At 32.7% G+C, this 63,221-nt stretch overlaps 5 protein-coding genes and 1 long non-coding RNA gene across 6 annotated transcripts in view; 3 read left to right on the top strand and 3 right to left on the bottom strand.

The window, feature by feature from the left end:
• Positions 1 to 488, bottom strand: part of LOC125841574 (uncharacterized) — a 3,519-nt gene extending 3,031 nt beyond the window's left edge. The window contains exon 1 of the mRNA XM_049520726.1: positions 36 to 488. Within this exon, the coding sequence (XP_049376683.1) occupies positions 36 to 488 (453 nt within the window). The remainder of the gene's footprint in view (positions 1 to 35) is intronic.
• A 6,102-nt stretch (positions 489 to 6,590) lies between these two features.
• On the top strand, positions 6,591 to 7,726 carry LOC125843261 (uncharacterized). Its single transcript, XM_049522476.1, has one exon. It carries the CDS (start codon positions 6,638 to 6,640, stop codon positions 7,472 to 7,474), a length of 837 nt encoding a protein of 278 aa, XP_049378433.1. The 5' UTR covers positions 6,591 to 6,637; the 3' UTR covers positions 7,475 to 7,726.
• Positions 7,727 to 9,793: 2,067 nt separating this feature from the next.
• On the bottom strand, positions 9,794 to 18,767 carry LOC125841571 (ubiquitin carboxyl-terminal hydrolase 9-like). The gene is made up of 10 exons (XM_049520724.1): positions 18,483 to 18,767; positions 18,307 to 18,399; positions 18,087 to 18,191; positions 13,051 to 13,399; positions 11,902 to 12,012; positions 11,362 to 11,510; positions 10,851 to 11,168; positions 10,639 to 10,761; positions 10,300 to 10,546; positions 9,794 to 9,852 (listed from the first exon to the last, which is right to left on the bottom strand). The coding sequence occupies exons 1-10, from the start codon at positions 18,765 to 18,767 to the stop codon at positions 9,794 to 9,796; spliced, it is 1,839 nt and encodes a 612-aa protein (XP_049376681.1).
• Positions 18,768 to 19,789: 1,022 nt separating this feature from the next.
• LOC125841931 (uncharacterized) lies at positions 19,790 to 31,248 on the top strand. The gene is made up of 3 exons (XR_007443848.1): positions 19,790 to 19,894; positions 19,959 to 20,031; positions 30,927 to 31,248. It is a non-coding gene; the product is annotated as an uncharacterized LOC125841931 (long non-coding RNA).
• Positions 31,249 to 34,570: 3,322 nt separating this feature from the next.
• On the bottom strand, positions 34,571 to 41,288 carry LOC125842011 (probable ADP-ribosylation factor GTPase-activating protein AGD8). Its single transcript, XM_049521200.1, has 7 exons — positions 41,027 to 41,288; positions 40,673 to 40,791; positions 36,913 to 37,360; positions 36,516 to 36,773; positions 35,575 to 35,697; positions 35,040 to 35,138; positions 34,571 to 34,962 (listed from the first exon to the last, which is right to left on the bottom strand). The coding sequence occupies exons 1-7, from the start codon at positions 41,093 to 41,095 to the stop codon at positions 34,855 to 34,857; spliced, it is 1,224 nt and encodes a 407-aa protein (XP_049377157.1). The 5' UTR covers positions 41,096 to 41,288; the 3' UTR covers positions 34,571 to 34,854.
• A 4,705-nt stretch (positions 41,289 to 45,993) lies between these two features.
• LOC125841804 (DNA repair RAD52-like protein 1, mitochondrial) lies at positions 45,994 to 49,184 on the top strand. Its single transcript, XM_049520976.1, has 4 exons — positions 45,994 to 46,325; positions 47,958 to 47,995; positions 48,095 to 48,189; positions 49,036 to 49,184. The coding sequence occupies exons 1-4, from the start codon at positions 46,048 to 46,050 to the stop codon at positions 49,177 to 49,179; spliced, it is 555 nt and encodes a 184-aa protein (XP_049376933.1). The 5' UTR covers positions 45,994 to 46,047; the 3' UTR covers positions 49,180 to 49,184.
• Positions 49,185 to 63,221: the final 14,037 nt, after the last annotated feature.

Genomic DNA, 63,221 nt, shown 5'->3' with positions numbered 1-63,221 from the left:
TTCCTCTTATCCCTCTTAATTTCCAGGTCCATCACCAACAGCTTGTGTTGGGTAGTAACATTTTCACTTGGGATAACCTTGCAGTCCTTAACGAGGCCTCTATCACCTTTCCTAAGGAGTAGGTAGTCTATCTGGGTCTTAACTACCGAGCTACGAAAGGTAACCATGTGGTTCTCCTTCTTCGGAAAGCAAGAGTTAGCAATCACCAACTCGAAAGCCTTAGCAAAATCCAGAAGCGCAGTTCCACCCCCATTCCTCTCCCCAAAACCAAAGCCTCCATGAACATCATCAAAGCCATTAGAAATTGCCCCGATATGGCCATTAAAATCTCCACCAATGACAATTTTCTCGGTTATCGGTATACCTCTAACTACCTCATCCAAATCCTCATAAAAGAGCTTTTTGGCCTCCTCTCCCAATCCCACTTGAGGTGCGTAAGCACTAATAACACTCAAAGTACATCCTCCAATAACTAGCTTAATCAGCATCAACCTATCACTGATCCTCCTAACCTCCACCACTTGCTCCCTCAAATCCCCGTCTACTAAAATACCCACTCCATTTCTATCCCTAGAGCCTCCTGAGTACCACAACTTAAACCCGTCGACATCCCGAGCCTTGGAACCTACCCATCTAGTCTCTTGGACACAAGCTATATTAATCTTTCTCTTGTTGAGAATTTTCACTAACTCTAAGGACTTCCCCGTTAGCGAACCTATGTTCCAAGATCCTACCCTCAATTTATGGGAACCCGTACCCCACTTACCACAATTCTCCCTCGTCCTCGGTCTCAACCGAAGACATGACTCAAAACCACCATCAGGTACCAAATCCACTTGAAAACTATTGAATCTAATGTAAAATCTACACAGGAATACACTTCAAACAGAAAAAAAATTTCAGCAACAGGTGTATACTCTAAAAGACCAGATAGCAACAACTAAACTAAAAGATCAAGTATAGTGTATTCTCTAAAAGAAACGATAGCACAACTATATTATACACTGAAGCACTGATCGGAACTATAAAAGAAACAAGCAAGAACTTATCTGAAATATATGAGATGTAGCCCTGATATGAGCTAAAATGCTAATCAGCACCAGCCACAAAAATTTAAACAATCCAAATAAACAGAAGTATTGCACAATGCACAAGCAGGTGCTTTAAAAATCTACTCCTATGCTCTTCAAATTATTGAAAGTAGGGTGTGATTACCTACCAAGCAAGACTAAATTACTTAACAAGAGGGTTTCAATGAAGAAAACAAGGTAGATAGAACCTGGTCGGTGGAGATGGAGGGCTTCGGTGGTCTTAGGGCTTTTTCCGGCCAGATCTGGTCGATCTCACCTGTGAATGCCTTGCCTACACCGGAGTTGGCTGTTCGCAGCAGCGAGCAGCTGGAGGTCCTGGAACACGAAGAACAGAGAAAGAAGCTCGCCGGTCGGAGCTGGTCCTCGCGATGCTTCTGGCCGGCGCAGCCTTCGCTTACTGGCGCGATGAGCGTATCGGCGGCGGCGCCCGATTTCCAACTGGTTTTCGCGGCTGCTCGCTGACCGTCGTTGGTCGGCGCTTCGCCTGAGGGATCGTTGCAGAAGAAGAGGAACGTTGGTGCAGTAGAACGTTGGAAGAGAGAGAAGAATTTAATCTCTCTTGTAGGTAAATTACTAATTTATTTATCTTATAATAACTTTAATCATATGATGTCTGAAGTTTTATATGACTGAATTCAATCACTTTTGGTTGAAATTCAACCATGCATGCATAGACGAGTACAACCATTTTTGCCTATTTTTCTATTGGTTTGACTAGTGTGCCTTCTTAAATAACGGCGGCTAAATAACATATTTCGTAAAAAAATATAAAAAAAATCTCAAACAATCCCAAATTTGACTATAGTCTAAATGAACTATGATTGTCATCTAAGTAAAAAAAAAAACAATGAAAACCCCCAAAGGGAATAGCACACCAAAAATGACCTCTTATACAATTCTTTTAATTTATTTTTTTAAAAAAGAACCTTTATTTTCTTTACCATGAATGGACCCCCTCAAATATAATCCAAAATTATTAAAATAAATAAAGGAAAATGGGAATCCTATATTTTGTTTTTGTTTTATTTTATGTTCTTTTGCATATTATAACAATTGCTTTTTTTTTTCTTGAAGTTTCTCTAGACTCTATAGTTCCAATCAAATCATTACATTTATTAGCTTGCTTATTTAAATTTCTTATAATAATTTATATGCTGTTAATTATTTTTTTCAACATTAAATTAACCACAATATTTAAGAGGAAATTATAACTTTATATTTATTGATTTCTTAATGGCATAAAAAGAGCTAAAACATCAATTAACACGAGAGGAAGGAATTATTAGTATAACATGAGATCATCTTTGAAATTTATAAACTTTAAATTCTGAATTTGTCCTTACATATATTCTCTTTTTTTTTATATTACTTGACTTCTATATAAATATATATTTCATTTTATTTGTCCAATTTAGAATGTGAACAATTATTATAATTTCCTTTTTCTATTTCTACTTTTATTAATATTAAATAATTATATAAAATAATAATAATCAAATTTAAAAATATATTTAAAAAAATTGAACTTTTAAAAGTTTATCATTTTCACTATTCCTTAAATACGATTCCTAAAGAGGCTATTTCTGCAAAGTGAAAGCCTTTTTAACTTCTTGGGCGACATTTGATCAGCTAAAGAAGAGTAGACTTCTATTGGGCCCAAAGTTATCTTATTTCATGGGTCAATGAAGATGAATTCGTGATTGAATTTAGTTAAGCTTCTCTTGGATTTTCATAACCCTACTGTCTGAGTTTAAATATATATTATGAGAGATACGAAAATAGATCGAGGAATCTATTTTTTTAGCCAAGAAAAAACATTTCTAAAACAATGGTGTAGAAAGGAATTCTTCCTTAAATTAAGCTTAAAACCCATGGGTTTATTGAAAGCCCAAATTTGTTATGTTTTGTAAAAAATATTTATGATTAGTAAATACTTCCTCCGTCCACTTTCATCAGTTATATATGCATGCCCCTTAAGAAATAACTATTAATATTTGTATTAATTAATGTACTATCTTAGATCTTTGTAAAATGATTTGAGGAACAAATAATTAATATTGAGGATAAAATAGAAGAAAGATAATGATTTTCTCTTGATATGTTGAAAATGACAATTAAAAATGAGTTTTATTTTTGAAATAGTGAACAATAAAAATGAACAAAGTAAGTAAAAGTATCTATATATTTAGTAATATGAGGTCTTATTTATGTATGGTTAGTTATTTTTCCATCTTTTCATCAATCTTATTTTTATCCTCTACTTATCTAGGAGGGTTTGTGAAAGTATCCTTGGGTTTCATAATTTTTTTTTGCACAAGAGTACCCAACATTACCACCTTCTTTTTGCAAGTAGGAGTTGTTTTTTTTAAAAAAAATTATTCGGTGTCTGGTACTCGTATTGAAGTCCGACTATTCCGCATTCGCATTGGGTAGGGCTTCATTCAAAGGCAATGCTCCTTGGATTTTTTCGTACCTAGGGTTCGAATCCAAAACCTCTAGTTAAAAGGAGGAACTGCCCTATCCACTGCACCACATCCGTCGATGGTAAGTACGCAGAAGTTGTTGTTCATACCATGTAAGCTTCTCTTTGTTCAAAACGAGTTTTTTTTTTCTTTTCAAAAATGTGTTTGAATAACTTGCAAGTGAAAACTCAATACTTGCTTTTAGATCATCACAAATTAAGTGGCTATTAAGTTTCTTTAGAAGAAAGTATAAGTTGAGTTCTTGAGTAAACTTTTAAATTAGTTCAACAAGCTTTTAAGCATTTTTTTTTTCTTTTTAAGTTAGGTATGCACTTAGTAAAAATACCAACCGCATCTATAAGGTAAAATCATTCGAAAAATATAAGTTGGTCATGTTCAATTTAGGATTTTTTAAATTTATACGAAATTTTCTTTTGACCAACACTTTTAATATTTATTGTGATATTCTTGTTAAGAACATAATCTAACTCCCTCTTATTTTCATTTTTTCAATTTGCATTTTCATTTAATCAACTTATTTTATGTTGGTTCTCAGCCTACTATAATCTTATCATGTGGGACTGGTAATATGATCAAGTTTATATAAATGGAATTATGAGATCAAATATGTTATATGAGAGTGAACATTATTGTACTTCTATCAAATAAGACTAGACAAAATTAAAAGTGATTATATTCTCTAACTATGTAGTTCAAATGATTCGTTATCTAACATTTTTCGTATCTTGTTCATGTTCAATTAGTACTGATGAAAAACTTATCCTATTAAAATGTCGAATAAATCAATCCACCTTGATTTTCAGTGGTGACAGAGCTAGAGTATCGACTGCGAAATTGATCAAATTAGTAATTTAGGTCAATCCAGTGTTTTTTTTATATTAAAATTCATCAACTTGAAAAAAATTCAAGATTCATACCTTTTGAATCCTGACCCCACCTCCAATTTTCAATGTTTTTCTCATATAATAATCCCATGTCATATTGCTACTACCAAATCCTATTAGTGCAAGATAAATGCTGCCTTTGTACCAATAATTATATCTACAGATTTTGACCCTAAGTTAGAGTTGATTATTTTTCAAACCTAAAATGAAAAAAGAAATAGTAAAAAAGATTTATAACATTTTTTAAATTAGAAAAGACATGATTGTACTGTTCTTGCAATTTGTTTATTTGGTACTTCTATTTCTTCATATATATATATATATATATATATATATATTGTTGTTTTACTTTTTTGAACTCCAAATTTTGTTACTTCAAATTTCAGGATAGTGTTATTAAGTTCATTTGATGTAACTTTAATTTCATGATAATATCATAAAGTTTGATTCATATACAAAAAATTTCAAACTCCCGAACAATAGCCTATACAGGTAAAGTCATAGAGATACCGTTTCTAATACATCTCTAACTCAAGAAAATATAGTCAAACAAACTTTAAAGATCGAATTCATCAAATATAACACTCAAGCTACCTTGATTTTTACTTACTTTTTAATATTTACATTTAACTTTTTTAATTACATGATTGTTGTTTAAAACCCGAATATCTTGAACATATGATATAACACCACATGAAAATCGATTCTACTGAAACTCAAGTGTCATAGTAAAATATTTTTATAAAGAATGATTATTATTATTATTAAGATGTCGGCTCCAATGTTTTTTTTAATCATAGAAAAATCAATCTGTGTATTAATAATAAGTAAAAAAAACTTTAACCTAGAAATGGTATGGTCAAATTCCAAAAACTTTTTGTTTTCTTTTCCAATTATTAGTAATACAAAATCTTACAATAGATTTCTTTAGTATTATCACTTTCGATGAGTCAATTATTGCATGTGAAGAAGTCAATGTGTACTGCCCCTTGCATTAATTTATTTGGTATTCGATTATGATCTTTCCCATATCGATATCAATGGTGGTGGAATGGTTTGATTTTTTTTTAAAAAAATATTTATCAGCGATAATAGATTTGAGTTTAGAAATGGAAAAAATCACGTTGCCCCCTTCAAAATGGACCCAATAATATTTAAACTTTAATTTACTCAAATTTTAATACGAATATTGAACATTGAAATGAGAAACAAAAAATATTAAAAAACATTTACTATGTATTCATTTCGCTTTGAGTTTTTAGTTTTATCCACTTACCTTTTAGATTATTACCAATTCATTTTCAGTGTAGATATTTTTATTGTTTCCTAGGGGACACTTGTTTTTTTAGTGTAGATATTTACCTATGATTTACCTTTTAAGTAAATTAATGATTTTTATATCGTCAGTACATGAGATTTGAACTCAAGTTTTATAACATATTAATAGAAATGAGCATTCAAAAATAAATTTGTTTTAAAAGTTGATTAATGATGTTCAAGTGAAAATAATGGGAGATTAATTTTTAAATTCTAGTAAAAACATAGTAGTAAATAACATGATCTGAGCTTAATTTAGATTGTAATTTCTTTTATTCGAAAATCAAAAGGATAAACTAAAATTTTCATATTCAATTTGAATCGTTCGAACATCCTAATTAATTGAGGTGCATGCAAACTACAAACTTGTCCAAAACACTATATTTACCAAAATAATAACTCAAAATAACTTCTATACGATTACAATGTTGATTATACGTCAATTATTTAATCACATATTTATTATTTCTCATACGCACAAACTCTACATATTTATATCCTACCAAAATTGAAATAAACAACAAAAGAACTCACCTACTATTTTTCTTTTTACCTACGCTAAATCTTGAACGTGTTCAAATTATATTATTAATTATAGTATAGTAAAAGTTTTTACAACAATTCAACAAATAGATATGAGACGGCTACGCATGCATTCAACACGTCATTTTCATTTTCATTTTCCTTATCCGCGTTAAGTTTTTATTCACACACACCAAACACCTCAACAATATAGTTTATTTTAATAATAACCGCACAACGCACCGATTATATATATATATTTAGAAAGAGCTGTTATGAAATTTGAGAATTACTTACGAGAAAATAAGAAGAGGGAAAAAAAAAAGAGAGACTTACAGAAATGGCGTACTATAATGAAGAAGAAGCATGGAAATGTCCAAAACACCCTTCGAAGAAACGGCGAACTACTACCGGAGTTTGTTCAATTTGTCTCCGGGAACGACTTTCCGAACTTTGCCCTATCTGTGCTAAAGTGCGCCCTTGCTCCTCTAACTGCGCCGCATCTACGACGTTGTTGTCTTCATCCTCCGGCAAAATCAACGGCGAGGAACCGGAGTTCTGTAGATCAAAATCTGTAGGAATTCCGTTTTTGAAATCACGAAATGTTAATTCTAGCAGCCGGAGGAACCAAGCGGAGTGTGAGAAGTGTAGCAAAATCGGAGACGGCGGCCAGATGGAGTTATGTAGATCGAAATCCGTCGGGATTCCCTTTCTAAAATCGCGAAATATTGATTCCGTTGACCGAAGAAAGACGACGGAGAATGAGAAGAGTAACAAAACCGGCGAAGAAGACGGCAGCAGCGAGACGGCGTTATGTAGATCAAAATCCGTCGGAATTCCGTTTCTAAAATCGAGAAATGTTGATTCCGGTGATCGGAGAAGGAAGACGGAGAGTGAGAAAAGTAACAAAACGGCATCGTTCTGGTGGATGTTTAAGTTAAGGAACAGAGGGAAAGAGAATGAATCGGAATCGAAAGCATACTACTGCAATGATACGAGGATTAAGGAATTCGCGATTACGACGGTGATGAGATCGAGATCGGTGAATGTGGCGGTGACGTCAGTATCCGGCGGAAATGATGTAAATTGCTCGCCGGAGAAGTTGAAGGGATGGTATTTGGTAAGTCCGATGAAGGTTTTCCGGCAATCGTCTAGAGCTCCGAAATTGGTTAGTTAAAAGAACCGTGGCTAATTGTATAGAGGTAAAAATATTTATACGAAAAAATAATTCGATATTTATGTTAATGATTCACAAGCTAATTCAAACACCAAATCATGATTATCAAAAAAGGAAATTGTATGACAATTGAGTTCATACATTTAAATTTTAGTGAAGGTAAAAATATATATGTTTAGTATTCAAGCTTTTTGATAATCAGAGTTATTCAATATTTATACTAATGAAAGATAGTATAATTATTATCTTCTATTATTAGTCGAAATTCGCAAGCTAGTTTAAACATTACTATTATTATAAAAGAAAAAAAGAAAAATAATTGCATGGACATTGAGTTTACACATCCAAATTCTAATGAATGTAAAAATATGTTTACTATTCAAGCTTTGATAGTATGGTTATTCGATTTTTATGTTAGTTGGAGATAACAATTACTGTCTCCTACTATAAGATGAAATATACAAATCAACTCAGATATCATAACTATCAAAAAGAGAAATTATACGAGTGTTGAGTTCATGCATTCAAATTCTAGTGAAGGTAAAATATACTTATATTATTCAAGCTCTGATATATGCAGTAATTCAACATTTATATTATGTAAAGGGAACAATTATTTATCTTTTACTATTTGTAAAAATTCACAAATTAATCCATACAGACTTTGTGATTGTGACCATTTTTTTGGAGTTTGCTAATAATAATTACTAATTTGTAGATAAATATCAAAATGTGGACAATATTTAATTGATAACAACTTGAGAGAAATCAAAGCAAATAAAATTCAGCCATAGCACATGCAAGGTGTTGTCTTTTTTAGTGTAGAAAAATAAACGCACATATCATATCGTTATTAATATTGTGATCATGACAATTATATATAGAAAATGGTGAGATGATGGAATTCGATCGACTTTAATTAGAGTTTATCGATTAGAGCCAACCTTCGATTGTGACTATTCATTATGACTTCTTACCATTTTATTTTGATCGCGGCGTACAAAGAAGCAATCTCTTGATGATCTCACATTTTCCATGAGTTGGTTGAGCCTTCATTTTTGAATTGTCTTCTATCTTATGTTGTACCTGTAATTTTTAGGTTTTCATTGGGTTTACCTTATTCATGGGTCGATTCCATGGCAACAAAATAAGGATTTTGTGTTAGATTTCTGAAAATTGAGAAATATTGAATATGGAGTATTTTCCCCTTCAAGGCTTTAACTAACCCTACCCCCACGAATGGAGTCTAGACTATTCAAATCAATAAATTCGATTAATAGATAGTTAGACAAATTTGATTACCTTACAAAGATAGAGAGGTTGTTTCCGATAGAGAACTTTTGACTCGGGTAAAATGTATCCAAATCAGTTTCGAGCATTACCTAGTTTCCTTATCATAATAATAATAATAATAATTATTATTATTATTATTATTATTATTATTTTTATTTTTATTTTTATTCCTACTCTCGTATATACAATCTTATTCTTCAATTTTAGTATTACTTGTTTCGTCTTTGGCTTCAATTATCATATTATTTATCTTCATGGTTTTATTCTCCATTTCAGTACGACTTCGATCTTCATTACTATATTTGCTTTACATACTTTAATTTACTCTTGATATCTTTTGCACAATCTACTAGAAATAGTCCGTATCTTGCTCAATATAGATATAAAGCTACATACACACCATCCTCTCCTATTCATACCATCGGCATGTTATATCACTGTCACATTACACTAAATATGTTGTTTACAGTAAAGTACAACAACTAGAAAATGTAGTATTACATAATTTAGCAAGTTGCAACATTAATGCATTGATACATAATAAACTAAACAAGATATCCAAAAACTACTTAGGCCAGTTCAAGAGTAGTACATTGTGGATGTTTCTCGATACGAAAGGAAAATGTTTTTCATGAAATTTTTTTTCAAACCCTACTTTCATTAGGGAAGTCACCAGATTTCTCATTTTTAATGAGTTTGTTTTCCTAGAGAAAATATTTTTCAAAATATTTGACCAACCGAACATGAAAAATTATAAAACATTTTTCCTTTCATGCCGAACACACATTGAGACCTAACTGGACATGAGTAGCATTCTAATTACAGGTTCAATAGAATACAATAACTACTCAAAACTCTTTCATTCACAAGTCCAAGGGAAAGATATTCAAACACCAAATAAAAACCATTTTTTTATAAATAATTCATCCAAAATCCAATAAGATATCATTTCTATCTTTGAATCCATTAACTTAAAATTTTGAATTCGCTTATGGGAACCCAAAGCATTATATTAAAAAGACTATTCTATGAGTTCAAATTACTCATCTTGTTGTTGCTGCTACTAGCCATTACATAAGGTAAACCTGCAGAGCCAAGGTTTGATCGACAACTACTAGCTAGTTGAACTTCAATCGTCTCTACTCGGAGAATCTTCCAGCTTCCTCTTCTTTTCATTCACAAAACTTACATGTGAGCCGCCATGCAATGCATCCATGAATTCTTCATCTCTTGAACACACGTGCTTTATTTTCACGTCCTACAATTGATCTTTGGAATATTCCTGATCTGCTAATGTTAAAAAAGAAATAGTTAGTAGTTGTTTGAACAAAATTTGATTGAAGTTGAAAAAAAAAAATATGTATTCAGATGTTGTGTTTGAAGTTTGAACATATGTTTAACTTGAATAAAAAAAGAAATTGAATTTGTGCTAGTGAACCTTAATCTACTTGGTTGAGATATTAATGTTATTTTCGATAGACCCTCAATTTAAAATAAAGGAAAACAGAAATAGAAATAGAAGATGAGTTTACCAGGGGAATCATCCTCCTCAATCTTGTTGAGTTCATGCTTCATATTTGTATCATCTGCAACATTATTGAATTCACCAACATCGAAAGCATGATTATTTGGAATGCACGTAGAAGTTGTGGGGATAATCAGATTTACGAAGGCCCTATGGATTTGGATATAATCTGAAAACCATGGAGTGCCGCTCCTTGCATAAAACATAATATAGGCCTCTTGTGCTAAAACAAAATCTTCTTCAACAAAAACAACCTAGGACAAAATCAAACAAAATATCAAGTTAGTTGTCGTAAACTCAAAATGTTTCTAACAAATTAAGGAAATTCTACTATTTTTCAATATACCTGCTCGTCATTAAATTTGTACCATTCATTTGGAGCACAACGAATAAAGCTGTAATAATGTCCTGAAGATATTGAAGGTCCGGAATGCACTATAATTGCGTAGAGATCATATTTCATTTCTTCCTATTGAGAAAAGAAAAAAAATTGAAACAACATCATGTAATTGCTAACAAAAGATAAAATTCACGTAAAGTCCAAATAAAGATACTCACATTATTGATTTTGTTGGTATAAAGAAGCATGTCCAATTCCAGAGGAAATGAAACATGCTTGTCCACCTTCTGAACAAATATTCCGTTATTTTTGAATCTCTTCAAATGTAGGGCAACAACAGAAGGGGCACGATCAACGATGAGCTGCTTCTCAAATGGCCCTTGTGTCTTGCACTTTTCACAAGAAAACTCAATTTTTTTTATTTTAGTGAAAGACTCTAGTGCTGCTAGTACATTGTCAATGTCCTCAATCTCTAAGCTTATGTCGATTAAAGGCTCGTGTGTGACAGAGAAATGATCATAATTGCAACAACGGAGCTTCAAATCGAGAAAAATAGATTGACAATATAAATTTTATATATACAAGCTAGACATACAGAGTGTACACAGATCGTACCCCTACCTTGGGAGGTAGAGAGGATGCTTTTGATATCCCTTGACTCAAGTAAAAGAATTACACATCAATTTGAAAAATGAAAAAAATCGAGATTAAAAACATGTAAATGATTACCTTGCTTACAAAACGATCACCAAAGGCCTCCTTCACAATGTTGTCTTGTGGTTCTAGATTGTAACAACAATATTCGAGTTTATTGAGAAAGCACTGTAAGAATTCATGTGCATCTTCTTGTTGATACCAGTCGAAATCGGGTGAAAAATCTGATATTTTGACAAAGTTAAGGAATACAAAGAAATGTAAGGTACATAGTTGGCACAGAGGCATAGAGGCACAAAGCTCAAGTTGACGATCAAACTATAATCAATACTATACTATAACTATTTTACAATTGTCCTCGATGAGTTTTTGTACTTTAAAAATGATCATATTATGCAAATTTTTTCATGTACTTCATTGATGAGAATGTTATTTCAATCCTTGATTTAAAACTAAAGTAAACTTCAAAATGAAATAAATAAATTACTAGGGTTAACTATAAATGGTTTAGAGACGGGAACATAGGTTTACGTTAATCCACCCATTTCCATGTGTGTGTGCAAGATGAGTGATATCTCTCATGTTAAATCACAAACAAGATATGATAAAACATACCTCTCAAGTGGCTAACAATTTTTTTCGGCGAGACATAATCAAAGGCACCAGCCATAGAAAGGTCAACTAGATCTCGAATCATGCAAACTACACAAAATCCGACTGTGTGATCTGCAACAAGAAATGACATGAATCAACTATGGTAAAAACCATTCAAAATGGATCAAACTAAAAAGAAATTCTAATTTAATACTTACTATCACATGGCGATACATGATCAATCGATGCAAGTAGCTCAAGAAACACTACGGTGTGCATAAAAGATTGCACAACCGCATTTAGAAAACATGTGTTGCCTAAGTTACATAGGCCAACTCCCTAAAAACAGACAATAACATAAGCACCAGAAACAACAAGAGTTAATATATAGAATACACACAATAGAGATTTCTTCGTAATGTATGATATCTCAATATCTACCTAATATTGGTTAACCCCACACTTAAAAGTGGCTATTTTGTAAATTGAAAATTTTATTATAATAGTGACTAGCTAGTTCTCAATTGTCGAGCTGAAAAGTGGTTAGGCCCCACCCTATATATTTTACTAGATAGTTGATTGATTAAGCTACCATAAAAATAAGCTAAAATTGCATCATTTGAAATAACATAAAAGTGGCTAGCCCTGGCTAATTACTACAATAGATTATTGATTAAGATGTCATAAAAATAGGCTAAAATTGTATCATTTGAAAAAACTTAAAAGGGGCTAGACCCTGCTAATTTACTACAATAGTTGATTGATTAAGATGTAATAAAAATAGGCTAAAAGTATAAGTTGTATCACTTGAAAGAGTTAAAAAATGGTTAGCCCATGTTATTTCACAGTAAATTGTATCACTCAAAAAGATATGAAAAATGGTTAGCCTACACTATTTATATATATAGTTGATTGATAAAGATGTCATAAGAATAGGGCAAGTTGATTGATAAAGATACCATATGAATAGGCTAAAATTATAAATTGTATCACTTGAAAGAGATTAAAAGTGACTAACCCGCACCATTTCACTTAATAGTTGATTGAATAAGGATTAAAATGTCATAAAATAGGCTAAAATTGTAAATTGTATAACTTAAAAGAGGTTAAAACTTGGAATCATACCACCATTTTAGAAGGCTTATTCTCAATAGGCCTAGTTTCTTCAACCGTCTCTTTGAAATTTTCCGGGCTCAATTGAAGAAATAGGTACAATTGTTAAAGGAGACCATTCAGCCCAACCCGAATATGAAAGCTCATTACTAGCAGAAGAAACAATATAGCCCATTGAATTAGAATCAACACTAATGATCAATGAATTGGATTCAACCCGAACAGGTGACCATTCATTCAAACTTGAATCTTTTTCTTTTGATTCTTCTTCAACTTCAATTTTTACTAATGAAAAATCAACATTGTTTTTCCCAATCTCTTGGGATTTCAAAGCATCGTGATCAGGTGATGTTTGTCCATTTTCTGTATTTATTTTTTTCATTGAGAAGTAAGAAAACAACAAAAACTAGAGAGAAATCAAGAGTGGAGGTATGAGAACTCAAGGTTCATAAAGGGTTTCTGGTAGAATTTTTTTTTTTGAAAATTCAAATTAAAATGTAAAAGAATGATTTTTAGGAATTTCAAGAAAAGGGTATACTTTGAAATGATGAGAAAAACAATAGATACAAAAAAATGATTTTTTCTTTGAAAATGAAATCCAGAAGAAGAATCAAATTTTGTGTTTTTCTTTGTAAAGATTTGAACATTAAAAAGAATTTGGAGATTTTGAGAAAATAAGTTGAATGTTTTTTCTGCTTAGGAGTTCTGCAGATGCTTCTAACAGATAGAAGGATTTCGAAATGAGAGGGAAACATATAAAGGGTTGGAGGTGGGGTGGGGATTGGGGACTTGGAAAGTAAATTTGTCAACTAGGAAAGTGATTTAATATAATAGATTGTCCAAATTAATAGATAAATCTTAATATTATGATATAATGTAGGGGTATCAATAAGACGGTCGGTTATTTTAAAAAAATTATATCATCGGGTGGGAGACTTGGAAAGTAAATTTGTCAACTAAGAAAGTGATATAATATAATAGATTTTCTAAATTAATAGATAAATCTTAATATTGTGATATAGTGTAGGGGAGTCAATGGGACAATCAGTTATTTTAAAAAAAATATATATCATCTCAATTTTTTTTGGGTATTTTATATTATATAACAAAAATTAGATTTTCTAAAATCATCCTAGTCATATTGGACTATTAGTTTCTTTTCATTATTGGTACGATTCAGTTAATTTTAAAAAAAATTACTTTTAAAATATCATTTCAAAATGTACTATTATTAAAATATTTCTTTCGCAAGTATGTTTTTGAAGAAGTACTTCAATTCTTCATAAAGAAGTCAAGAATATAAAATCTTGTTGTCGTATTGTTTGATCCTAAACAATTAATGTGAATGCTTACATAGATTTCGTCGTATTGTTTGACAAAGTATCTATTAATTTTAAACCTAATTAATTAAAGGCTAATTAAAGAGCAAAGACCCAAAGTGATCCAATCACCAAAAACCCAGGACCTAGGTTATATTTATAATTGAAAAATGGTATGAAATATATTTAAGGTATTAAATGAACTTTGCAATATTTTGTTTACTTTCGTATTGCATGTTTTAACCTTGCGTGGTAAAAGTTTTTCTATCTAGGTGTTAGAGTAGGTTTCCGCACGACGCGGTGGGTTGGATCGTGACACCGTAATAAGTTTTCTTTCTATGTTATTCGAAATTAACGTTATCATGATCTTATTGACATAATTAGTTTCTCAAGGTTTATTAATCTTTTTTATGTATTAGAGCATTGTTGTTTTTTATTTTTGAGTTGATAAAAATTATGGAACCTCAACTATTTAATATTAATCTCTCTCTCTCACACACACACACCATACTATACATATTAAATTTGATTATAAATATATATATAATTAATAAATTTATTTGTGTTTTGCGTGGTCAAAATAATTTTCATTGAATTTACGATATGGATTTTTTTTAAAAATATCTAATCATTACATATTAATAAAAAAGACTAAATTTTGTAAATGAAATAAATATTAGTAATCTAAAAATAAGTTTATTAAAATGATTAGAACATCTCCTAAAATAAAGTATATAAAAAATTGCATGGTGACATATCTCAAGGACAAGGAAAACAAAAAAGTAGTAATATTTGATAATTTTTCTCCATATGTTCTCCAAGATAACATTATCATTTTTTTTATTGATATAATTATCATTGATTGCTCGAGAAAATGGTCTAAAACCCTCCCAATCTATATTCGAAATCCTAACTACACACTTATTCATTACGAGAGTCCTATTACCCCTGAACATTTTAAAAATATAATATATACCTCCTTAAAAACACACAACCAGATTTATATAAAATTGTGAATTGCACGCGCCTGCCACGTAATATTACCTTTTTTTAAAAAAAAATTATTCTGCAATTATTTTTCATCTATATTTCCATCTTTCTCTTTTACCTTCCTTTTTCCATTCCTCTTTTTCTTTGATTTACTTTCCTTTTCCATTCCTCTTTTTCTTTGATCTTGACAATTGATTTTCTAGATTTGGGGATACATTCTATGACTACCACCATCTTCTTCGAGTTTCACCGAAGTTATGAACACTAGCAAAATTTTGATGCTCTCTATTGAAGCTAGAATTTAACAATGTTGAGCAACCCATTTCGATTATTGGGTCTTTTCCATTAATGGGTTTGTTACCTAATGATTTCATTGATGAATTCTTCTCCATTGATGGAACTGTTACTTAATGAATTTTTCTCCATTAATGACTCTAAAGTTCGATCCTCTTGACTTTCGATTTCGATTTTGAGTTCTTGTCAATTTTTCACATCGATGAGAAGTGAATTTACTGTGAAAAATTTGTGATTTGAGAATGAAAGTGAACTTAATAAGTAGAGCTCGGTGAGGGCAGCGACCTGGTGGTGGAGCAGAGTCGCCGCCGATGACTTTCGATTTTGATTTTGAGTTATTGTCAATTTGTCACATTGATGAGAAGTGAATTTACTGTGAGAAATTTGTGATTTGAGAATGAAAGTTAACTTATTGATGAAAGGTTGGTGAGGGCGGCGATCAGGTGGTGGAGCAGAGCCGCAGGCCGACGTAGCTTTGGTGAAGAGAAGAAGAAAGACGATAAAAGGATATTTTTTAAAAGAAACGTAAAGATTTTTGAAAGGATCAAAAAATAATAATATACAATTTATGAAATACTTTTAAAATTAAATTTNAAAATAGAGTATAGAAAAAATTGCATGGTGACATATCTCAAGGACAAGGAAAACAACAAAGTAGTAATATTTGATAATTTTTCTCCATATGTTCTCCAAGATAACATTATCAATTTTTTATTGATATAATTATCATTGATTGCTCGAGAAAATGGCCTAAAACCCTTCCAATCTATACCCAAAATCCCAACTACACACTTATTCATTACGGGAGTCCTATTACCCCCTGAACATTTTAAAAGTATAATATATACCTCCTTATAAGCACACAACCAGATTTATATAAAATTGTGAATTGCACGTGCCTGCCATGTAATATTACCTTTTTTAAAAAAAAAATTATTCTGCAATTATTTTTCATCAATATTTCCATCTTTCTCTTTTACCTTCCTTTTTCCATTCCTCTTTTTCTTTGATTTACTTTCCTTTTCCATTCCTCTTTTTCTTTGATCTTGACAATTGATTTTCTAGATTTGGGGATACATTCTATGACTGCCACCATCTTCTTCGAGTTTCACTGAAGTTATGAACACTAGCAAAATTTTGATGCTCTCTATTGAAGCTAGAATTTAACAATATTGAGCAACCCATTTCGATTATTGGGTCTTTTCCATTAATGGGTTTGTTACCTAATGATTTCATTGATGAATTCTTCTCCATTGTTGGATCTGTTACTTAATGAATTTTTCTCCATTAATGACTCTAAAGTTAGATCCTCTTGACTTTCGATTTCGATTTTGAGTTCTTGTCAATTTTTCACACTGATGAGAAGTGAATTTACTGTGAAAAATTTGTGATTTGAGAATGAAAGTGAACTTAATGATTAGAGCTCAGTGAGGGCGGTGACCTGGTAGTGGAGCAGAGCCGCCGCCGATGACTTTCGATTTTGATTTTGAGTTATTGTCAATTTGTCACATTGATGAGAAGTGAATTTACTGTGAGAAATTTGTGATTTGAGAATGAAAGTTAACTTATTGATGAAAGGTTGGTGAGGGTGGCGATCAGGTGGTGGAGCAGAGCCGCAATCGACGTAGCTTTGGTGAAGAGAAGAAGAAAGACGATAAAAAGATATTTTTTAAAAGAAACATAAAGATTTTTGAAAGAATCAAAATATAATAATATAAAATTTATGAAATACTTTTAAATTAAAGTTTTAATTATTATTTTTTACCTCTCACTCTCTCAAAGAGAGTGAATTACACTTTCTTTTCCACCTCATCATTCAGTGAGCAAATAATTCTACTTTAAAATAGTGTAAGGGGGTAATAGGACTTTCGTAATGAATAAATGTATAGTTGGAATTTCGGATATAGATTGGTGGGGGNATTTTCTCTTGATTGTTCTTTATAAAATATTTGAGCCTTATGAATTGATAAAGTTCAGAACTCTCCTATTTAATACTCATCACACACACACACTATACCATTTATATCAATTAAAATTCAATTAGCTAAATTCTCTACCACACACATCATATCTATAGAACTAGTAAACTTGCCCCGTGCAATATAAACAATATAACTTTTCTAAATATCTAATTATGTAAAGATAAAAAAAATAAAAGAGTAGATTTTAAAAAAAAATGAATATTGATCATTCAAACATTAAAGGGAAAAGGGTCAAAAATACCCCTCAACTTTATTTTATTGATTGACTATACCCTTACCGTTAAAACGAAGTTATTTTTACCCTCGCTGTTACTAATCTCATCATTTATGCCCCTCAATTGGATGGAAAGCCCCAAATTGACTTAAATTACCCAAACTATTTTAAATGACCCATTTCCATTTTAAACCCATACCCGACCCCTCTAATCTCCTGACCCAAAAAACTTCCTACTTAAACGAACTTGATTTCAGTTGATCCCACACTCTTTCCCGATCAGAACTAGCTTACCTTATCCCAATGCAAAGTCTTCAACTTTGGTTTTGGAGTTTCCTCGTTGTTTTCATAAGTATCACTTGATAAGCCTACTTTACTCTGCTCATTCTTCTCAATGGGCTGCTTATTACAAGACAACTCAAATCAGCATTGGACTCTCAAGTTCTATGGGTCTTAACGGAGTTACAAGAACTGGAGGCTTTGAAATTGGTGGTGTTGGAGTTTTTGGACTCACCCAATTTTTAAATGGTGGTGGTGGAGACTGTACACAAGCCGAAATACTAATCAAAAGAGGCGGTAGTGGTGGTGGAACTGAAACTGATGAATTCTGTTGTATGTAATTGTTGATTCTCATCGGAGAATCAACATTCTAATCCCAAACATCGGAAATTCTGGGTGATGAGTCAATACTTCTGCTTGAATATCTCTCCGGGGATGATGCACTAGGCGGAGATGGTGAATAAGATTTCCGTTAATGACCATTATCGGTACAAAATTTTCTAGCAGTGAAGACGAAATAGAGGGATATTGAGGTAGAGGAGCAGTACGAACAGCAAGTAGTTCTGGTGACTTGGGTTGTGAATTTTTTGGACTCAAATTAACCAGTGGAGAAATGCTTAGCGATACTGGCGAATCCAAATCGAAACTGGAAGATGAGCTCGATCTACCAAAATTCTTCACCTTAACGACGGCCATCTATAACTAGATTATCTACAGAATTAAGATTTAGAAATTCTTTAGCCCTAAAGAATGTTCTTCTGAGAATGGGTTTAAAAAATTTGGTCATGAAATTAGATGGGTTGGCCATGGGTTTAGGGGTTTTAATTTGTTATGAATTCATTTAGTTTAGTGGGTCGGGCTATGATTAGAAGAGAAAATTTGGTTATTTTAATCAAATTGGGTAATTTAAGTCAATTTGAGGCTTTCCATCTAATTGAGAGGCATAAATGATGAGATTAGTAACGGCGAGGGTAAAAATAATTTCGTTTTAACGGCAAGGGTATAGTCAACTAATAAAATAAAGTTGAGGGGTATTATTGACCCTTTTCCCAAAATTAAATGAGTCAGTCTTTACTGTTTGATTCAATTGATTGAGGACGTGATTCTATAGACAGAAAGATTTGAAGGTTCGAAATTAGGGTAGAAGTTTTGTACGTAGTCAAGTATTATAACAATTTTAAAAGGAAGAGTAGGGGTGGGGGTAGGGGTTATATTAGTCTATTCTGCTACATCTTTATTTATTAGTATTAATATTATTTATTATGTATGTAATGTTTTTTACTTGTTCGTTTTATTAATTGTTACTTGTTCCTTCATTAGTCGTGTCTATCTTCCCTCTTTACTATCGTAATTTTTTTTATTTCTTTTTTGTTATTGTTATTTTGTTGTCATATTATTCTTGTAATTATGTTTCAATAATTGTTCTTATGAGTTGAAGTTATATTAAAAACAACCTCTCTACCTTATAAAGATAGAGATATTAGTTTTCGTACATCATGTCATTCTCATACAACACTTATGAAATTACACTGAAAATATTATTACTAATATTATTATTGATATTATTTTCAAAATCTCTATGTATTATTCTTGTACCATTAAATAAGTCATTTAATATATAGGTTTATATTTCTTTCTTTTTTTTAATTAAATTGGACCGATTTTATTAAACTCTTTGGCTACAACCCAATTCAAATAAAGGTCCAGCCAGTGGCCCAAAAAATGAAAATTAAAATTAGAAATGAACTCCTAAAATCTATTTGTATCTTCTCACCATTCATCTTCCGTCAACTCTGTCGGAAAGTGTTGCAACTATGTTGGAGGTAAGTTTCTTCTGTCCCACCATTCTTCTTCATCATCTTTGAACTGATGTTATTTCCATTGAAGGATGTCGAAAACTCCAGATCCAGCGTCTGTTGTCGAGTTCCAGCTTAGATTAGCTCGATGTTCCAGATTCAAGGTCTCTTATAGCTTCTTGTTTCCTTTGCAACTGTTGCTTTCCTTCTTCAACAATAATTGTTTGCTTGATGTCATGAATGTTGATGTTGCCTCTTTATTGCTCTATTCCTTCTCCTCAGATTTGGGATTGATTTGTTTATGTGCTTTCTGATTTTGCTTGGTAACTCTTGAAAACTATGATATTCCAATGTTGTTTGTGTCTCCATGACTTTATTAGCTAGTGCATCCGCAACCATGTTTCCTTCCCTGTAAATGTGAGTGATTTGAGAACTTAGTTGTTGTAGTTTATGCCTTATTTCTTCAATCATTTCCATCATCTCCCATGGAACTCTCCATTGTTGTACTTTTTTACAGCCAGTGAATCAATCTCTATAATGACTGGTCGACAACCATTTTTATAGCAGTGGTTCAATGACTCATAAATAGCTAGTGCTTCTGCTTCTGTGTTGTTGGTCATCCATATGCCCCTAACCTTAGCAAACACTAGATCTCCTGTGTGGTTTCTTAGTCAAAAAACTATATGATCCCATTCTTGGGTTTCCTCTACAGGCTCCGTCGATATTACATTTCAGATTTCCTTCTTCAGGTGGACTCCATATTACACTGTGATAATGCACCTGAGGTCTGTAATCTTTCAGTTTTCTTATAATGGCAATCCACTCTCTTCTTTCCGATTTTTGATCCATGGGTATTTAATCTTCACAAACTTTCTCACCAAGTCCTGAACTTGCTCCACCATTGTGTTGTATGTAGTATTTCCTCCATACTTTTTGTTGTTCATTCTCTTCCAAAGTGTCCACATTATGATTGTTGGCATAACTTGATATATCAATTTTAGCTTTGGTGAATTATCTTGTTTTCACCAAGTGATAATAAGTTGTTGAAGGTGCATTCCAATAATGTTTATACCTCCAAAACTAGCAAACTGCCTCGATAGCCTAGTGGCTATAGGGGTTGTTTAAAAAAGATGTGACATAGTTTCCTCCTTCTTTGTTTTACAACACCAACATCCCGAAACAATTGGAATGTGCATTCTTTTGAGGTTGTCATCTGAAGCTATTTTCCTATTCCATACCCTCCATAAGAAGAAATTCACCTTAAAAGAAAGTCTTTTACACCATATAAACTCATAGTCTCTTCTGCATTCCCTTTTCTGTCTCAATAAATGCCATGCAGATTTAATTGTGAAACTACCTTGAGTATTTCCCATCCACCAAGGTCTATCACATCTATTTTCAATTATGGGTGGTTTTATTCTTTCCATTATGTAACCAGTCATCTCCTAGGACAATTTTGCAGCAACTTTGTTTCATTCCAACTTCCATTTAGTATAAATTCCTTGATCTCTATTTCTTCTTCAATAGCATTTTCTCCCTCTATAAAGTATAAATCTTCCTGTTTTGTCCAGTTGTCAAATCAAAAGCTTGAATTTCCTTCCTTCACCTGCCACCATATATTATGTTCAATCTCTTCCCTTATTGAATTCATTTTTCTCCACGCATACGAGTGTCCTTGCCCTTTTTCCACTTTTGGGTGAACCTTTTTACAATACTTATTCCTCATGTATGTAATCCACAAGGAGGATGTTGAGGTTCTGAGGTTTCACCATAATTTTACAAACAAAACTCCTGACATATCTTGTAATGATTTGAATCTCAGGCCTCCTTCTGATTTAGGGTAGCACATGTTCTCCCAAGATACTCAATGTTTGTTCGTTGACCCAGTAGAATTTTCCCAAAAGAATTTGGTAAACAACTTATGTAAATGGTTAATGACCCCATTTGGAGGATTCATAGCTGAGAGCACATAGATAGGTATTGACTATAATACATGTGAAATTAGGACTTGTCTCCCCCCAAAAGATAAAAGTCTATTCTTCCATGGATTCATTTTGCCACCTTTTGTACTAACCCCGTAAAATGTGACTTGTTCTTTCTTCCATAGAACATGGGGCAACCCAAATAAGTAAAAGGGAAGAAACTCATTTTTATTCTTGTTATCTTCTTAATTTGATAGCTTACTCCTATAGGGACCTTCTCATGTAGATACACCAAGTTCTTGTCTAACATTATCAATTGCCCAAACACTAATTCATCTCCTTAGAATCTTCATCATGTTCCTCATAGAAGTTGGTTGTCTAGAACAAAAAAGAATAGTGTCATCTGCATATGACAAGTGATTTATTTTTTGACTCCATTTAGGCATTTCATATTGTTGGGTTATGAAGGGTGATTAGGGCGTCATGCGAAAGTTTACAATTTGCAAATCATATAGTTGATAAATTAGATAACAAAAAACATATACTAAAACATCAAAATATTATTATATCAAAACTAATATAAACAAAAACATTGAAATTTTAGAGAGAGTAAATCTCCTATAAACAAGATTCTTAAACGACTACATTGTGGATGTTATTGTTATTGTGTTAGAAGAAATAAACATATATTTATAGATTCCTAAACCTTTTCTTACTAGAGAAGGACTAGCTACTCCAAAACATTTTCCTAAAAGAAAAGAATAAATCAAATATGAAAGAATATTATATTTTCCTTTTAGGAAAAGTAAAAACATTTATGGTAATATTTTGTCTTTTCTTTAAGAAAAAATAAATTTTAAATTATGGTAAGAAAATTATTGCAAAACCCTAAAAAATCTCCCATTTTGGCTGGATTTTCTTAACAAAGTTTGATCTATCTTCTTCATATGCATGATATCTTCGTTTTTCACAAAATCTTCATGTATCACTGCTGCTTACCATGATTTAAAAAAAGCCTTGTGTTAAAAATTATGAACAGGGTTGAAATGGAGCTTACGCGTTAAAAGTAATATGCATGAGTTAAAAGTGAAGTTCATGTGTTAAAAGTAAGATGCATGAGTTAAAAGTGGAGCCCTAACATTAAAAGTTTGCAGGGGTTGAAAGTTGGAGCCCATGAGTTAAAGTAATCATGGGTTGAAAATTAATTTTGTTTTAAAGGATGGAGCAGCAGGATATTGTTGAAAATATATTTGAAAATTTTCTCCACATGTAGTAGCACAAAAATCTTAATTATCATCATGTTGATTACAAATTGATTTGAAACCATCTTGAGCCTATCTTCAACCCCATTGAACCATAGGACCGTCGGACGATGGGATCGTTAGACCATCTGCTCTGATACCACTTATTGGGTTATGAAGGGTGATTAGGGCGTCATGCGAAATCTTACAATTTGCAAATCATATAGTTGATAAATCAGATAACAAAAAATTTATACTAAAACATCAAAATATTATTATATCAAAACTAATATAAAGAAAAACATTGAAACTTTAGAGAGAATAAATCTCCCCATAAACAAGACTCTTAAACGATTACATTGTGGATGGTATTGTTATGGTGTTAGAAGAAACAAATATATACTTATAGAGTCCTAAAACTTTTTCTTACTAGAAAAAGACTAGCTACTCCAAAACCTTTTCCTAAAAGGAAAGAATAAACCAAATATGAAAGAATATTATATTTTCCTTTCAGGAAAAGTAAAAATATTTATGGTAATGTTTTGTCTTTTCTTTAAGGAAAAATAAATCTTAAATTATGGTAAGAAAATCAGGGCAAAACCCTAACACATATCCCCTGAACTCCTGATCTTCAAATAATTTATTCAGGCTCATTGATAAGACTTCTGCTGCAATTATAAACAATGTAAGTGANNCATCACCTGACTAAGAATAAAATTTTAAGGGTGCATACATGGATGTACTAAGAGCAGATGGTATTACAATGAATAAGTAACAACAACTAGCCTGCAACTTGAAGTGTATATAGAGAGTATTCTAGGCAGCAAGACAATCAATGACAAAGGCTACATGCTACAACCCTGAATATTCAATGAAATTCACACCAATCTCTTTCATAGTTTCTTACTATCGTAAAGAAAGATCAGTTCATTCTAACAGAAGCAACACATAATAAACATTTGTTGTTCATATAGATTGAGTTCATAAACATTCCAACAAAAGCAACACAAAATAATTCTCAGCTAGTCACTACGATTCTTGACAAAAATCCTAAATGTACACCTATAGATTGAGTTTAAAATTTTCATTTACAGTAGGTAAACTGAAGCTGCTGCAAATGTCATTTGTAGTGTGCATTTTGAGCTTCCAGCTTGAAAGCTTAACCAATTCCTTGAAAAGCAGTATGCTCCAAGCATGTAAAGCCAAATAGAATACAAATACACTTTAAAAATAGGTACAAATACACTTTAAAAATAGGCAGCCGCAACTTAAGGGTGGAGAAATGACATGATATTAGAAACAATATTTCTTTGTTAGAAAATTAGGGAAGAAGCCTAAGTAGAAAGACAAGGATAAGTAGAAACAAGTTACAAGAATAAAAGCAAAAGAATGGACTAACCCTGCATGAGTTATAAAGACAAGGGTCCGTGCATGGCTATTACCTGTTGGGCTACCCTGAGGAGACAGACCCTGACCTATTACATTACTCTGATTTGGTGTAGCAGCAACTGTGTTGGTATGATCTATTGGGTTATTGTGAGAAGACATACTCTGACCTATTACGTTACTCTGATTTGGTGTAGCAGCAACTGTGTTGGTATGATCTGATGGGTTGTTCTGAGTAGACAGACCCTGACCTATTAGGTTATTCTGATTTTGTGTAGCTGGAGGTGCCTCAGAGATGGTTGGACTGATACTTTGAGTTGACGTTACAATGGTTGGGGTACCACCTTGTTGAGGAGAAACTATAGTGGGCATGGGAATAATTGGCATGCTTACACGAATAGAAAGATTACTCCTACCTGAGGATTTGCCACGACCTCTGCTTCGAGCCATATCTGTAAACAAATATAAAATATATATTGTTGTTAGATCATGACTGTTACAAAATAGAATAAAACATTATCCATAATAATGAGAACTATTACAGTAACAGAAAGTAGAGTGAAGCACTCATCACAATCAGTAAATAACTGTAAGTAATTCTAATAAGGAATCCTCTATATTAACTGTAAGTAATTCTAATAAATGCATAGTTAACTAGTATGTATAACAATTATTAAAGCTGCAATTAGTAGATTTAATTAAGAGTTAGAATAAGAAATAGAATACACATAGTTAAAAGCAGAAACTAAAGAACATTATCCTAAATTAAACATCAGAAACAAAGAAAATACATTGAAGATACAATAGTATATTATCAAGCACTAGTCACTATTTATGTCTTCTTCAAACTCTTCCTCTTCCTCATTTTCAGGACATTCAATCTTACTTCAAGCTAAACGAAATGGAAAGAGTTCATAGTTAAAATATCATATTTTCATAACACCCAAACGACTAAAATCTCTATTTTTAGTGGTCGACTGAAATGATTCCTAGTTAGGGTTCATATTTTGCAACTGGAAAACAATGGTATGTCGAGTTGAAATTGATATCCTAATGCAGAAATCTGACCGAAATTCCTAGTGGGGGTTCCTATTTTTCAGAGAGAAAGAGTTGAAAGTCATCAAAATCGAAGCTGGCCTAGATGTGGAAATATTGCAAATTGGAGCTAGGGTTTTGATTTTATAATTGGTTCTTGATAAACCTAGCTTGGGAAATTGATTCCCCTTAATATCTGAACCAACAAATCCATTTGGGAAACTGAAGCTTTGAAATCGAAAATGGAGTTTGAGCGCTTACCTTTCTAGATGGAGACTTGCTTCAGAGCTTCGAGATGGAGACTTGCTTCAGAGCTTCGAGTGTTACCAGCTTCGAGATGGAGTTTGAAATCGAAATGGAGTTTCAGAGATAGAGGGCTTGGAGTTTCAGAGCTTCATCTCTGAAAAGTGTAAGTGTGAGTGTGAATGTTTTGTGCCCTTAGAATATATCACTTTAAAAAATATTCTAACGGAATTAGTGACGGATTATGACATTCGTCACTTTCAAATAAATATATATATTTAGAAAATATTATATTGACGGATATTTTTGTCACTATATAATAAAAATTTTATAAAAATATATATAAAAGTTTAGCGACCTTTTTTTCGTCACTAATTCCGTCGCAAAATATTAATTTAATTTGTCACCCTTATTTTTTTACTAAATCCGTAGGGAAAATTAGGCGCCAAAATTTCGCGCTAATATTTAGTGACGAATTAAATATTTCATTGCAAATCCGTCGCTATATTATAAATAAAAAAAAATCAATTGTTAATCTTGCAACAAAATGATAATTTCGTCGCAAATTCGTCGTTATATAGTGACGGAATATAGTTCGTTGTAAATATCCGTCGCTAAACGCTGTTTTTTTAGTAGTGTTTCTCCACATGTAGTAGCACAAAAATCTTAATTATCATCAGGTTGATTACAAATTGATTTGAAACCATCTTGAGTCTATCTTCAACCTCATTGAACCATAGGACCGTCGGACGATGGGATCGTTGGACCATGTGCTCTCATACCACTTGTTGGGTTATGATGGGTGATTAGGGCGTCATGCGAAAGCTTACAATTTGCAAATCATATAGTTGATAAATCAGATAACAAAAAACTTATACTAAAACATCAAAATATTATTATATCAAAACTAATATAAAGAAAAACATTGAAACTTTAGAGAGAATAAATCCCCCCATAAACAAGACTCTTAAACGACTACGTTGTGGATGGTATTGTTATTGTGTTAGAAGAAACAAACATATATTTATAGAGTCCTAAAACCTTTTCTTACTAGAAAAGGACTAGCTACTCCAAAACCTTTTCCTAAAAGGAAAGAATAAACCAAATATGAAAGAATATTATATTTTCCTTTCAGGAAAAGTAAAAACATTTTTGGTAATGTTTTGTCTTTTCTTTAAGGAAAAATAAATCTTAAATTATGGTAAAAAAAATTAGGGCAAAACCCTAACACATATCCCCTGAACTCCTGATCTTCAAATAATTTATTTAGGCTCATTGATAAGACTTCTGCTGCAATTATAAACAATGTAAGTGATAGAGGGTCACTTTGTTTAAGACCTCTAGAAGACTGGAAAAAAATAAAAGACTGTCCATTCACAAGCATTGAATACCAATTATTGCTGATTAACCTTAGCACCATATCTATGATTCTTTCAGAAAGTCCAAAACACCTTAATACTTTGAGAAGATACTTCCAAGAGACTTTATCATATGCTTTTATCATGCCTAGTTTTACCACAACATTGTGTAAATTGTCCCTTCTGTGAATATCCATGATAGCTAATAGAACATTCTCAGTGATGCTCCTCCCCTTTACAAAACTTGTTTGGTTTGTTGAAATGATCTCTGGTAGAACAATTACCATTTTCTCCTGTACTACCTTTGAGATAATTTTATTGGCAAAAGTACTTAAATTTATTGGTCTCAAATCACCAAAAGTTCCTATACTTTCCTTTTTAAGAATTAGTACAAGATTGGTATGTGTGATGTACCTTGGTAGTTCTTAACCACAGAAAAAAGCTCTGACCATGTTGGTGATGTCTTCCCCAATTATGTTCCAGCAGCTTTGGAAGAATTGTCCTGAAAATCCATCTAGTCCACTCGAACTATCTCCATTAAGAGAGAAAATCACTCTTTTAACTTCATCTTCTGTTAGTAGCCTCACCATTTCCTCATTCTGCTCTACTTTGATCAAAGTAGGAATATTTGCAGCAAGGAATAATCTTTTATCTCCTGATCTTCTTTGAACTGATCATGAAATACCCCCACAACTTCCTTTTCAATATTCTGAGTGGATGTAATCTTGTTACCTTGCTAGGTTGTTATCTCTGAGATAATTAGCTTTTTCCTTCTCCCTTTGACATATGAGTGGAAGAATTTGGTGTTCCTTTCTCCATCTTTAAACCATTTTATCCCCGTCTTTTGTTTCCAGTATTCTTTCTCAATCTTCAAATATCTTTTCAACTCTGCATTGGCTTTATTCAAATCTGCCCTATTTTCCTCTGTTGAAGAAACTTCCAGTTGGATTTCCTTCATTTTGATCACATCTTCTAGTGTGGCAATCTTTTAAAAGAAAAATCCAAATGTTTCCTTACTCCATTTTGCTAACACTGACTTCAGTCTTTTCAGCTTAGTTTGCACTATATCAAAAGGCGAACCTCTAATTTCTTCACCCCAACTCTGATCCACCTGGTTCATAAACCTTTGATGTTTAGTCCAGAAATTTAAGAATATGAAAGGTTTGATTCTTATTTCCTGACAAATGTTGCAAATCAGATGTAAAGGTGCATGATCTGATCCTTGTCTAATTAGGTGTTGCACTTCACTTTCTGGTAATAGCTTCATGAATTTAGTGCTACCAAAGACTCTATCTAACCTTTTGAAAATACTATCCTTTTGTATCCTACCATTCCACCAGGTATAGATGCTACCTAACTTCTCTCTGATTCATCCAGGATGGAATTGAAATCTCCTCCAACAATCCAAGGACTGTTATTATTGCATGCTATATCTTCCAGGTCATCCTATAATTCTAGTCTCTCTGAGGCACTGCATCTTGCATATATAGCTGTCACCTTGAATCTATCACTTGTGTCCCTCAGTTTATAACTAATTGTAAGCTGTTTTAGAGTATCTTTATAATCTTCTTCTTCCCAATTTTCATTCCAAAAGCTCCATATTTTTGTTGATAGGTATACCTTAGCATTAGGCATGACCAATCTACTCTTGTACTTTTCTAGTTCATTGGGGCTTTGAAAAGGATCCAATATTGCTATGTAAGAGAAATAATGTCTCCTGTTCAAGTCTATTAATCTCTCAAAAGAATTTTGAGTCTTAACAGATCTGATGTTCCAGAATAGTACTTTGTAAATCATTGAGATATTGAGGTGGTACCCTTCCTACTATTTGTGTTTACATATGAAAGCATTTTTTACTGCTTTACTCCCTTTTTGTTTTTGCCTTGAAGTTGTCCAGTCTGCTCAATGGATAGATCTCTTTTTCTACTTATGTATTCTATAATTTCTTCCATAGTATCATTTTCCTCTTCTTGCAACTTTTTGTCTATCTCTAGTTGAGATAATTAATGAATCTTTGGTACCTTCTGTGAGGTAGGTACCCATTTGTTTTCTTGTTCCATTCTTCCATCCATTGTGTCCCCAAATGATTCTTCCTTTCCCCTTTTGCAATAGTATGCACTACCTGATGACTCTTGTTCATTTTCTGCTCTACTTGTTGCCTGACTGTGGCTGGTATATGCCTTCTGTGTTGTTCCTTCTTTTGTATGTGGGTTGCTGCTGCCAGGAGATTTTACCTTATGCTTTTGATTATCTGTTAAAATGTTCTCATCTTGCCTATATTGTTGTTTGTTTGTTCTTACCTCTATCTTTTGTTATTTAACTATGTTCCCTAGTAGTTTCATCTTCTTTCTGCCTGATGTTAGAAGGTTGTTCTTCATACGGTTCCTTATCTCCAATAGTATTTTCCCCTAGCTTCATATCATTACCCCCTGTGTTTCCTTCTCCTACTCCAGTGTCATTGTTGTCATCTAGTGTTCCGAATTTGTTAGCTACTGTTACCATTCTATCTTTTTGTTGCTCTTGTCTCGGGTTCCAGACCTGCTCTATTTGTCCCTTAAAGTGTAATCTACCTCTTTTCGAATAGATTTTCTTCTTTTGTTCCCAGAACTCACCATATTCCTTTCTCCCATTATCTATGTTGTCACTGTGACCCAATCACCTTGCTTGTTCACAACCCTTCCTGCATTGGTATCCTCATTTGTATTGTCCATATCCTCCTCTTCCTCTTCTTTGGGGTATAATTCTGGATGAAGGACAAAACATTCCACTTAATTGTGTCCCTGTAATTTACAATTTTTGTAGTATTTTCGCATGTGGTCATATTTGATAGTAATCCACTTCTTCTTGATTTCTCATGTCTTCTTTCTCATACCAATATTAATTCTCCTTGGGAATTCTCCCAGTAAATCAACCTCCACTTTGACCCTAGCACAAATTGGTCGAGTCTTATTCTTTGTGGCCAAATCCACTTGTAGAGGTTTCCCTACTGCAGCTGCCATTGAAAAAATTNTTCACAACCCTTCCTGCATTGGTATCTTCATTTGTATTTTTTTTGTCCCTATCCTCCTCTTCCTCTTCTTTGGGGTATAATTCTGGATGAAGGACAAAACATTCCACTTCATTGTATCCCTGTAATTCACAACCCTTCCTGCATTGATATCCTCATTTGTATTTTTTTGTCCCTATCCTTCTCTTCCTCTTCTTTGGGGTATAATTCTGGATGAAGGACAAAACATTCCACTTCATTGTATCCCTGTAATTTACAGTTTTTGTAGTATTTTCGCACGTGATCATATTTGATAGTAATCCACTTCTCCTTGATTTCTCGTGTCTTCTTTCTTATACCAATATTAATTCTCCTTGGGAATTCTCCCAGTAAATCAACCGCCACTTTGACCCTAGCACAAATTGGTCGAGTCTTATTCTTTGTGGCCAAATCCACTTGTAGAGGTTTCCCTACTGCAGCTGCCATTGAAAAAATTGCTTCCTTACCAAAAAAGTTTGGTGGTAGCGATGGGAATGAGATCCATGCGATGGCTATTAAAGTTTCTTCCTCCGGATCAAATAAAGGGTCCCATTTAAGAGTTCGCATGGGGTAGGTCTAGTGGTGGTGCGTTATGTAAAACTGTGGTTTTGATAGTAAGATGACATAATCCTCCATCTCTGTAGCTCGTATGAGAACATATGTGTTAGTCAACAATCCAATATTTACTTCACCCTTTAGTTCACATTGCTTTGGTATTAATCTCCTTAGGTCTTGTACCTCAGGCCATCAGTAGGAAATTTTTCCTATTACTGCATATTGTAATTCTTCATTTAAAATCATCTGATGGACTTCCTCCTTCTCCCAAATTATTCTTGGTTCTCCATGTAGGTATGCAACTTGCTTCATCGAAATTGGTTTGTGGGGTGATTTGATTTGTTTGACTGTATTGGCAAAGGTTGTTGATGAGGGTTGTCCAGTATTGGATAGAATATGCAAAGTTGGCCTGGCTTCCGATGGTGGTGGCTGGCCTATGTCCATCATGGCCATGATGACCGGCGGCAGAGATTAGGTTTAGCTAAAATTTTGAAAGATTTCGTAATCTTTCTATAGCTGAATGATTATATACTTATTTATTGGGGGGAAAATACTATCTACTAGGTTTATATTTCTCAATAGCTTGATAATGCATTTTTGTTCTAATCAACCTATATGTAATATTGTAATTAAAGGAAAAACATTGACTTTTATTTTATACATGCATAATTTATTTAAGGTATGATAAAGAGTACTGATCACAAATTAAATAAATGGTCAAACTCTTAATAGAAATTTTGATTTATTTTGATAAATTTTTCTCCTTTTATGATGTTGAGACGTTATTGCTACTTTATGGTTCTTGAGAACTTAATGGGCACTTCCCCTTCAAATCAAATTAAAAATAAAATCTCGTTGAGTTCTTAGTTTTTACGCCTAAATATTGATAACTCAATTCATTTGATTACTATAAGGATGAACTCAATTCGAAATATGGTTATATGGATCATAAAAGTAAGTATCTATTAAATCCATTACAAAAGTATCAGTTACAATACCAATTATGCAAAAAGAAATCCCTCCAATAGTATCAGTTATTTATGTCACTTTCCGTCGATCTTCATCAAATGATCATATTAGACATTAATAATCATGGATAATTAAAATATGCAATCCTTTAGAATGAGCTAGAATTTTTCTTATTCTCTTGTTTTCTTAATTGAAGAAATAATTAAAAATAAAATAGTAAATTCAAAATGAATAATAACTTAATTTTGAGAAGGTATAGAGTGTTCTCAATTGACTCTCGACAAACGAACAACGAATGATTTCTGATTTTAACACAAACTAAAATTTATGACTATACTAATAGACCAAATTAAGTAAAAAAGCGAGCACTATTTCCTACTCAAAACATGTCAGTCTCCAATTTAAGACTGCGAACGGTGCTAAGGGGAGAATCCTAAAGCAAGCGTTAACAAAATTTTAAAGAAAATCGGGCATAGTTTTCCTTATTTTTGGGCCTATCTAAATTTTCTCTATTTCAGAAATCTGCAACACAACTAAGAACATCTCCAAATTAAGACGTAATATCCATTAACAATCTATTCGTCACACAATAATACTAATTCATCTCAAAATATGGAAAGAAGTTTAATACTAGTCACACGTCTATAAAAACAAAAGAATACTCATAACTTTAGTAAAAGAAGTGACTATGGAGCGAATCTAAGAGATATATCAAAGGAATGTCCATAACAAATAGATAAGCTTGTTGCCTGCGCGAACAAGTGCGAGGATCACCATGGAATGTCAACTTGCTAGCTCTAGTTAATGAAATCCTCGTCAATGTCACTTGTGTCTTTTGTAAAAAAAAAATCAGTGAGGAGTGAAAGTTAGCTCAGTGAGTAATAACACTTCACCACAACCTTTTTAATGAGAAAAAAAAAACATAAAACATACTAGTATGATAAGTAAAATCATAAAATAAATGTTCTTTTCGGGAAAATGATAACAATAATCAATCTTGTTGTAACATGTAAGCAAAATCAACTTAACCATTTAATAGTAAATTTCAGTAAAAGACTTTCATTTTAAATCTCATATATATTTGAGGGTTTTCAAGAATGAATCATGTAATAAGTGTCCTCTTCTACTTAAAAATATGATCAATAACAATGAATCCCTCATAAATGATTCAAATATTCATATCAATATGTCCCTGCTTTAGGAAAATCAATAACAATATGTCAGTTCTACCTTCCCACTAGCGAGGATTGTATTAGTAATCGATAAATACAAGATGCCAAGTGTAACGAATATGTTGTTAGCTACACGGAATCCATCAAGGTCTACTCTCATTTATAATTTTCTTCATAAATAGTAGAAGCATTTCCTAAATAGTCAAGACATTTAAGTTCTATCATATTATATAAAATTTTAACCAAAAACATATGTCGAGATACTTATAATTAACAAGTCTTTTCAATAATGATCATCATATCTCAATCAACAATAAACATGTCTTATAAAAGTGAGAACATCTCACATAACCGTTTCAATATCATACTAAGTAAAAAAACTTGTCCCACGGACCTATGAACAGAACAACACAACAAAATGATGAAATGAACGGAAGGCATCGGAGGAAGGACTGACAAACTTGTTACTTGTGTTTGGTTAACTACTTTACTGACTTGAAGTTCTTTCTCATAAGTGGCATACCTACACCCCGCACGCACGCACACTCACTCTATCTATTATACGTCAAACTTTCTAGCCCAAACATTTGATAATACATTCACTTTATGAACCATGTATAAATCATGAAAGTTATAATAGATTACTACTTATTGTACTTGTGTCGAGTCACTAGACTTGTCACCTCAAATAGTCTGCATGACTTCCTTCAATCAATTTATAATCACATCATATCGATTTCACATTAATTTTTGTATTCGACTAATCCATAACTAATATAGAACAACCAACCCGATATGAATTTAACACTCACTCCATTTCTCAAATGTGTTCTTAGTCTTCCTCTTTTTTCTTTTTTTTCTCATTTAAGCATTTGATTAAGCTTCTGTGAAAAACAAACAAACAAAATCTCTATTTGTTGAACTCATACAGTTCTCAAATTAAAAATAGCACTCATCGAAATACCATATATAAGCTACATGATAATAAGAATTATTCTCTAGAAATTCTACGCGTAGAAAATATATATAGTTTCAAGAATATAACTTCGAAAATACATAGAAGAGGAGCAATTATAGGACAAACAAATACTCACAAAAAACATATTAATTAGCAAAAAGAAGACAAAATTAATTGATTTATTGTGTGTAGATTAAGTTTTGTGTGTGACACATGAGAAACATGTATGATACATCAAAATAATATTATTTTTATGGAAAGAAAAATTCTTTATATAGCTATCTATAACTCAAAATGATCAACAATTAAAAAATAATATTATGAAATAATTAATTATTAAACAAAAAATGTAGTATGGCAAACATCTACTATGAATTATTAAATACATTTATAGTTTAATTTAATAACAATTCACACCTAATGTTTAATTAATATAGCTCATATTAATAGGGTCCCACACATATTTGTATAAGTAACAAACCAAAAACGTGAAACATACTGTTAATTTCGTAGCACATCAAGCTATCGTTACCGTTCGTAGTCAGAGAAACATTAGCTAAGAAACCTTATTATGTTTCTAGTCTTGACTGTTTTTTAAATTTAGTTTCTAGAACCTTTTACCTAACTGTAGAGGATGAATATTATTTTCAACAACAATAATAGTTAAATGTATATGTAATGTATCGATATTGTATAAATAGTATATAACCATGTACATGAGCTCAAATCTCCTCAAACAGTTCCAAATTTCAAATATGAGTTCTTTTCATTGTTTCGAGTGAACTAATAATTGAGTTATTATGAATTTAAAAAGATTGACCTAATGTTATCTTTCTAGTTATATATGGCAGGCTGATAAAGAGGATAAAATCTAAAGAGTTTTTCACTATAGTTTACAGTTGAATGATTTCACAACTCAGACGCGACCAGAAAACAGTAAATTGTTGAACAAAGCTCTACAAACCTCATCGAGAACCAAATGAAGATAACGAAAAACACGTAAAGAAATTTTTAACATGCAGGCAAGACCAGCTTCTTCAAAGCCTAAATATAGAGTTCCATTCCATTATTATTTTTCATACAAAATGTTTGCATCTGCCTGAAATATTCTGGTCCTGTAACCTCACAGGATTCGGTCTTGAAAATCGGACATTAAGGTTGACGCAAATGAGCCAAGTCTCTTTCCAGTTTCTCCAGCAATGTTTTTCAGAGAGGACATGTCCTGTTGTGCCTAAAAACATAGAGAGTGGTCCTTTCAATATCTTCGTGTCGGAACTAAAAAACATTTACATTTGTGTCATAATATACCTGGAACGAGATCCGGTTAATGAGATCACCAGCAGTGAGGTCCAGATCTGATCTATCATCGTCACCAAAAAGGTCTGCGCTTGATATGGCACTTGAACCCTGAGAATAGATGCAGTAGAAAACATTTTAAGGAGCATGAATCTGATTCATCCATTTTTAGGTGGAATTCTTCTGTCAACAATTTTTTCCTATTTTAGGACCCGAGAAATTTCCCAGAGCCATCCGGTGGACGATTCTAATGGATAATATCCCCCCGCCCCCTCCGCAAGGTTTCTGAACAGTCTTTTCGAAGCAAAATGATAGCATGGGAAGAAGTATAATGTATTATGATAAAAGGGAAAAGGACCAAGGAGAAACGCAAGGCATATTATTGTTGCGACGGCAGAGAGCTATTTCTAATTAATTTATTGGACAAGACCCTACTATGATAATGAATGTGGAATGGGAGATGGTCAAGTCAATGTGTCTGCATGCTGATTAAGAAAACAGCTACCCATAAATATATGAGAATGTTATCTACAACAAGCAGTCATACCGAGAACTTCTTAAGAGAAACTGAGGCTTCCATTTCAGCTTTGCTCTGATCACCAAAGAATTGGGCGGATGAAATCGCTTTTGCATTGGTAAACTTCTTCCTTGCTTCATCAGTTTCCTCGATCTGATTAAAATAGGATTAAGTTAATTAAATAAAACAAACACCATCTGTAGAATGTGAGAAAAATGTGGCATCAATGAAGTGGGGAAGAGCCATGAGTCTTAGGTTCAAACCCAAGCAGAAACAAAAAAACTCTAGGTGATTTTTTTCCTATCTACCCAAGCCCACTACTTGTGCTGATAAGAGAATAAGTACCTGGTGGAATTAGTTGAGATGCATAGAAAGCTGGCCCAGATCACCATTGACGAAAAAATAAATAAATTGAAGACTACAGAAACAACTTAGGCAAAGCAGTCTACTCATAAACAACGAACAAAAGAAGAACCGAGTGAGAACAATAAATCACAAACTGAAAGACAAATCCATCCAATGTGAAAAAAGAAAGAAAAAATTCAAAGGCAAACTATATTACAAAACATCCAAAAGTCGTTTTTATTTTTATTTTCATTAGTAACCAAACACTTGAAACTTGCATTGCAAATATTTAGAATGTAACATTTGAAGTTCCAAATGGCAACAACCTTTTCCTAAATCAATAACAATCCTTGTACTTATTGATAACACACAGGAAGCTGGAATAAGACCAAAAAGCAACAAATCTCTCACAAGTCGGTAGTCACCGCCGCCAACTTGGTATTGATCAAAATATAGTCCACCCACCCAACTGCTGCACCTATGTGTATAATATAGCAGTTAAACTAAGTGTGACACTACTTTCTTTATATCTCATAGATACTCATATCAATATTAAAATTTCACTGTAACAGCTCTATTAGAATCCTTGTATGGCAGTGAACATAAAAACTAGAATAAGAACTCACTTGAACTTTGGAAGAATTCGAGCTTTTCTTTTTGAAACCGCTTTCCATTCCATAGTCCGCAAAAAAGTTGGAGGACATTGGAGGGGATACATGGTTAAGAACACGTCCAGAACTCATCTCAGAGGGCTGGACATTGTCTGTGTACTCAAAGCGAGATGTGAATGATGAGCCACCAGTTGGTGCATTACTTGCAGGGTTGGAGGAAGAAACTTGAACAGGCAGTTCTTCAGGCTTCTGGTCGTACAAACTTTCACTTGTCTGTAAAGATGTTCAATCAATTAATTTAAGTTCCAAATTTGTTAAATACCTTACTATAAGCGCATGTATAAATCTTCATTTCAAAATATGCAATTTATACCCTGCACCCATTTCTCTAGCTTGGAAGTCTAAGATGTACCTTTTTAGTAAGTTTACGAGCTCCAAGTCCACCTGGCTTGCCAGATTTCTTTGCAACTATTGGTTTCTTAATTGAAGTAGTATACACTGATTGTGAAGCTTTGGGTGAAGCAGAAACCCCTGGTGTTTCATCCTTAAATGATGAGGTTTCTTTTGAAGCTTCACTAGTCTTAATATTAGAAAATCCATTTGTAGTCTGCACAGCCTGAGAGGCAACAGGTGATGCTGGCAAACCTGCATCCTGTGCTTTACTTTCCTCAGCTTTACTTTTAGCAACTTCTTTTGAGAGTAATTGTTTATACAATTCGGCAGCCCTGGAGGTATACTTGGCTTCAATCTTGCCTCCATCCGTCCATCCGTGCTGCTTGAAAAAAACTTGAGCACGGTTATTTCCACCAAAGTACATCATCTTCAACTGATCTGGAGACCATGAATCTAAATTTGTCGACCTGCAAGAATCAATTCATTAAAAAATGGACAGAGTTATAAATGCCAAAATAACAGAGAGAAGGCAGAATATATTTGTTTGCAGCTGGCCATACCCACTCCCACCTCAAAACAATACTCCATCTGCTCCAATAAGTTTGACATTATTTCCTTATTAGTCTGTTCTAAAAAGCACATCTTAGAACAGTACATTTCTATATTTGATAACAATTGAATTTGAAACTTCCGATTTTACTCTTTAAGGAGAAGCTTTTATAGCCACACAAATGGTATGGCATGTTTAAGACCATGAGTTTTATTTTACTCTTAAAGAGAAGTTTTTATAGCCACACAAATTTTATGCATGTTTAAAATCGCGGGTTTTAAAAGTCTTCATTTCTCTCTTAAAACGTCATGCCTAGTTAAATTATACCAAACAAACTGAATGGAGAGAGTACAAAAGACAAGAAGGTGGGACCCAGAGGCAGAAGATCACCCTTGGTCCGTAGTAGATATCTCAACCATGATTAAGGAAATGCAAAGCTATAGAACCCTCCCTAACACAGTAAGTCACTAACAGATACATGCATTCAAACTCTATCTTACACTCCCGTATCTCCCCCCTCCCCACCCCCTCCCTTTTTTTTTTCAAGCAAGCCCATATAGACAGCGAAAACACCTCAAAGTTTAGCCTTCATGGCCTTCCATATTCTCCCATTGCCAATTGTTCTCATGATCAATCAAATACGGTTAGGTTTAAGAAGGTACCCAGATTCATCATTAACCATGAGATGTTGTCATCACTTTTTTAATAAGGTAAATAATAGTCTATCGTCCCTGTTTGACTAATACTTCTGATATGCTAGTTGTTAGAGCTAGGAAAAGGTCCAGCTACCGAGGTAAAGTGAGATGAGATGAGCAACAATGGAAGTGATGAGGCTCAAAGAGTGATGCAGATGCCAGTTGTTAGAAAAAAGGAGGCATGTCGCATTAGCCTGTTGTCACAACCAAGAAACCCAACATGGCCATTTCGAACTTACCTTTTCCATTTTTCCACGCCTTAGATCATCCCATTGGCAGTGTGATTTGAAAAGAATAGTACTGACATTATAATGTGAAGAACTAGCCACTAGCCCATGGATAAAGAAAGGCTCTACACCCTCCTCAAAAGAAAGAAAATGGGGTTTTTCAATGAGGGCGAAGAAAATGTGTTAAGAAAAACAATAACCATATTACAGTTGCTCAGAATTTTTCTGAGGTTCCGTTAACCATGATAAGCAGGAAACTGAAACTAAAGTTAACACAGAAAGAGTCTTAACTCACTCCTTTCTATTCTAAGGAATGAAAAATTCTCTAGGGCAAATGGAGCACAGTTCGGAACTCGATGGATTGTTGGTGTGCCCTTTGCTTTTCTCCACGTACATTCCAAGCATTTGTCTGCGACTTGATTCAAATCCGTGACATCTGCCTAATCCACACATCGTGCATTGTTGTGATGTGCTCTTACCACTGAACCAAATCCCTGGGCAAATACAACAAGTTTCTTGAGGTGGTAATACCAATTGTTTGGCAAAATGAAGAAGCACTAGCTTTGGAGCTGTTGTAGCATAATGTAGAATCAAGATGACAACCCAACTTTCCGAGATACCAACTTATTTTTCTTTTTGAGAAAGTTAAGGTACTTTATTGTTAAAAGCACCAAGATAATACACAAAAATACAAGGATATGTAGAGAAAACACAGCATCCCTTAGCTATGCAGGAAGCCCTAATAGTCTAACACTTCATCCATGTTGTATGTAACATCAGTAATACAAAAGCTGAAAACTAAGCATCTTAGTTGCTGAACTGTCTTTCTTCCATCTTCAAACCATCTATTGTTTCCCTCTTTTGAAACACCACGGATTATGCAAAGAGGAATAGACAGAGACAGTGACCTACTGATAATCCGAACAACTGGTAATTTCTAGCTCCACAAAGCTTGCTTTATGTTTCCTGGAATGACTCAACAGAATTGGAACAAGATAGGCAACACAGCTGCGCGTCTACTGAGATCCCCAACCTTTTGGATAGCACTATCTAGAAGTCTCACATTCTTACCCCTTGTATAGACTATAGTCATAATTGAAGAAACTCCATTCACTGTAACTCTTCAATACTACTTCCAATACATTGCAACTTCCGTTTAAAGATACATTGTGTTGTTTTGTTCTTCCAGCTATGTTCTCTCAGCACTTCCTAAAACATTAACATCCTCACAGGTAAAAATATTCCCTGCAGGTCATCCAGCACTGGAGATACTGGTTTTTAGTAGGTATCTACAATCAGGCCTGTCTTTAATCCAACTATCAAGAAATTTTAGGTGTTGACTATACTAATATGTTGGCCTAATATAACATGGATCTTTCATTAGACATGACGGATCATGTCAAGAAAGTGTATATGGTGGTGATGCACCGAGCAGATTAAAATATACACCTACAAGTGGAAATACTTGTGCACACCTAGCAAAATCCATGTAACTAAATCTTGGGAGATTAATCCAATTCATCCTCCACTACTTTAATATCCATCAAAGCTTGGATTATCAGTTTGCTTGATATGAAAGCCAGCTAACAAGGTATTCGTGCATATAAAAATAATCCATTTGGATAGAATGCTAAATCAACCATATCTTTGAAGTCCCAAAGCCAAACCTATGGCGAGTGCATCTATGGTTTTTAGTGCGTAAATAAGGATACAAACTAGTACTATCAGGTCCCTTTAATAGTTCCACTCTTCCACGTAAAAAGTAGCTCCTGACTACAAATATCAGATGTTACAGCAAAATCTGTTCTTTTTTCCTCCTACAACATGATAATGTATCTTAATCATAACCAATTTGCAGGGCCATTCCCTTGACACCTATTGATAAGAGAATAGACTTCACTACTTGTAGACTTACTGATATTATCTCTTTAAGTGCTCCTTACACAAAATTGGTGTCCTCAACTAGATCTATACTAATTTGTCCAGCACACATTCATCCAAAGATGCAATCTTTTAATACATCCTCATCTTAATTGCAACATTGAGCAATGAGAGGAAGCAACTGTTTATAAGGCAGAAATCACGGCTTCTAACCTGTTGATTCCAATAATTTCAACATTCCTAATCGTTTTTACACAGTATCTAATAAAACCTAAACCGCATACCTTACATAACTTCCCAAACGAAATTCACTGGTAAAGTTACCATGTATAAACAAACAACATAGCTGAATCGAAGGAAAAAAGACAATTCAATTTTTAACAATAAACAAATGCATAAAGATAGAGATCAAACTTTAAAATGTACCTAACAAAACTGATGTGAACACCAAGGCTACGATGCGTTGCCGAACAATCAATACACAAGAAGATCCCATACGTAACCGACGCCCATGTAGGATTCTTCGCATTGCAATCAAAGCACATCTGAACAAAATTCAAGCTAAATCGTTCATAAAACAAAGATCTACTCAACAGAAACACTAGATCTAAATCAGATCTCAAGTTCCTAAATCAATTCAAACAAAAATACAAGCAATTCAAATGAAAAACACAATTTTCAATCAAAAACAAATATACAAAACGGAAAAAATACAAAAAAAATAAAATAAAATCCGCAGATAATTAAAGATAGACAAAATATAGAAAATTCAATGTAAACCTTGTTCTCGGACTTGGCTTTGAGCTTCCGGAAAACGGCATTTTTGTCGGTGAAGCTGTCGGCGGCCATGGCTGTAGAGAGAAACACAAATTGTAGAGAGAGATAGAGAGTGAAGTTCCGAGAGGAGGAGGAGGGAGAATGATATTTTATTTATTTAGAGAGAGAAAGAAGCCTCCTCAGGGAACACACACATACAAGACACAAACAGAGAAGATACACAAAAGCACTGAACAAATATCGGTCACCGCTGACAGGTTTGTTGTGAGTTATACCAAAATTAATTAATATTATATTTGATAGCTAATTAAGCAATAAATTATTTATGCATAATAATTAATAATTAATATAAATAAAAGTTAAGAAATAATTTATGTATTCTTTTATACATAATAAAAGGTAAATACAGTTAGTAAACCTAAAGTGTATTACCATAATGATGGCTACTTCTTAGTTAGATTTGCTAGCTTGGATGATAGGAATGAAGTGTTGTATTCTGGTCCTCATATGCTTAATAATAAACCCATTGTAGTTAAAGTTTGGAGTGCTGATTTTAACTTCAATAAGGAGGTGTTGCAGATAGTGCCAATTTGGGCTAGAGGTGTTGAACTGCTGGAGTATGGATTCGCTAAGTAGAATTAGTAGTGGGCTAGAGGTTCCATTATATGTTGATGAATGCACTACTAAGGTTGAGAGGATTACTTTTGCAAGAGTGCTAGTCGAAATGGATGTAGCAAGGGAATTGCCAAAGAAACTCAAGGTGGAAGATCCAAATGGGAGAGTGTTTGAACAAGAGGTGAAGTATGAATGGATTCCAGAAATATTGTCTTAAATGTATGTAGGTAGGACACAAATGTACTACAAATGAGGGTACTCGTAAAGTAGCTCCTAAGCTGGTCAATAAATGGGTTCAGAAGCAAAATACTACTAATGGGACAGTAATCCCACAAGTAATAAATGGAGGAAAAGATAAGGGGAAGGAACAAGTAAGTGAGGAGGCAGCAGCATGGCAACAAGTATCTCCAAGAATAATAGCTAGAGGAAGTTCAGATACACAGACAAATGCACTAGAGATGAGGATGACAAATGGATTTGGAGCATTAGTTAGTATGGAACAGGGTTCAATAAGTGTAATGGAGGATAATGCTGGTGGAGGAGAAGGGTATGGAGGAAGGTTAATAGTAATGGTTACATGAAGCTGGTCACATGGAACACAAAGGGAATAAATAAACTTCATAAACAAAAGGAACTCAAATTGTTTATGAAGGAGAATAATGTTGGAGTTATGGCAATTTTAGAACATAAAATAAAGGAACACTTAGCAGTAAAGATCACACAAAAAAAGCACAAGGATGGAAATGGGAAGCAAATTATGAATATACTGATAAGGGTAGAATATGGCTAATGTGGGATCCTTAGGTGATTGATTGTTTGATTCTGAGTAAATCAGACCAATATATACAAAGCAGGGTGGTAGTGCAAAGGAATAACATGGTGTTTTGTCTGGTGGTGGTTTATGGATTACATTCTATCCATGATAAAGTACAATTATGGGAAGATTTGAAGCAAAAGGTAGTCAATACACAAGAACCCTTGATCTGTATGGGTGATTTCAATGCAGTGTTAACGGTGCTGATAGAATCAATGGCAATCCAGTTCAGGAGATGGAAATTAAAGACTTTAATGAGTTTATGATTGATGCTGGTATGACAGAATTGAAGGCAATAGGAAGAGAGTATACCTGGTCAAATGAATGCTTATGCAGTAAGATTGATAGAGCAATAGTGAATGCAAAATGGATGTTGAATATGAACCAAGTAGAGATTAATGTTATGCAATCAGGAACATCTGATCATTCTCCATTGTGTCTGGAGTTGGATAGTAATATGAGAGGTAATCACAAGGCTTTTAAATTTTTCAATTGTATTGCTGCTCATCCAGATTTCTTACCAAAGGTGAAGGAAGCATGGAGTGGTGGATATATAAGGGATCTAAAAGAAGTATGGTTTAAACTCAAGAAAGTGAAAGCAAACCTTAAACAACTTAACAACACAGAATTTATAGGACTGAGGAATACTGTAAAGGACATTAGGGGAAAATTGCAGCATATACAAGAGATAATGAAGGATCCATGTGCAGTAGCTCAATTTAGACAACATGAAAAGGAACTACAAATCCAATTAGAGAAATGGAGCATGATTGAAGAGAGTGCAATGCAGCAGAAATCTAGAATTCAGTGGTTGAGGTTAGGTGATGCAAACACTGCTTACTTTTATGCACACATGGAGAATAGGGTGGCTCAAAACACAATCACAAAACTCATGACTTCAGATGGTACTATAACCCAGACACAGGAAGAAATTGAACTGGAAGTGAGTACATTCTATAAAAATTTGCTTGGCAAGGCTGCCCAGATGTTGCCTAGTGTGAATGCTCAAACTATGAAGAATGGTAAGACCCTTAATAGAGAACAACAATTATTACTAGCAGCTAGAGTGACAAGAGAGGAGATGGAAATTGCACTCAAAAGTATACATGATATGAAGGCCCCGGAAATTGATAGTTTCAATGTTTTTTTCTTTAAGAAGGCTTGGACAATGGTTGGAGAGAACATCATGAATGCAGTTTTGAAGTTTTTTTATACAGGATACATGTACCAGCCAATTAACTGTACAGGTGTGACCCTTATTCCCAAGATTGCCAATCCAACTAAAATTGGGGAGTATAGACCTATTTCATGTTGCACAACATTGTACAAGATCATTTCAAAAGTGATTACCATAAGGTTGCACAAGGTGATGAGTTCTTTAGTTGATCCTAATCAATCAACTTTTGTTCCGGGGAGAGCTATAAATGACAATATTATTCTTAGCCATGAGCTAGTGAAAGGGTATAATAGGAAAGGTATTTCCAAGAGATACATGATAAAAGTTGATATGAAGAAAGCCTATGACTCAATTGAATGGAGTTTTCTGGAGCAAATATTATATGAACTGAAATTTCCAGCTAAAGTGATTAAGTGGATAATGCAATGTGTCACCACAGTATCCTATTCATTTCAGGTTAATCGAAGAATAACAAAACCATTTAAAGCTCAGAGAGGGGTTCGACAAGGGGACCCCATGTCCCCTTTTTTATTTGTATTGGCTATGGATTATCTCACCAGGAACTTAATAAGTCTACATACAACTCCTGAGTTCCATTACCATCCAAGGTGTAAGAGAGTTTTGCAGATGATTTACTGATGTTCTGTAGGGGTGATATCAAGTCTGTTAGAAGCCTATATAAGTGCTTTATGGTTTTTTCCAATGCATCAGGGCTGGTGGCAAATGTGGACAAAAGTTGTGTTTATTTTGGAGGGATAAAATATAATGTACAAGAGCAAATACTACAGAAATTCCAATTTGTGAAAGGAGAGTTCCTATTCAGGTACTTGAGAGTCCCCTTGAGTACAAAGAGAGTGTCTATTGTTCAATGTAAACCCCTTATTGACAAAATGCTGAATAGAGTCACTTGTTGGACAAATAAATTCCTCTCATATGCTGGCAGAGCTCAATTGGTGAAGAGTGTCATGTTTTCTATACAAACTTTTTGGGCACAAATATTTGCAATTCCTAAGAAGATCCTACATGCTATTGAGAGTATATGTAGAAAGTTTTTGTGGACAGGTAGGGTGGAGGCATCACAGAAAGCATTAATATCCTGGGAGAAGCTATGCTGGCCTAAAGCAAGTGGAGGTTTGAATTTTCTGAATGTGTTTATTTGGAATAATGCAGCTATTGGGAAGTTACTATGGAATCTGTGTAAGAAAAAAGATAAATTATGGGTGGAATGGATACATAGTTACTATGGGCAAAGAGGAATTTGGGGCATTCAAGCAAATCAAGTTTCGTGGCTGGTACAAAGAATTCTTAAAGCTCATAAACATCTTCAAGCTGCTGGCTACAATGAGCATAGTTTACAGCAAATGGAATAGTACTCTATTAAGAAGGTTTATGAAAAGATGAGAGGAGATAGGGAGAAAGTGGAGTGGAGAAAGTTGATATGGTCCAACTATGGTGCACCAAAGTAGTTGTTCATACTGTATTTAGCTCTAAATAAGAGGTTGTCAACGAAAGATAGAATGGCAAAATGGGGAGTAACATCTAATTTGACATGTCCCTTATGTCAAGTGGAGGATGAGGATATCGATCACCTTTTTTTTTGCATGCATGTTCACTGCTGGAATATGGAAGAAGCTGCTAGCTTGGCAAGGAATACAACGTACAGGAGGGAAGTGGCATGAAGAAGTACAATGGGCAACAACACATATGAAGAGCAACACTAGCAAAGCCAAGGTGTATAGGATGGTTATGGCAGGAACCATCTATCATGTGTGGATAGAGCGCAACAACAGAATCTTTCAGTCCAAACAGAGAAATGAGGAGTTCATGATTAGACACATCATTAGAGATGTACATGGAAGAGGATCCCATTATGGGAAGATAGGCAACAGACTTCAAGAACTCAATGTATACCCTTAGGAGAGAAGTTGTGAAATAGAGTGTGATGTTTCAGCAAGTCTTGGAGCATGTATGTCCAAATCTGCTGTTTTTTTTTTCCAGTGTGTAATGTTCAATTTGGTAAATAAAATTTTAATTATCAAAAAAAAAAAAAGGTAAATAATTAATATTTGTATAATATAATACGAAGTATATAAAAAAAATTGTAATTAATGTAACTTTTATTAACTAGAGTATCTGGTAGTTAATAATTGTTTGTTTTTTATTATTCTTATAAAGTAACGATGAAAATTCTCGATTTATGTAACATAGATTTGATGAATGATTTTATCGTTATTGTATCTAATATGAATTATTATAATTGTTTAAATTAAAAACGAAATAGTTTAGCTATGTTTTTGAACCTTTTCTAATTCTTTTTGAAAATGTAGAACTTTGGTTGCCATTTTTTCCTCCTATAAATAAACCCTTTTTTCAAGGCAGAAATGGAGGGTTTTTGAGTGAAGTTGAAGGGGAAAAGCCATGGCGTTTTCTTCATTGCGTTCAACTTCTTCTTCTGTGTTGAATAGACTCCGATTGTGCCAGCGCTCCATCTCTGCTAAGGCTTCTTCTTCTCCGAAAGACAAAGACAGAGACAGAGAGAGATTGATATTTGATTCAGAAAGGGAAACGGCGGACCTAACTTCAGGAATCAGCAGACCACTTTCTGATATACTGAAAGAGCTGAACAAGAAAGTTCCAGATTCACTCATCAAGTTTCGCCATGAACCTAATGGATTCTCCATCAAATACATACCATGGTGATCTGACTGCTCTGCCCTTCTCTTTTTACTTGTGGATTACACTGGATATGTTGTTGTTGTTTTTGTGCTTACTCTTCTGCATTTGATTAGTTGTGCTTGAATTGCTTATAAAGATTATACCTTTTGGGGTGAGTTTTGTGGTTTTTGATTGATGACATAACTCACCTCCAACATGTGTTCTATCTTGTTTATATTCTGCATTTTAGAGTGAAGAGTGAAATAAACACCTAAAGTATCCTAGTTTTTCGAGTTTTATACCTGAAGTATCATGTGTGTGAGTTTACTACTTGAACTATTATCAACTATTTATCAAAACACAACTCAATCATCGATTGCTTACTTTTCCTACTTGAGATATCACCATAGTTCAGGTAGGTGAAGTGAGCAATTGATAGTTGAGGTGTGTTTTTGATAAATAGTTGGTGATGGTAAACTCATAAACCTAATAGTTCATGTATGAGACTCAAAAGACCAGGATAAGCTCCACGTTATGCAATTGGGGATGCTCCCATTATTGGCTATAAGCTCTTTTAACTTACTGTGATTGCCGCACTTCCAACAAGCTACTAATTTTCTTAAGTAACATCAAAGATATGCCCATTATGCTAAAGGAAAGTTCCCAGCACTGTCTTGAGAATCTGCAATGCAAGAAAAGGTATTATCTTGTTTCCTCCTCTGAATTGCAAAAATAGCATTTACTACACAAGGAAAAACCTCACCTTTGTACTTGTGTTTGGCAAGCATCCCTAGTTGCTAGCCAAACAATAAACTATCCCTAGTTGCTAGCCAAGCAAAAAACTTACCTTCATAGGTACTTTGGTTTTTCAAATAATCTTCTAGGGACAATTAGGATTTCCCTGATTAAACCGTTGCAACAACATCTCTGTAACAGTTATTGACTGAAAATAATGTATGCCTACTGAACATGAATTCAGTTGTTGAAGAACTACTAAAGGTAGGTCGTTAATAAAGTTTGAGAATTCTCTGATGTTTCTAGCTTCTCCCATTTTTTTCTTCCATACACCTATTATGTTGAAATCTCCTCCAACAGCCCATGGTAGTGAAACAATTCCACTGATAGCAGCAAGTTCTTTCCATAAGTACTTCCTCAGTTTCCTATCACAGGGGCCATAGACCCGACCCCTGTGAAAGCATATTGTAACCCACTGTTAATCTCCTCCAGGAAGCAAATCATTATCCTTTGCAGACATCCCAAATGTACATATTTAAACTCAAAAATATCATCAAAATACTATCATTTTATTGTATACTTACTTTTATACTCAACCACACAAGGAAAATGAACATTAAAATGACATTCCAAAATAAATCATTGGGTATGTTGTTGTTGTTGTTGTACATCATCCTCCATAACAAATGCACCCAAAGTATCAACTCTGAGTGGCCAACTTCGTTGCTCGGTTGATTTTGAAATATGTTAGCATTTAGTGCATTTGTGAAAGTGTAGAACGGTGTTTTTTCTTCTTTTTATATTGGTGCGGGCCTTCATCATTTCTTCACCCGACATATTAACACTTTGCCTGAATAGGGTGTTCTGCATTTTGTTTATGTTGCTTTTACAATATAAAAACAATCGACTTATTTTTTATGACTTCTGAATCTTTGCAGGCATATTGTGAATAGGATTATGAATTTACATGCTCCAGGTATGTCAAAGATCTTTTTTATTTATTTTCCCTTTTTCTGCGAATGAAACTACTTTTACTTTAGTCAGCCAGTTGACAGTCAAAATTGTTGCCAATTAGAATGGTCTGGCGAAGTTCGAAGCATCACCTACTCATCTGATGGAAAGTCAGTTTCAGTTGTTTATCGTGTGACAATATATGGGACTGATGCAGAGGTATTGCTATCTTTGTAACTTATGCTTGACAGATTGTTTCTATTATTAAGTTGTTTATCTTGTGACAATATATGGGACTGATGCAGAGGTATTGCTATCTTTGTAACTTATGCTTGACAGATTGTTTCTATTATTAAGTTGTTTATCGTGTGACAATAAATGGGACTGATGCAGAGGTATTGCTATCTTTGTAACTTATGCTTGACACATTGTTTCTATTAAGTTGTTTATTTTGTGACAGTATATGCCTGCTCTTGATCTGTGATATTTTTCTGAGCAACCAAATACTGTTCTTCATGAGTTGCTGCCTTTTAACTTGAGAAGACCTACCTAAAAAGCCACAGATAGACTCTTTAACCGACTTTAAAGCTATGAAATGTCCAATGATTCTCATAAAGTTTGTTTCCGCATCTAAGCACTTCATTCGGTGTAAGTATTTATTCTTCAAGTTACTTAACAGACAACTTTTTTCTGAGTGTAAGGAAGAACATCGCTTAGTTGTCTATCACTTACTATCTTCGAAAAATGATGTAATGAATTAGTCAATGTGAGCACAAGCTGACGCTTATGATTCACTGTGTTGTCCTTTTGCTTTGAACAATCTTGTAACTGATTACAAAGTTGTGATTTTCTTCTTGAATTCCTTTTCTTCGTCTATTGGGGTATGGAGCCACTGCATGTAACAACACCACATCTTACCTGTTGGAGAAAACCCATAAAATAGATGTGTATGCTTGTGCTTGTTACCTAGTTTTCTGGTTTGCTTGCATTTCATTTACATGAGAATTTTTTACATTATCAAAACTCTGATGATGATTTTTTATTTCTTTCTCTGTTTTGACTTAGATATATCGAGAATCAACTGGCACTGCTTCAGTAGATGATCCAGGTTATGGGGATCCAGAGCAGAAGGCAGAAGGTATGGCATTTCGTCGAGCTTGTGCTCGTTTTGGGCTGGGACTTCATCTTTATCATGAGGACATGTCATAGACTGGATAGGTCCAAATTTCTTTTTGGCATGAACAAAGTTCCCAATTTTGTGGTTAAAAAGATATTACCAACTAGGCAACTGTACTATGGAGTCTGGAAGATTGCTGTATTAGCTTGATCTTGTTAATTTTGTAAGCCCAAAAATGTTCTATCAATGTGGCAAGTTGATATTTACTAGGAGTAGAAACTCCAAGTGTATCTAAGCAAATATGTTACTAATGAAAAACAATGTCCCATTAGTATAATTTTAAGTATTATTTGTATGATTTAAATGGTGGTCTCAAAATTGAGTACTTGTGCAGCTTCGGCTAGAGAAGGATAAATTTGCTAAATTAGTAGGCACAAATAGCAGTTTGTATACTCTCATCATTAGCCCAATAGATATTCTGGGCCAATCCAACAAGGAGCTTAAGCTAGGAGAGAATTGGGCTTGCCAATTGCCATAAGTATCTTTAAGATAGCCAAATTAGCCCCAAAAGATCACTTGTAAGATGATATTGTAACAATTTTATTTTCAATTTATGTGGCACCGAGTTGTTAGGCATGGAGTTTAAGAAATAATAGAAGACTTTATCATGTTTTTCCAAGCTGTCCTTAATGTCACTTTAGTGCTTAATGTTAGTTGACATTTCTTCACAGTTAAGTGTTAAGTGAGACTTAGTAATGATAAAATGGGGTGGTGTCGTTGAATAGTTGCCTAATAAGGTAATGTGACATTTTTCTTGGATGGACTTAGAAAGGATGACACATAAATTGGGACGTATAGAGTATTATTTTTTGGTTAAAGATTGTAACAATTCAATACTCCAAAGTAGGGTGAATTAAGGGGTCGTTTGGTAGTGTATAAGAATAATGCAAAATAGGGTGTATTAGTAATGCATGCATTAGTAGTGCTTGTATTAGTAATGCTTGCATTAGTTATGCCTGCATTAGTTATGATGTATTAGAAATAACAAATCGTGCATAATTTCCATTAAAAAAATGTATGTTTACAAAAATACCCTTCACACTTTATTTCTTTGTACATTTCCTTTGCAACAAGATTCTTTGCTAAAACATCAAAAAAGATTTCTTTATTAAAACATTATTAACTCTTCTTCTTCTTTTCAAATATAAAATTAAATAGTTGTTACTATTGCGTCAAAATATTTTGTGGAAAGTTGGCAAAGAAATTTTTTATCAACATAATCGTCACAATAGTAAATATTTTGATTAACCTATATTGAAATAAGATTTTTTTTTTAAAAAGAAGATGTCAATTTTGCTAAGCTCAAAATTCGATCACATATCTTGCTAAGCTCAGCCTCAAATTTTTTTTGAGATAAAATGAGTACAAAAATAAAAAATAAAAACTGATGAAATGTAAGGGCGATACATGCAGCATAGACCTGAGATAATTCCTAACTGCAAAGCGGTACCCTATTAAAATCAGTATATGCACTTTATATATATTAGGAGTCTGGGCATATGCTTTAGCAACCACAAATCCTATTTCCTAGTGCAATTGAAATACAAAAAGGTATTACCAACAATCAAATTTATAAATAATGGAGATGTTTTTTTAAAAGGTATAGTAGCCACAGAGAAAATGACAAGTTTCTAAAACACTGTACAGTGGAAAATGGAGATATTTTTTTAAAAAGCTTTGAGGGTAGTTTTGTAATTATATAATCTAATGCAAGTGTTAAAATGCAATGTATTACTAATACCTAGGATTTTGTGGTATTAGTAATACACAACTTAATACACAATATAGTGTATAACTAATGCTTGCATTAGTTGTACATGACATAAAAAAGTGTACCAAACAAGGTATTACTAATACACACATCTAATGCATGCATTATTTTTCCTAATACACTCTACCAAACGACTTAAGAGAATAAATCTCACAAGGGATGATCTTGAACTTTTCTCTCTTTTTTCTTTCAAAAAAAATGTTTTTTGTTCTTCACTAGACATACATTAGATTTGTCTCTTAGGAGCATTTATATGTAAGCGAGTGAAATATTGTAAGAGTGGAATAGGGTTGAGAGTGGGAGTTCCAGGGTGAAATGGTCTAGAGATGGTGTTGGGAATGTTGGATGGTGGGAAAGAGAATAAAGAACTTTAAAATTACTTCTGAAACTTGTTTTTGCTATTTCCATAAGGAAACTTATTTTCCTCATTTTTTAAGGAGCTCGACCAACCAGACAAGGAAAATTTTTAAAAATAATTTTCAGAAAATATTTTGTACTATACGAAACACACCCTCAAAAAATCCAAAAATAGGCCATCAAGAGCTTGTTGGGCCAATGTGTATGCTAATGTTGGCCCATCTTAGTTGGCTCTACCAAATGGTAAAAACTACTATTTAAGAAATAGTCATTTAAGGCGAAAATAACATTTACACAAAAATATCTTTAAATTATGTAAAATAAAATAAAATTTGAAGTATTGTTATTTCGAGTAATATATATTGTCCAAAAAGGACCAAAAAATTTATGCAATAAAGGAGCATTGATATTTTAGGTCCTTAGCATACCACGTTTGATTTGTAAGGCTTGGCTTGTATTTAAAGAGAGTGACCTTTTGGAGAAATGTCTCCATATATGTATTTATAATATATCCAAAAGTCTGACATATATGTGTGACAAAAAGTTGCTAACGTCTAAAAATCTATCATTTTCTAAGTGAAACATTAAAGGTACACATCATTCATCAATTCCATTTCACTCATCCTTTCTTAATTTACCATGTTATATCTTATAGCTAGTTTAATGTAGTCCTTCATTTTTGTTTTCTTTTTCGTGAAATTTTTTCAGTAGAGCATATGATGTCAATGGCCTCAATATATTTAGAAATTACTTTCTACTTTAGTTACATCAAACCTAAATGATAAGTATAGAAAGGAAGATTCTTTATGATCGATCGAGGAGCTAGATTTATAACGATATTATAATATTGAAATAATAATAATAATAATAATAATAATAATAATAATAATAATAATAATAATAATGTAGAGAGAAAAGAGACTGTATTTGTATTATTGATGTGATTCTAGTAGTACGATTATACTTCTCTGGGAGTTGTGGACTTAGAGCCTGTTTGACCAATCTACTAAAAATCGCTTATTTTGAGAAATATTTTTATTAAGATAGTTTTTTAGAAAAGTACTTTTAAAAAACAAGCAATATCATGGTTGACTAATTCATTTAAAAATGTTTGATAATTGCAACAAGTATATGAAGCAATTGTCTTTTTGTTTTATCATTTAAATGTATGATTGAAATATTAATAAAAGGAAATGAGTTGTTATACGTAGTAACCTCACAAGTTGTTTATAAGAGGGATATTTGTGTCAAGATTCTTTTTCGCTTCAATTTTTATTATTGTTAAGAAATAATTATTTTTTCTTCTACTTAAAAGTATTTTTACTTATTTTTCGAACATTTCAAATTTTAGAAAAAATAATCCCCCTCCTCTCCCGAAAAAACATTTTAATTTTCTTTGATGATCATAGAATGTGTAGCCTAATACACAAATTGACAATCACTATACATTGGATAGTGGTTATCGATGTGTGTTATTTATTAGGAGTAATATAAGTAATAATTGATATTACTTTCAAATATAAAAGTTAATGATGCAATTATCAAATGTAAACGTTAATCACGTGAATTATTATCATTTAATGAAGTTGATGAACAATATTTATAGTATTCAGTATTCACACGAGATACTTACTATATATCATAAAAGAGAAAATACATGATTACCCCATCTCATCGATCGTATACCCTTTTTTAAGTAGATATCTAAAGATTGTGAGGGTCCTATTATCCCATGAAACCATTTTCAATAACTATAAACTTAAAGTTTGCGTGATTTTTTTTCATTCACGCGCCTCCAATACGTGAAATTACACATGATCTGAGAATGGAATAAAATGGTGTATTTATAATTGTTAGAAATATTTTTGTGGGATAATATGACCCCCACAAACTTTTAATGTCTACTTAAAAAAAGGGTATAAATTCGATGGGGCAAAGTTTCTTCTACATATAGTTTTTGTGTTTATATTTTGTTCACAACGTACGACTAGACATCTAGCTATAAAAGATAATTAACAATAATTGTATGCTTTGTTAAATTCACTAATAAACTCATTTATTTTTATATATTTAATAAGAGTTAAAATCATGTGTCTTCTTTTACATCAAAAGATTGAAGAATACATGTAAAGTCCCTCATATCTTCTTCTAAGCGAAGTATAGAGTGCAATAATGCTATATAATTATAATCTTATAGTGGTGATTATAAATGACACGAGACAATCCTGATCGATGTAATAAAAGTGAATAATCAATGATAATGGTAAAACGTTCTGAACAATCGACTCATTTATTAAATAGAGTCTCACGAAATCTTTCCTCTTTAATTTGTCTTCAATTACATCAGAACATGACTTGTAAATTTTATTATGACTGTCTCTTATCGGTTGTCCCTTAATTTCATTATCAAGAAGTATATTCACGGCTTATTGTACTAATTTTTGTGACACATTACTCATTCTCCTAATGTGGATCTACTTGTTGTAAATAGATCGGTAAAAATATTGCTCCGATAGATAACTTTTATATAGAGTTTATTAATATATTATTTAAGATAAAAACAAAAAAAAAAAAAAGGGAAAAAAAGATAAGTGTCAAATCATAGTACTATACAATATAAGCACATGGTAAATTCAATATGATTAGAATTCTGAGTAGTCACTTATCTATCATCAGGATTTTTCATAAACCATGTGCCAATTTGCATATTTATTGGCCCACTATTGGATGTATGTGATCAGTTGGTCCCATACAAATAAAAAATTGTGGACATTTTTTATTTTTTTAAAAAAAGAAGTTTTTTGGGACTATAATGTTTTTAGGTAAATCATTTTTTTAAAAAAATTATTTTCCATCTAATCGTAATAATTTGTAATTAATTGTTCTCCTTGAACATTTGACGAAAAAAAAGAAGTAATAATTTGTAATTGTCATTAGTGTACATTGAGTGCATAACAAGTGTATTTATAACTATGTAAGTATGTATAATCAGTGTATGCATCAATTATAATAGATAATATAGTGATTATATATTGATCATCTACGATATACTTGCTAAAATTTATACAAATAAAAATAAAGAACATGATTATTTTTTGTTGTGAGATTTTTTAGATGTTGTGTACAGCAAAAATCTATTAGACATATGGTCAAATAAATTATTTCATTAAAGAAAAAGTAGGAGGTGTAAAAGTATTTATTCAAATAATAGAAATGCATCAATAAACTAATTTGAAAATAATGTCACAAACTAAAACGGAGGAAGTAGTATTTATTTCTTTCTCAATTCTTAAAAAATAAAAAAAATAAAAATATTGGGGTGGAAAAATCAAATTCAACCCGTCTAACTCGCTCAACCCGATTAAATTTGGGTTAGGTTAGGAATTGGGTCTTGACTCGATTGTTGTCTTAACCCATTATGATCTGCACTCAAAAGAAAAAAAACAGATATTTCTCTTCTCTCTCTTTTATTTAATATATAATACTAATATTTATATGATTTTTCATCCGATATCCGACATTTGTTTAGAGGCGCAATTAACCTAGATTTAGGATAAAAATTCTCACTTCAGGAAGGTAAATCGCTTTGTTCATAATGTAATTCTATTTTCATGCTCGAATCGAGACATCTAATTTAAAATGGAGGAACAATAATTACTCACTATAATATTTCGTTGTATATTAGAACACTGATTGTCAATTAAACCTTTTGTTTTTATTGAGAGTTTTATCTATATGTCGCAAAAACTTAATGAACTAATTTTCTCTAATTTTATAAAAAAAAAGATTCTCTTAGGTTTAAGTCATATATTTCATAGGAACTTCATCTAAGGGTATGATAAATTGAATATCTCGATTTTGATTCTAATTGAAAAATTAACCTTTTAATTGAAAATTCTTGCGCGATGTTAATCGGGTGATTGAAATCTCTTCTTTCTCAATTAGAGGTCTCGCTTCAAACCTTAAATTAGAATAAAAAGTTTACCTTTTCGTAGGGAACATTTTATCTCTTATGGGCATACTCACACTGTCTGAATTTCACTAAGTCGAATCAATGCAATTCAAAAACCAGATCGTTCAAATGAATCGAGGGGGGCCATACATGAATACAAATAAAACAGTGGGTACTATATGTTTTATGATAGAATATGTGGTATATATCATTCTAGGTCTACATTTAACGTTTATGAAAATATCAAGACAATATGTCTTATTCTTTTCTTGTTCGGGGCCCTTATTTTCTCGAATAGCATGGTCTAACCTAGAACATTATATTCGTGAGCACGAGCGTAGTCCTATTAAATTTGTCGTAAAAATTCAATGGGTTAGGTTTAGGTGATAAATATAGGTAAGATAAAATGTGCATTTGGATTAGAACTAGGCTCAATAGTGATCAATTATTTAGTATTTGTGTAAACAAGGATCGATCTGATAAAATGATTCTGATCATTTTATAACCCTTAATAAGAACTTTCAATTTTTGATTTTGAGATTGGAGAACCTTTTGATAAGAAGTGCTTAATAATAAATCATGATAGGAGGTTCCGAACATCGAATAGGTAAAAAGAATAAATTGAAATTACTCTTTCTCTAGAAACAATATGTTCATTGTCTTTTCATTTGGGGTCCAATACTTATTTTAGGTATAATGTGCAAATAAAGTTCCACATTGATATCCAAAAGAAAGAAAAAATTGTAGGGTGATCAGTGTGAACAAAGTCGGACATGGAAAGAAGAAAAGGGTGAGGCATTTTTGAGCAAATCCTGTGGGCAGTTTGGCCAAAAGTGAATGATAGCACACCATGTTAAGAGTATTTTTGAGTTTTTTAAGTTGAACCATTTGTATCAAAGCCAATGATTCGACAAACAAAAATAGGGAGCACTGATTTAGTGCCTTTACCCATTTACGAGTCAATTTTTTACCGTTACTCAGAGTTCTGAAAACACATATACAAAAAAGGAAGTTAGTGTGTCTTGGTGGCCATAAGACATAAATACTCGATTGATGTGGGTGGCACCTAGATAATCTCCAAATTAGCCCATAAATAGTGATGGATTATGTGGAACTTAGTTCGACGAAGAAATATTTGAATGTGTGAACAAAGTCCTACATTGATAGCTGAAAAGACAAAAAAGCTACATATAAGGTGTAATGATACTATAAATGGTGTGAGACCTTTTGAAAAATATAATCCGACTTGTAACAAAGCGTCCAACACCTGAGACCCGACTAACTTAGATTCAAGTTGAGAAGTCTCACTTTTAAATGAGGTAAAATGCTTTCTACCACAAAAAAAAAGATTACATTTCCATTTTCAAAGATGTGATCTCTAATTAAAAATAAAAAGTATTTATCAATCTATCATATAACCTTTTAGTTGTAAATTTGGACACACCATAAAATCAAGTCATTTTGCTGATAATTCTTTTTAAACTATATCCAAGATAACCATAAGATTCTCTTAGGTTTAAATCATAATTCATATTATCGAAGGATGTTAGTAAAATGATTAAAGTATCTTTTGTTTTTATTGAAAGTCTTGATTTCGAATCCTAAACTAGAATGAATAATTAACTTTTTTATAGGAAACATTTGATCCTTACTTATACAGTGTGAATTTGATTAAATTGAAAATAGTAAAATTTGAAAATCGAATCATTAAATTATCATATATTTCTAGATTAAGATTACTATACTCAAAATAATTACATACTAAACAAATACCATCTCTATTCATCCTATCTAATTAAATCCAGAATGTAATATGATTTCGGATGATAAACTAAATATGGACAGTTCCAATAATTTCACTCTTTGAACAAAAGTTTATTTTTATTTTATTTTATCTATTTCATGTTTAAAGTAGAAGAAGATACATACTACAATATATTTTTTAAAAACAGAAGAGGAATTTGAAAAAAGAGATAAAACCTATTAGTCTCAAAACCATATTTTAGTACCGTTAACAAAAATATCGTATAAATTAGGCTCAATGATTATCATAAGATCAATTTTGTTGTGTTATTATTACCATATCCTTTCCATTTATCATTATTGTTGTTTCTTTTAATTCAGTTATCTTTCCTGATTTGTTATCGATATCTTATTTTCTTCAATAATTTATTCATAATTTATATAATTCGTTTCTTTTGTATTTTTCAAATGTATTCTAAAAAACATCTTTTTAAATGAAGGTTATTAAACCCCTAGCTAGCTCTTCACTTTTGAGGAATCACTCTGAGTTTGTTATTGATGTCGATGAATGTAGAGTGTTCTCCTTCCTTCTTTTCTCTCCAAGAGAACCACTATAGTGCTAGTGGCTAGGTTGGTTAATGTCAAACATGTGAAAGTCTAAAAAATAATGAGACGAATTAGGAATTCATAATGACTTCATTGACTAACTAATCATTGTTTAAGAAAGACGTTTTGCGCAGTATTTCAGATCGAAAATCTCTAGAAGTGTGTCATTAAGATATATAGATTAGGCCAACCTCAGAATTAGATGTGGTCACATTCTCGATCCCACAAGTCTTGTCCGCACTTTATTGACTAACAACTCATTGAGTAAGAAAGACGTTTTGCGCAATATTTCTGATAAAAAAATTCTAGAAGTGTGTTGTCACTGAGATAGATTAGGCCAACCTCAGAATTAGATGTGGTCACATTTTCGACACTACTAGTCTTGATGTCCGCAATGACTTCATTGACTAACGAATCATTAAGTAAGAAAGACGTTTTGTGCAGTATTTCAAGTCAAAAAACTCTAGAAGTGCGTCATTAAGTTAGATTAGGCAAACCTCAGAATTAGATATGGTCACATTTTCAACATCACTAATCTAGTCGTCCACATATTAATTACCCTCCTTTAAAGGTGAAACCCATTCAAAGATAAATTATGGTATTCAAGATCGTATAGGAAAGGTGTGGTTTCAAAGTTTATTTTTGTTTGAATTAACAAACATTTTTTTAAGGCCAAATGAAGGGGTTCCAAACAAAAAATAATTTAACTTGAATAATACATGGATATTACTAGGGCAAAAAAAAAATGGATATTACTACTAGTAGGTATTCTGTTATACTCTAATACTAGCTAGAATCCTAGGGATCCCATATTTATCCATATACATATGTTGACTACAAAATTATATGCTCAAATTTGTAATCTAGGTACTATGTTGTATGATAGGGGGTTCACTATATCATTTATTAGGTTAATTAAGTTTATGAGAATAGTGCTGCTTGTTATTCCTATTAAAAGAGCTGTAATTTTTTTCAATGATTTAGGTTTAATTGATTAACTAGAATAGGTAGATATAGGTATACTAGGTTTAGGATAACGCTCAACTATTATAGAATCAACTATATTTGGTATGCATTATGTTGATTTTCTAGCATTGAAAGATAAATTCTATTAGTCAAATATTTTTTTCTTGTAGGGGTAAATTAATTAGAAGTGAAAAAGAGTAGCATGAGTGAACCTTTTCACATTCAATTATTAATTAATTAAACGTTTGAAGGATTCAAATGTTATGGGTTGATTTGCACAAATTAATATATAGAATCTTATGGTGTCATTCTACATAATTTAACATTGTTAAGAAAAACAATGCAAAAATAATCGTTTTTTTAACGAGGGTATTGTTGGGATTATGACGACAAATCCTATCGAATCGTCGTTATCTTTTTAGCATTTGTGGCTGAAATTCTAGCGATTCAACATAATTTTCATTAGGATTTAACTTGAAATCATGACAATCATTTGTCGTTATTATTTTAATAATGAGAGGAAACAGTAAAGAGGAAAACTAATTTAGCACTTAAAGTAAATTATTTTATATATATTTGTAAGTTGCGGTGATTTAGAATTGGAGAATTGGACTTCGTGCCATCATGTAAACATGGCAATTAATGAAGGCATTCATTTTGATTGTGAATACAGTCTGACTTTCACGATTTTCTTACAATTATCAGGTTATAATTCAAGTTTTGATATATTGGTATATAGAATTAAATATTAGGTATATTGTTTGAGAGGATTATTATCAAATTTATGATATTTAAAGGAAATTAAAGTTAATTCTAGGCTTAAAATTTAGGAGGATGATATGTAGCGTATGGGTTGGCATCAAGAATTAGGAACTGGATTATAGTAATATTGGTGTTATTAAATTAGAAATCTTATCGCGATTATTTTTGTGAATAAATTGCATTGATTTGGAAGTTCAACGAAAAGGGAAGGCTCAAGTCCCGAAGTGATTGTTCGGTTATTTGAGGCAAGTGGATTTTTAAACCCTTGTTAAGTGTATGAAATTCGTGTATTTCCTTGTAATATGTGTTTGGGAGTAATGGAGATTGGTGATGGGTTACCTTGTCCATGTTGAATAATTCTAATGATGAAAAAAGGGTAATAAAAAGGTAATGTGATTAATTGTTGGTGTGTGATGTTTGAGAATGATTTGAAGGCTTATTGCTTAATTGTTGATGTTGTATTACAGTTGCATTGTTGTGAATTGTGCCTTGTTATGAAAATTGTCATCTCCTCATTATTTGTGTGAACATGTAATTTGCATAGGTTCTGAGACATGGTTGTGATAGTGTTATGTGATAAGAGGATGTACCATTTCGAGGGACATATTGCGCGCCACAATGGATACTTTATATCGAGGGACATATTGCGCGCTGCGATGGATACTATTATCGAGGGACGTATCGCGCGCCACAACGGATACTTTATATCGAGGGACGTATTGCGCGCTGCGATGGATACTATTATCGAGGGACGTGTTGCGCGCCGCGACGGATGCATGGAAAGATGCGTCCCCCATGGTTCCCAGACTGAGAGACAACGACTGTGTATCACTAGGTTAGACATGCATCACTATACTTGACATTGCATTCCATTGCAATGCACATATTTATCATTAGTGAACTTGATATTGTGTTTTGCTGATCTTATGAGTGCCTTTCTGTGGAACTTTGATTGATGAATATTGAGCTTGTTGTTGAGGATATGTAATTGTTAGAGTGTTGTTGTTGAGACATGTGCTTGTAAACTGTGAACTATTAGGTTGGGCTGATTTTATGCAAGTTGTAGTTATGGAGGTTCGGTTGGGGTGGTAAGGAGTACCCGTATTCTATTCCCTTAGCTTGTGTTTAGGAGTTTACTTGCTGAGTACCGTGTGGTTTGGTACTCACCCCTTGTTTCTACAATGTTTGTAGGTTACGAGCCTGGATTTTTGTGGTACTTGTCATTCTCTTCTTTTCCGAGGCTTCTTGGAGATTTGTGAGGTAGTTGTTTGTCATCTCAGCGGACCTTCTTACTCCTATTTATGATCTTGTTCTATTCTAGAAACAATGTCATTTGAGACTTGTGTTTTTCTTTTGAATCAATTGTTATACTTTAGAGGCTTGTACATATGACAACCAGATTTTGGGGGTATTTTTGAGTTGATTATAAAATTTCCGCATTTTATTGAAATAGTTGAGTTTTAGACTGATTTGTCTTGGTGGGATAAGACGAGTGCCATCACGTCTATTTTTGGGTCGTGACATTGGTATCCAACGGGTATAAATCTGACTGTAAAACAATGCATATTATATATTGTTGTCAGAAATTGAAACAAAAGAAATGTACATCATCCAAAAATCAAAACATGCAATTAAAAGTTAAACTGCAATAATTAATACAAGTTCTATATTTTACTTTCTCTTCAATTTATATTCCGTATTAAGTGTGATTTTTTAAAAATCATATTTAGCCTAAAACTTAAAAACTCCTTATTAAAGATTTTATGATTTCATATAATCTATATTTATCAACAAATTTCAGAATTAAATATACTTATTTCACCCATAAAATAATATTTTAGATATAGAAAAACACACCAAAAACGAGTTCAAAATTTCAGTAAAACGATTTTTTTTCTAAAAAAATCAAGTTTCAGATTAATTAAAATAAAAACGAAATCAATCTTTCAAAATATAGAATTCTTAATTCTGAAAAAATCATATTAAAAAAATAAAAAATAATATCAAAATTTAAAATAAAAAAACATCAAGAAAAGCAAAAAAGATAAATTAAAGTGAGAGAAAATTACATGTTACAATATACGGTGATATATTTATTTATTTTTTAAAAAATAAAGGCCCCAATAGTCATTAATAAATAAAAAGTATTTGAATAGAAATCAATATTTATCTTGGGAGTAATAAAATAATCAAAATAAAAAACAACTAATTAGGAGAATATCAAGGGAAAGATTTATCTTGTCAATTATAAATTACTATATTTATGGAAAATCTATTTTGAGAGTAACGTGAGGGTTGGGTGTGGGTTGACATATGATAAGTTAAAAAATCTCTTAAAAGGTGTAATAGATAATTGCAAATTGATTCTCTCTCATTAATATTATTTCTCTCACCTATTAATTATATAACATTATATAATATATATTAGTTAATAATATATAATTAATTAATTTATAAACTAAAACTAATCTGTTAATACTTGTAATTAAAATGTTATAAGTAGTAATATAAAAAAAGTAGATCTAAAAGTTGTAATATTAACCATTAAATAGATGTGTGGTGTGATTTTTTCATAGCAAAATTAGCCCCAAAAGATCACTTGTAAGATGATATTGTAACAATTTTATTTTCAATTTATGTGGCACCGTGTGGTTAGGCATCGAGGTTAAGAAATAAAAGAAGATTTTATTATGTTTTTCCAAGTTGTCCATAATGTCACTTTAGTACTTACTGTTAGTTGACGTTTCTTCACAATTAAGTGTTAAGTGAGACTTAGTAATGATAAAATGGGGGTGATGTCATTAAATATGTCACGACCCGAGCCTACACCCTGGACGTGGCCGGCACTCAAAGACCATTGCTGGTCCCCAAGCGAACCCTCATCCTGACTGACTACAAGCGGAAAACTGCTTCAAGCATACAAAGCTTAAAAACTGAAATAAAAGTTCATAAAACTTAAATACACACTTTAAGTCCAAAGAAAACTCTGTATAATAAAATATATACAACTCACCATAAAAAGGCAACTTTAGTCTTTAAAACATTTAATAAAATAAATGATACAGACTTCTCAACTATACTGACTATCTATGAAGTCTCTAACTGATAAAGATGGAAGTCTAGACAAGAAAGTAAATGGAATCTTCCGGAAGCAATGAGGCTCACCATAACTAACTCGAACTCTCGGATGTATCAACGAAGCTCCTGTTGATGATCTTGAATACCTTTGTCTGCATCATGAGAAGATGCAGGCCAAATGGCTCAGTACGTGGAATGTACGAGGGGAATTCTAAAACATAAACATAAGCTTGAAATTTGATAAAAAGGAAACATACTTGCCTCTTTTCAATCTTACTCAACTCAAGGAATACTCCAAACTACTCAAACTTACTCAACTCAGAGGTACTCAAAGATAAGATACTCAACTCCGAGATTAGATACTCAACTCAAGGATATGATATTCGACTCAAAGATATGATATTCGACTCTGGATACTCAACTCTGGATACTCAACTTTGAATACTCAACTAAATATGACTGAACTCATTTCAATATAAAGCAATTTAAAACAAGTGCAATATAAAGAAACAAACTGTTTAAAAACATGTTGTCAAATCTGTGTGTATGCAAGGATACAACATAACTCTGAAATGTATATAAAAATACAATAAACTGATGTATATAAAAATACAATAACTTCTGTGGGAGTTTCTCTAACCGACAACCATCACATAAGAGCTATAGTGATGATACAGCGATCTACCTCACGCTGCCAGCGCATCCTATACCCGGCCAAAGGTATAGAACCTGAACTACCTAATGGATCCACTAGTCTATTTCGAAAAAGGTTCATCTAAAAAGTATGACCCTTTTCTACCCATGGTGGCTACATGGTTTATGGAGGCTGTGAGTTGTCT

This window comes from Solanum stenotomum, chromosome 10 (assembly GCF_019186545.1).
Source record: "Solanum stenotomum isolate F172 chromosome 10, ASM1918654v1, whole genome shotgun sequence".
NCBI classification, from domain to species: domain Eukaryota; kingdom Viridiplantae; phylum Streptophyta; class Magnoliopsida; order Solanales; family Solanaceae; genus Solanum; species Solanum stenotomum.
Note: the sequence above shows the minus strand (reverse complement) of the source record. Positions and strands in the feature narration are given on the sequence as shown.

Bases quoted from the DNA above. Each gene is read 5' to 3' on its own strand.
- LOC125843261 (XM_049522476.1), top strand. From the start codon at position 6,638: ATGGCGTACTATAATGAAGAAGAAGCATGGAAATGTCCAAAACACCCT.
- LOC125841571 (XM_049520724.1), bottom strand. From the start codon at position 18,767: ATGGCCGTCGTTAAGGTGAAGAATTTTGGTAGATCGAGCTCATCTTCC. The intron at 13,400-18,086 runs GTAAGCTAGTTC...ATTTCTCTCTAG, and splicing joins AGACTTTGCATTGGGATAAG to TTTTTGTTGTTTTCTTACTT. The intron at 9,853-10,299 runs GTAAACTCATCT...TTGGCTCTGCAG, and splicing joins TGAGGAGGATGATTCCCCTG to GTTTACCTTATGTAATGGCT.
- LOC125842011 (XM_049521200.1), bottom strand. From the start codon at position 41,095: ATGGCCGCCGACAGCTTCACCGACAAAAATGCCGTTTTCCGGAAGCTC. The intron at 37,361-40,672 runs GTACATTTTAAA...TGATTCTTGCAG, and splicing joins GTTCACATCAGTTTTGTTAG to GTCGACAAATTTAGATTCAT. The intron at 34,963-35,039 runs GTATATTATGAC...CTATGTTTTTAG, and splicing joins TTAACCGGATCTCGTTCCAG to GCACAACAGGACATGTCCTC.
- LOC125841804 (XM_049520976.1), top strand. From the start codon at position 46,048: ATGGCGTTTTCTTCATTGCGTTCAACTTCTTCTTCTGTGTTGAATAGA. The intron at 47,996-48,094 runs GTATGTCAAAGA...GTTGCCAATTAG, and splicing joins TATGAATTTACATGCTCCAG to AATGGTCTGGCGAAGTTCGA. The intron at 48,190-49,035 runs GTATTGCTATCT...GTTTTGACTTAG, and splicing joins TATATGGGACTGATGCAGAG to ATATATCGAGAATCAACTGG.